Here is a 72,089-nt window from a genome sequence, read left to right as displayed (position 1 = left end):
CTGCAAATTGTTACGGTACTGCAAGTTGGCCAGCTGTGCAATCGGCATAGCCGTCATACGATTATTATCGAGTCGCAACACCTTCAGCGACACTAGCGGCGCGAATGTGGTATTCGAGATGTGGGTCAAGAGATTGTTGTGCAGGTACAATTCGCGCAATAGTGACAACTGACGGAATTCGTGTCCCTCTAGCGTTTGCAATTTGTTATTCTCCAAATGCAGTATGCGCACCATATTCAACTCGTCGAAACTGCCATTCTGCACGGACATTACATTCGAGGCGTTCAGGTAGAGCGCACGTAAATTACGTTTGCCCGCAAACACCTGAGCATCCAGCACTGGCAAGTTATTGCCGTCCAAGTAGAGATCGGTGACGTCGGTTGGTATGCGTGCGGGTAGATTAATGCGATTCTGTTTCCCACAGTCGACAATGTTTGTCGACCAGGTAGCGTCATGGAAACAGGTACAATTGTCTGGGCAAACCATTTCGCAGTCGCATTGTTCGAAGTCACAGCAGTGGCACGTCGCCGGACAGTGGGAGTCGTATTTGCAGACAAAGTCGCTGCTGCTCAGCGCCGTCAGTTGACGTATGGGCGCATTCCGACTGTGCGGCATTAGGCATTCAATGTTGCCGAGATCGACAATGCGTGGATGCTGGCGGGTGGTAAGATTGTTAATGCGTTGTAGCCATTCCATTGAGCAGTCGCACTCGAACGGATTACCGCCCAAATAAAACTCTGGCACTGGCTTATCGGTGGCGACCGGTGCGACGCGTAACGAATTCAAAGTGATCTTCGACAGCACGTTGGCATATAGATCCACGCGCGCTAAGCGTGTTTTATCGACGAAAGTATTAGCTTGTATCTGATTGATGATGTTGTTGTTGATGAAGAGCAGTTCTATGGAATTCGGCACGGACATAGCGCCGATTTCGGTGATGCGATTATGACTGGCATCTAGCGTGGTCACGCGTATCTCTTCCTGTAGTTTATAGTAGTTGCCGAGCGCCTCAATGTAGTTGCCATGTATGTCCAGCCATTTGAGATTCGATGGTATGAAGGCGTAATCGAACCAAACCAGATGATTTTCGGAGAGATTCAGCCACAGAAGAGTAGCGAGTGTTGCGAAAATGCCATTGATGTCCGTAAGAAAGTTCTTATCCAGACGTATGGCCTCGATTTCAGAGTTCTTGGCGAAGGAGCCGCGTTCGATGGATTGTATGCGATTCTTAGCCAGATTGAGCACAGTCAAGCGTGGCAGATCGGTGAACATGCCAACAGTGATGTTGCCAATACGATTGTCAATTAGACGCAGACCAGTCAATTGGCTCAGATTCTTGAATGTGCCATTCTTGAAATCGGAAATCTGATTCTCACCTAAATCGAGTGTCTTTAACATGGTCAAGTCTTGCACGGCCTCGGGTACATCAGCGAGCTGATTGGAGCTGAGATCGAGTTCCTTCAGGTCAGAGCAGTTGCGGAACGCTTGTGTCTCGACAATGCTGATCAGATTATTGTTGAGCGTTAGTTTATTCAGCACAAACAAGCCGTTGAAGATCTTATTATCCAGCGTGTGTAAGCGATTCTCGGAGAGTTTTAATGTATGCAAGTTGTACAATGGCAAGAAAGCGCCGTCTTCAATGTGGCCAATTGAATTGTTGCGCATGTCCAGTATTTGCAAGAAATACAGCTCTTTGAAGGTCTTAGCGCCTACGCGTGTCAGCGCATTATTGGATAAATTCAGCACAATTAAGCGTATGAGTCCAGCGAATGTGTTGTTATCAATGTGATGGCTCGTCAGCTGATTAGCGCTCAGGTCCAGCACCAGCAGTTGCTCCAAACGATGCAGCAAGCCTTTGGGCAAATCATACAACTCATTGCCCTGCAAATGTATCTCACGCAACTCCTTGTTGCCTGCAAAGGCATCGGCGGGCAAAGTCTCCAAATGGTTGTACGACAAATTTAGTATGCGCAGTGAGCTTAAACCCGCCAACGCATTTGATGCAAACGTGCTGATGTTGTTGTGCTGCAAATTCAATTGCTGCAGCCGGCGTAAACGGGAGGCGCCCCACACATCGGGCAGTGCGCGCAGCTCATTGTGCGACACATCCAAAACTTGCAACTCGGCGCCACCACTGGCGCCATTTAGCGTGCACATCTTCTCCGAAAAGCCTAAATTCTCAGCGGAGCGTATACGATTCACCGTCAGATTCAACACTTGTAAATTTTGCATAGTACACCACACGCCCTCAGGCAGTTGACGTATATTATTGTCACTCAAATTCAACTCGTTCAATTCGCGCAGACCCGCAAACGAGCTCGCCAATATTTCTAGTGACTTGCCCGGTCCCCAGACAGAGTTATGTGTCTGCACCGACAGCCGCTTCAGCGACATCAGACCGTCAAATGTGTTGGCGGCGATGCGTTGCATTTTGCACGCATCCACTTGTAGCTCGGACAGCTTTTGCAGGCGGGCAAAGGCGCCGGCAGGCAGTTCGCTGGCGTGCAACAAATCGGCGGAGCACTGTATCTCCAAGCGATTGGCCGTTTCGGCGACTTGCAGATCGAGCGGCACCAGCGGTTCGATGGCGCGCAAATTGCACTTGATATCGAGCGTTGTGCGCACAAACTCCCACGAGCATTGCTGTGCGTGTGTATAGCTGCCGGTCAGGCTGCTGATAAGAATGATGAGCAGGTAGGGTAGGTGGCGGCTGATTGCGCCGACCAACGTTGTTGTGCTGGCAGTATGCATTGTGGTTTTGTGTGTGTTTTGTGTTTTTGAATCACTTATTTTAGTTGAGGACTTGGCAGTCACTCGCACACTTTGCAATTTATAATGTTACTTTTGCTTTCTAATTGGTTTTATTTTTGTTGGGTGTTTTATTTGAAAAATTTCTCTGCATATACACTCAACAAATTCGTTTGCAAGCACTTCTTAACTGCACATGGCATAGTTGCAACATGGCGCATAGAGCTTTTTCAGCGCATATTATCTTTGGAGAAACATATTCTTCGTTAAAGTCACAGTACTTTTTGATTTTAGTTAATTTTTTTTCAGTGTAATCGCTAAGTCAAACGCGCAAACCGTAATCCTTGGTGGCAAATGCGAGCGGAGCGATTTCGTACACACTTGCAGTAACTGTTGTGGCACTTTTGTAATTACTTTGGCAGTAATTTGTATTTGCAACACTTCTATATTTTGTTAACGCGTGTTCACCTTTTTTCAAATTCAATTTTTATTTTTTCCAATTCGTTAATTTATTTTCTTGCCTTTTGAAACAACTTTCTTACTTCACTTCAGCTATTTCAACTTCAACGAAGTTCTCTCGTTTGCGTTTGGAATTTTCGAAACTTTGATTTTTATTTAACAGCAGCGCGCAATAATCCAAAAAAGCAGGCGAAATACTCTGCTTCTTCTTTTTCTTCAAGTCCAAACACTTAACCGAAATAAAAACGTTTCGTGTTCGTGCGTACGTCTGAGCTAGTTTGCTGCGCGACGTGCGAGGAATGGAATTCAGTAACAACTTTTACTTAAAAACAAGAAACTTTCACGGAAGCGCTGCTATTTCAGAAAGCCATGTTTACCGCTTAACGTTTCAAAGAGAACTGATTACAAATTTTGCTCGTTGCGAGTCCGTTGGCTCGCTGTGAATTCCACTAGCCAGCACTGCTGCTGACGCCACGCTACTTCTTTGCTTGCTGCTTGCTACTCTACACAACACACGGACAACATAGCACTCCTGCGCTCCATTTGTATTTGTTTGTGTATGTGTGTGTGTGTGTGCTTCAATGTTGGTTGGATGGCCGACGACGACGTCGACTACGAACAAACAGGCAGGCAAGCAAGCCAACGCACACACGAACTAGCACGAATGCCACACTAATAGCAATAGTGTTGTGCTCTGTGGGGAGAACAAAACCAAACACTCCAATAAGGCAACAGAAACAACAACATGCAAGGCAAAGCATTCGCAGAGCAGAGCGCAAATCTGAGTGTGAGTAGTTGTGTTGAGTTTGGGGAGCATAGGTAGACAGTACGTAGTATGAGTGGTGAGTGCATTAAGCTAACAACAACAAAATATTATATCTGATATTTATAAACAACAACAAATACATGTAGGTCTGTATGTAAGTGGTGCTGCTAATACTCTGAGCTGTTTGCGCTGTTTAGTAAGCAAGCTGCGCTGACGCGCTGCGAAGTGCATAAAAATATACAAACAGATGCATATACACAGTTATGTTGGGCAGTGAGAGAGCGCTGAGTGCCGACTGCAGTATGCAAAGTCTTACCATGTATATATGTATGTACATATGTATGTATGTATGTAGATGTGTTAATGTTTAGTTGAGGACATACATATGAAGTAATGAACGTTGTGTGTTTGTTTTTGTTGCAATTGTTAATGATGTTGTTGTACATGTATTCTTAACTACTGCAACAGGTTTAAGGCTATGCAAGTTAATTTCATGTAAGGGAAATGACTGCAGACTGATAGGCCAGATATTGCATACATAAGTACATGCATTAACATGTTTTAACAAGCATTTGCATGCATATCATACAAAAATAAAACAAGAAAAAAAAATATATTAATAGCAAAAACAACTCTTGCAGGGCAAACAGTTAAACAAGTCATTGTCTACAGCAGAAATGTTCAGCAGAACAACAACAACACATACTCCTTACCAACAACCATTCCAACCCTGCACTGCACACTAACACTACGCTGCCAACGTCGACTGCGCTGCATCGTCAGCCACTCTCAGCTGCATTTGCTCTTTTATAAACAACTAACAACAACAAATCCATGGAAATGCAACAGGAATTGCATGCATGTAAACAAATAAGAACGTGCGCTCACACGCACACACCCACACGACGTCTAATGTATGCATGCGCACCAATACAACCAAGCGCATATACGGATACGCATGTACATATACGCCAGCGACACACACATACACCAACACCAGCGCACAAAGTAGGGGAAATGCAGTTGATTGCATGTGAGCGCTGCTCAAATCATGCATGTTTGTTTGCATGTTTGTACATGTGTTCGTCGGCATGTTCATGCTACAGCTGCGCCACTCGCATGCTTGTAGCCATAAAAATTCATATCACATTCCATACGTTTGTCAACAGCATAACATACTCGCTTAGCCGCTGGCTCTCACAAGCGCGCGCTCTCTCTGCTGTCGTTTCGCAGCAAAACCGGCCGGCTATGTTGTCACTGACACATGCACATACTCACATTAGACTGCAGCGCAGACATACGCGTACTTGGCGGCTGGTTTACCAATTGTCATTGCATTCTTTCGAAAAATTGTGTTTCTGCGGCGATAAACATTTTACGAGTTGGCGAGCAAGTGCAAGTGGCAGGACTAAGTTGATTTTTATGTATTCCACAAATTTAAAATAAAAATATATTAATTTAAAACAAGAAAATTGTGTTTTTATTGAATATTAAGACAAAATGCAATGAAAAAAATGTAGAAAATAAAAAAATAGCAAAAATAAAAATTAAAAATTTGAAATGCGAGTAAGACGATCGCGAAAATATCTCGTGAAACAAAAAAGTTTTCCACACAAGAACTTGGTTTTGTTATTTTAGTTTGTATGACAGCTATATGCTATAGTAGTTCGATATCGGAGGCTCCGACAAATGAGCAGCTTCTTGGAGAGTAAAGGACGTGTATCAAATTTTAGAGAGATATCTCAAAAACTAAGGAACTAGTTCTCGTATATCTCAATAAACTCGGGTCGCTGCGTTGATCATTCTACAATATATGTACATATATTTTCATATAGTAGTGTAAAAAAATCAGAACTGAAGAAATAATTTTTTTGTTAAGCTAAAATAATAAATTTGAGTCTAAAAAACTGTTTTGAAGGAAGCTTGGAAATTAATCGTGTTCCTATCGACTCATACTTTGGGTTAACGTAGATTTTTATATTACGAATATTGACCAATGCAAACTCTTCTATTTCTTTGTTGTTCAGTGCATCAAATAACCGCTTGTGAGAGAAAAAATGTAAAAATTAATAAAAAAAGAATGTAATTATAAAGTTTCTTTCTTACGATAAAAGGTTATCATTTATTTGTTATTAAATGCGCGTGACTTGCATGGAAATCATTTTCCATATGCATGTACATACTTATGTACATATGTACATATGTATGTATATATCTGCCGATGAAATTATGTATTTTTGTTTATACGGATTTATTGCATGAAGTCTGCAACGTCGCCTGCCTGTAAAATATTTTATTCCCCTTAAAATGCGTAATGTGCGTACAGGTAACAACAACAAGAAAATTATGAGCACTTTTGCAGCTGAAATGCAAACTTGTAGCTTTAATAAACTATTAAGAAAATACTTATGCCTGTAAGCGCCAAAGCACTAACTATTTTTATTGGGCTAGTGACAAATGTTGAGTCAGTAAACTTAAATGGAAATTAATAAATATTTAGAATACACGATGACGAATTTTATTTAAGTTGCTTGGCATTAAAGTTTAAGCTCTAAAGTAGCTTGCACAAAATTATAAACGAAAGCTATAGAAATTGAGACTAATTGCGAAAATTTCAGCATCAAAAAGGCGATGAGAAATTACGTTAGAATTTCAAGAGCAGATAATGGTAGTTTGGAAATATTTTTGGTGAAAATAATTATGTTGGACTAATTATTTTGACATTTCGAATAAATATTATACCATGAATGATTTAGTATAAGTATAAGAAATCATAATACTATACTTTTAGAGCTTTACGTCTGTTATTTTTCCTCTATGAGTCTGCCTATAACTCTGCTCCGTAGAGCAAGACGTTCAGTGGAAGCTTCCGTGACTCCTGTGTAGTTCTTCAGCTGTTCGCTATGAGGCTGCTAAGCTGGAGAGTCATTTTAGACGCCTTTTCCCCAGCGGGTTGGTCTGATCATTGGATCGAAGTGGAGGTCTTACTCTTCTTCCCCTGCGGGTACCTGCGTCGAATACTTGTAGTCCTTAATGCGTTTGCAGAGTCTCTCATCCGATGCTGTTTTCTCTTTTCATTGAGAACTTTTATTACATGACGGCTTCAAACCCAGCGCACAATCCTGGGGAGGTACGTTTCGCCTTCTCACTTTAGCTCGCCTTCAAACCGCTTTCAGACCGAAAGTCGTGAACTGCTTGAGCCATATGTACGTAAAATAATCGTTTCTGGCCACACCCAAGGGAATGGCAAGCAGAGAACTTTCCACCCTCCTACACATGGCCCCATCCTTCATTTGTCATCACTGTACCTTTAAAATTGTAAGAATATTATTAAGAGAGCCTCACTCAATTTAAAATAAAATGTTAGAGCACCTTTTTTTAAACACTAACAGTAAACGCATGTCAGTCCTTGAACTCAATTACAGTTTGTTAAATAATTACTTAAGCTTCATATTGCATTAAAATGCTCTTAACTTTTCATTTTCATTACTACAACATACTAAGTGCCTAGCTCACCACTACTCACCACTTACTTTCTTAATTTTAATAATTCTTTATAATTCATAATTTAATAATGAAACTTGGTGGGCTAAACGACTGCAGCTGCAATTAAACGGTCACCAGCATCGCATAACGGAGTGAAGGCGCAACAGCCAACAGCAATAAAAGGGCGCACCAAGCCAGAAGCAGGCATGCTACCACCCTACTCTCAGTACGTAAAGTGCAATGCGCCGTTTACTGCTATTTTCACTCGCAATGCAGCGCCATTGTGACAACAATTGTTGCATCAGCAGGCATACGAGTAATAGAAAGCACCAACAACAACAATTGCAATAGCAGCAGGGAATGATATCCAGCAGTCCACCATAATTGAGCCACAACAATAACACCAAATGCAATAATAACAAATAACTGCAAGAATAAGAGCAAAATGCTGCTCGAATAAAAGTTGGCAACTACTCAGCTCAGCGGCAGCGCAGCGCAGTCGACGACAACAGCTGAGCAGCGGCCGAGGAGGCACACATTTTGTTAAAGGCAACAGGCGATTTCCGCACTCCTTTCCGCTGTGATTTCCTGCGACTCCAACGAAGTTTTTTGTTGTCGAAGGCACTCGCGTCTGTTCGTTTAAATATAACTTATGTAGTCATGCTGTTACAGCAACAGTTGCAAAGTCAACGGAAGTTGAGAGTCATGTGAGCATTTCAAATGTTCCGCTGTTGTTGCACACACACACAAAATGGCTATGTTAGTCGCATACATAACAGCACCGTGCTCATGTGAGCTTAAACAGCATGTGAGAGCTTAACGGCGAATGCGAAAACACATGCTCGCCGAATGAGTGCTGGAGCGCACGGCACAGTAGCAGCAGCAGCAACACGTGTGCTTGCCGTCGCAGCGCCAATGTGGGAGTAAATGGCGTGTTGTGCGATTGCCAAGCACGAAGTGGCTTTGTTTTTGTGGCGCTGCCATGTTGTGGGCATAATGGCGAAGTGGGTTAGTTCATATGTTGTTTATACATTTGAAATGGTCGGCTGTTGTGGGTATTAAGCTCGCTCTTTTGTACTGTTGCTGTTATTTGTGACTGTTAGTCTTTGTATAATGTGTTACTGTTATAGTTGCTGCCACTGTTAAATTTCTAATTGCTCGTCGAGAAAATGTGTTGTTAATATTTCTTATTGTAATTTTGGCAGACAAATTTATTTTATTATTATTTTTGTGTAAACTTTAACTGTTCTGTTAAGTTATGATACTGTTATTTTGGCACTGTAATTGATAAGAATTTATTTTAACAGCTATAATTACTTGTAAGTGGCTTTGGAGAACCCCCATGTAATATTAAGAAGTGAGTTGGAAGTTTTATGAAATAACAGTGGAAAAACGGTGCTCTAAACTCTATAAACCCTATACACAAGAATATAATAATAATAATAATATAACTTTTTGAGCTATAATAACAAATAATAGACAATTATAGAAATCCAATGTCTGTCTTATCGTCTCTTTAAATCAAGCTTTATTCCAAGAAATTTCTAAAGTTCTATTGCGAAAATGGATAATTATCCAGGCTTTGGTTCGTCTGAAATACAATTGAGTTACGCCGAACTGAGGACTTGCAAATAAAAGTTTCCAACACTGAAGATCAAATTTGAATCGGTCTGGATTCGACACAATTTTTTTCCGAATGTGCATGATTGTGACTGACTTTTTGGCCAAATATGAAAGGAGAGTTAACGCTTGTTACTTACATTTGGTTTCTTGTTACTTTTGCCTGCTTTCGGAACTGAAAAATCCACTTCAGGGTACGTGCCATGAGTTCATTGAGCCTCTACATGAAAATCGCCTGACAAAATTTTTCTGCCAAACATACATTAATTGAGATCAAACTTTGCATGAATATAAAAATGGTTGTACCAATCTAGGTTTTCTATCGTTTCGGTTTGCGTGCGCATTTTATATGGACTAGTCCGGGTCAATTTTGATCATGAGTGCGTATTTCAGTTTAGGTTCTAAAATTGGATGAGAACTGTAACAAAGGAAAAAGGTATAATTCAAAGGAAAATTAATTCGCAAATAGAAAAAAGAGCCGTACTGACTTCTACACAGCGGAAAACCTGACCGGATATCAATCAGAAAATCTCATTATCGCTCGACCTCGGCGACTATTCATATGATATTAGTAAATTAATTAAAAAGCAATCACCAGAATAAAGCATAAAAAAACAATCACCCATCAGAATAAATCATAAAACAAATATTTTCTTAAGTTAATTAAGTGCCTTGAAGAATGAAAAAGTGTCCTTCAGAAGCTTTTAAAGCCATACAATGGCCTTGCTCTATTTCAAACATAGCTCTCCCTCAAAAATACTATAACAATTTGTTCTACTTTAATTTTTAAAAGAGCGCACTTAAATATGCCAAGAAAACTTTTGCAGACGCAGTACAAATACAGCAACAAAATCAAATATTTTCATTGCAATTTCAATTAGTACTAAGTAACAGCAATCAGAGAAGGAAGTATTAAAAACTAGGAACACACAAAGAGTAAAGTTAATGAGCAGCAGCAACACTTTCTCCATCAGAGCAACCAAGAAATGAACAACAGACTGAAGGAACTCTTCACGGAAGTGCTGCGCGGTGTTGTGGCCCTGAGTTGGTGGAATTTGCAGGAAGTGTGGTGGTATATGTTGGCATGCATAAAATATAATAAAGTGTAGAAAATCATGTGATATTTATAGTAAGTATGGGTAAAATAATAAAACAGCAACAAAAATGGGAAAAAGACGCACGTAAGTAGTTTGCGAATAACGGAATCTCTCTTCGGAAAGTTTGGCAAACATTATGAGGAGCAGAACCATGAGAATATTGAAAAAGCAACAAGTTAGATAACCGCATACGCAAAAATTACAGTAATAACTAAAATACAAACACATGCACACACATACAACAATAACATAAGTTAGATAAAATAGCAATAAGAACTATATACAGAGAGGCTTTATAGAAATGAGTGATACTAATTGTCAGCTACTGTAAATTGAGCGACGAACTTGCTGAAAACCGTTATAGCAACAACAAAAGCAACTATCCCTTGATAAAAAATCACTACTCCAGTTTGCTGCGCCGGAACTTTCGCACTCCTTGATAAAATTCGCTGTTTTCAAAACAAAAACAACAAAAACAACAACAACAACAATAGCAAACAACAAGAACAATACCTTACAACAAACACTTTCACTTAAATGCGCTTAATTTGCTGTTAAAGAAACAATAAACTTTCTTGCAACAAAAAAGGCATACAACAGGCAACAATATACATGCAACAGCTGCTTGCCACACTTCAAGTAACGGTAAAAGAGCATAATAATGCCGTTGAATGAAAAGTTAAGCACGTGCAATGTGAAAAAAACGTCTGCGACAACGGCGAAATTGGCAATAACAACAGGTGAAGCCGGTACTTACAACTACAGCTTGCAGCATTAATTTGTCGGGCATGATGGTTGCACTAAAAATTAGTAAGTAACTGCGTACACCACTTCAACTGCTTGAGATGAGTAGAAAGTAAGTCAGTAATTTCAGTAAAAAAACACAACCGCACTTGCAACATCGAAGGCAATGTGTGCAACTGGAACAATATGAGCGAGTGTTGTTGGGTTTAAGTTCATAAGTGGTAACTAAATTTATTTGGAAACTAGTTTACGGTCACAGCAGCTTAAGACTGATGATTGATTGAGTAAAAAGGGATGAGGGGTGATTCAAATTCTTACCTTGATTAAGATCTTTACAGTAATTTCTTCGAAAACCGTGTCAATAACATTTGATCGATATTTGGCTGATTCCCAAAACCTCCGAAGACCTTCGATAAAAACGGATCTGCCTCTCATCCCAGATTTTCAAGAAGACATACTAATTTCTACTTTATTATCAAGGCCGTGTAAAATATTAGCCAACTCAATTATCCAGCTATCGCTCTGCGATTGTTGTCCTATTGTTCATATATATTCTAAATTTTCTTCTTCTTCTATATGCGTACACATATGGTTTATTTACACAAATATTAAAACTTAATTGAGTTCCATCCTCCGAGATCAACTGACAGCTTTTCCGGGAAGTTAATTAATTTTATTTCCTTGCAACAAACAACAAAGCTCAAACAATCTCAAATCTTCGAAATGACGCACATGTTCGTGCAATTATGTTAATTTTCATATTTCCACGTGCGCATTCTTAGCAATTAATTAATTCGTTTGCAAATATTTAAGTAATTTAATACTTGTCTATCAATTTTCCAGCAAAATCTCCAAGGATAAAGAACTTAAACGCCAAAGTAAAATGTATCACAAACTAATCAACCTCAATACGTTGAAACAATGCTGAGGCGCATGCTAGTGAGATTATGTATGTGGATGTGTATGTGGCAATTTGTCTAAGGAGAGCGCTCATAGAAAGCATATCCTGCTCGTGGCATCGTTCGAATTTAATTTATGCTTGGCAGAAGATAATAGACAAGTGTCTTTCTAAGAAGATATGAAAGTGCATTTGTATGCATGTGTGTGTGTCATAGTATGCATTTGGTCTACAGATGATGCATCAGTGGCAGCTTTGTTTTAAACAAAGCTGAAGCTTATATGCACAATTATGATATATAGTATATATGTATGTAGAAGATAATACGAATATGTGTGCAGTATGAAGTTTGTGATGAAATATCTTAAAGATATATTTATATCAGTTTTAATCACATAGATATATGCTTTCTACATGTTGCTGTTGCTTTCGAAATTGTTGGTATTGTTGCTAAGTGCCCGATTTATTGCTGTATTGAATATATCTTAACTGAATTCAAGAGTAATGTTTATATCCATGGAATTCTTGGAGAAGTTGACTAGTTTTTGGTGCATAAAAGTTTATGGTGTGGGGGTAACGGTGATTCAAGTAGAGGTACTCTTTTCAATAACTTTTTTGGACAGATCGCGTGTCAGCGTTGCATTATATTCGACCGAATAGACCACGTCCAGCACGCAGCTAGGGCCCAGAGTGAACACGACGACCATGGCGAGTCGACTCTGTGCCGTTCGCAGCAACTCGGACTGACGTATGGAGCGACTTGACGCATTTTACGTCGGGATCTTAAATTGAAAGCGTACAAAATATAGCTTATGCAACAACTGAAGCCGCTCGAACTTACCAAGCAACATCGCTTCGCTCTATGGGCTCTTGAAAAGTTCCAAGAAGATCCGACGTTTTCAAGTCGAATTTTGTTCAGCGATTGATGCTCCCATTTCTGGCTCAGTGTGTGTGTAAACAAGCAAAATTACCACAGAGTCGATATCAAAGAACAATTTTAAGGAAAAGGAATAAGTAGTAGTAAATATTTTGATGAATCTAAGCAGGTAATTCGAGTCCATGATAAAAAAAAACGTTCGAAGTACTAACTGATATAACTACTGAGCTTGGCCGACGGTGCGTGGAGCTCTTGACACCTATGTAGGTTATATTGAGAAGAAATCATGTCTATGAAATCAGTTGGCCGGTGGAAGCTTTAAAGCTGAACCATACGTATCTCTTTGCCTTATATGTCTCAGAGAGATTGAAATGTACTAAATAACGGCATTATGAGGCATTCGATAACGAGACATATAGGTTAGGCTAGGTTCGAGGGCTAATTTTCACCTCGACTTCCTCCAAACAGTTTCTACAGTTGACATTCGGTAAGGTTTCAACCTCAGAGGGTGGATGCAGATATGACAATAGCCGTTAAGAACCTCCACAACTTGGGCGAGACTAATATCATTGAGGGCACATTGGAGGGCACATTGGACCTCTTGCGATCGACTTTGGGCCAAAAGGAGATTATTACGCAATAACTGATGAAGGCCCAGTGCTTATCAAGTTTCCACGAAGCTCAGCTATCCAGTAGTAGAACGTACGAAAAGCGCGTAACACCGACTTGTTCCCATTTAACTGATAGCGGTCTTGGGGTGCCTTTTCTTGCCAGCTGGTCAGCTTTAAATTACCTGCGAAACACATATTTTACTCTTAAACATAATATAAGATACTACAAGAGATTTTAACGGAGATCGGAGCTTTTGGTTAGCTGCTAGGTGCTTCTGCATTCACAAAGTTCTGATAACTCTTAAAAAACTTGGAATGACTTCAAAAGGGACGACTTTTGACGAGGCTCCATTAAAGTCAGAAAGAATTTTTTTATAAATTTTTTATAGTTTCTTCGAACCCATCCAATTAAAGCTCAAACTTTGGTTACTTCACCCTACAAGTTCTTAAACACACTCGAAAATCGACAAGCTAAGAGCGCTATTTAGTAATGGCAGTCAGAAATGGGCCTATTTGCATCCATACCCTGGCAACAACGAAAGGGTTGCACATAAATGTCGCCTTGCAATATAATTTTGCTGCTACGACAGCTGCTCGTGCTGCTTCTTCTTTCTATTAAACGCCCACTTTGCTTCCTTTTTCGATATTTGCTGCCACTAGCGGTGCGCTAAGTGCGTGTGTTGCATGGTAAGTGCATGAACATTTGAGTGGCGGCCGTGTGACTGAACCCGCATGCAACACAAACGCAATAAGTACATTGAAAAGAATAATGTTACGTGTATATGAATGAAGATGTGTGAAATAAAATTTATAAAAAACTCAGAAAACTTTAGAAAAATATGCAAAAGCCAAGCAAAAAAAAAATGCAATGCCCATAAAACGCTTTGTCGCCTCACTTACTTGCCACAAGCTCTTAGGTACTTCAGTGGCCAATATGCGAGGAACCCCTGCCCTCAGGCTGCACCTCACACACACACACATACACTCGGTGTGTCGGCAAGTTAGCTCAGCTGCTCTCAGGCGCATTCATGGCTATTGATTGTAGGGCAGTGCAATTGGCAAGTGTGGCATATAGTGCATGGAGCATGCAAATTTCTGCTGCAACTAAACAGCAATTGCTGGCTGGCTCGCACACTGCGACATAATATGCACGCACACAGTCAAGTGTTTTGTAGTGCTTGCATTTATGCTTTTGTTATTATTATTACTATTGCTTTAGCTATTGTTGATGTTGCTGTTGTTGTTATTGTTTTATCGCAAATGCAGCCTTTGGGTTCTTAGCTATTTACTTACTCGGTACTTATTGTTTTTCTGCATTGTTGTCGAGCTTTGTCGTCGTGTGCGTTTGTTGTTGCTGTTGCTGCTATTGACTGTTGTTGCTATTGTAGTTGTTGCTGTTGCATCGTTGGCATTGTCAAGTGGCATATTTTGCATTTACAATAAACTCGAGCGTATTGGTGGTGCTTGTGTTGTTGTTGTTGTAGCTGTTGTTGAACGATTTATTGCCACTTCCACGTAGCAGTGCATGTGTGTGTGTGTGTGCGTTGCATATAACACAATATGCCAATCGCAGTGTGCTGGCATGCCGGCAAGTGTGTGTGTTTAGTTGCTGTGCGGCACACGCATTACTCTCATAAGCAGCTACTGTTTGACACTTGCAACAAAGCGAAAATTGCCATCGTTTGCAATGTACAAGCAAGGCTATCGATGACAGATACCGTAAAATTGTCGACACAAATATTTTTTAGCGGAGAGTGTGGAATTCTTAGAGGAATTTCTCTAGCAGCGCATGTTTTTGCTCTCCCTTATGTCTCCATAGTCTTCATATAAATTCAAGGTGGCAAGTTTAAGACAAGATTTTAATAAAGTTTAGATTTTTGAATTGCTTATGAGCTTTGCGACAAATATTTAGGTGATCTCTATATTACTTCCAAAAAAATGTTTTCTTGTGAGCATGTGTTATTGCTAACCCATGCCTACCTAGTCTTCTTGGTAATCTTCAACCACTTCTTTCACTGTCTGCCTAGAGTCCTCTTGTAACATTAATAACATCTACTTAACTTCCATCCTCTTTTTCGTCTCTCTTACAAGAAAGAAATTCTGAAGTTTTCGCTTAAATAAATTCTCGTCTCGAAAGAACTCACGACTGAAGCCTTCTCCACAGATGATAGCGTTCCAAATTATGTTGGTTTATTCCAACACGAGAGATTCTTCTATTACTTTACTTTCCCCTTTACTTTTGCACCACTTTCAATATTCTCATCATATCCTCATCTTATATAACTTTTTTAATAAACCGTCTGAGAATTACAATTTGATTGAATGAAAACATGTGTTTAAAACTCAAGTATGTATAAGTTATAAAAATAAGCACCCTCGATACTTTGAGATCGCTAAGTCATATCATTTGGCTTCGGAGCTTTCATATGAGCTTTTAGTAGGCAATGAAATTAATGAAGAAATGTGTTTAAAAGTCAAGTATGCCGGATAAGGTATAAAAATATCCACTCTCGATATTTTGAGATCGCTTAGCCATATCACACGGCTTAGGAGCTTTCATATGAGCTTTTAGAACATAATGAAATCAATGGAAAATATGGTATAAAAATAACCACTTTCAATACTTTTAGGTCACTAAATCTTATCATATGGCTTAGTAGCTTTCATATGAGCTTTTAGAAGGCAATGAAATGAATGAAAAAATGTGTTTAAAAGTCAAGTATGCCGGATAATGTATAAAAACAACCACTCTCGTCACTTTGAGATCGCTAAGTCATATCATGTGGCTTCGGAGCTTTTATATGAGCTTTTAGAAGTGTTAACGATAAGTGCCTTCGCAGAAATTACTCAATTCAAATATCAATTGTAATCAATGACTTTTTCGCACAAAGTTTTACAATTCCAACTCTTTCTCAGCGTTGCAGCTTTGTGGTTTTTTGGTTGCATAAATTTTCAAAAGAGCGGTTAGTCGATTTTTTGCATATACATGCTTCTAACCAAAACCGCGTAGCTTTCTAGCTTAGTTTCCCATTGTGGATATGTATTTTTGCGCACACACCAACAAACAGACACATATTTGCGGCGACTAAGGCCGGCCACATAAGCTATATATCCATGTGGCAGCTGTGTGCGCATGGCTCTTTGCATACAACATGTCTGCTGCATAACTATGTCAAGCATATGCAATCAAATTAAACTCAACAAAATGCACTCAACTGTGTGGCAAGCGCCAACCGTCGCTAGTCGAACTTGCCACAAATAAGCAAAATCACATATGCGCCACACATACACACTCACATAAGCATGTTCAAATGGTTTTTAGTGAAATTATTGTTTTACTTGCGTGTTGTTGTTGTGCTGTTTGTTGGGCATACAAGCACATTTTTTATTTCATTCAACAAGCAACGCGCTTAGTTAATACAGCTGACCGCTTTGTGCGCCTTGCAAAGCATGGACCGGCGCGCCACAAGCGCCACTGTAGTCTGCAGCAGCGATGGCAACGCGCATCAATTCCATGCAACAGCAGCAAAAAAAGCAGCACAACAATTGCCCACAATCCGCCGCGTTGCAGCAACACACCACGCCGCTTTGCATTTATATGCGCGTCCGATTTTTTATGAGCCCACTTTGGCCACATTTTTTATTGGTTGCTGCATAAAAAATAAACTCCTGTTGCAAGCAACCGACAAAAATTGCATTCAAATGTGGCACATAAAGCGACCAAGCGGCCAACCGGCCACATTTGGTTGCAGTTGTGCGACTAGTGGATGCTGCTTTGGTTGTCGCCGCTGTTGTTGTTGTTGTTGCCACTGTAAGCGCTTAATTGAATTAGAAAATGGCAATGGGTCAAGCGCACATGTTGCTGCCGCTGCCACAGCCACAGTTGCCGCGGTTGTTGCTGTTTGCGTCGTCGGCTGTCCTTGCCGCTTGCTGACGGTCTGTCTGCCTTGGCGCTTGCTGCAGCCACTACTCGCCATTCCAATTGCTTTTGACTTTGTCTCTAATAATCTCAGCCTTTAAAAGCATTTAACGATCGCCGCCACTGCGCTGCACGCTCTTTTCCACATTTTTCATAAATCGCGCTTTCGAGGACGAAATTTTCATAGGATTTTGGCTACAGCGCCAAAGCTGTCGCTCGCAATTGGATTACTTTTGTAAAGCCACGTAAAATAGGCATATATATGTACACATTTTAATGTGCGAATGTATATGCAACATTACTGTGGCATGCAACTTTCGTACCACTGACACGTTTGCATAATTTTTCGAAGATTATTGAGGTCCACATGGAGGTATGTGTGGGTACATATGTTCGTCTGTGCTTAAATATATTAACTCTAGTGCTTCTGATTATAATAGATTCTCTGTAGACATCTTTGAGCTTTTTTTAGTTCCAAATTTAGGTCCATATTTGGAATGTCTTCTTGGCTTCAAAATTAAAATACAGTCGCTGCAATATTGCTTTGGAAATTTGAATTTTAAACTCCAAGCGCTATGTATGTGGGTATAAATTTGTGCTTTAATTATAATGTATTTGCTGATAGTTGCCCATAGATCTGGCAACACAATATAAATTTTAAATATCATAGGAGTAATTGTCTTATGGGCCGTAAGAATCATGCAGTTGTATAATATAGTTCCGATGTTTGCTTTAAGGCTCAGGGAAGCTGGGTATATGAAGGTTTCCGAAAATATACAAACCGAAATTCTCATCTCCTTCAATTATATTCTTGATAGCTTCGATCACTGCGGCTTTTTCTCTAGCTACATGTATTATAGAGATATGTGGATGGTTAGAAGTCGTTGAAGCAGAGGCGCAGTGAGCTTTGTTTTGGATGGGTCGAAGCTGGGAGGGAAGGTTGGAGGGGTTTTCTGTGAAGAGCTCTGTATGAATCTTAGCTTTAGGCTACCAGATAGTTGTAGTAGTTATTATTCAGACAGAAGTGGATGCTATTAAGGAGGCGATAGTCGTACTGCTACGAAGCTCAGCCTCTTTCAGAGAGGTGCGCATTCATTCCGACAGTAGAGCGACGAAACTAAGGCTCAAATCGCTAACTGTGGCCTCAAAGCTAGTCAGGGAAAGTCTAACTTTAATTGAAATAATTTCAAGCTACTTCATCATTAGACTCGTTTGGGTATCTGAACATAACGTATTCGCTTTTTTGCCCTAGAGTAGAACGTGGAAGATGATCTGGATTACTTGTTTTCAGCAAAGTTCCTCTTACCGCAAAATTATGGGTTCTTACTGGATATTGTTTAATAGGTATTTATGCGGTAAGGTTAACAATCCTGATGCAAGTCGACAAAGTTGTATCAAGGAGAGTGAGGTGTAACCATTCAGGCACATTCTTTGTCCTTGTCTAACATTCTCACGACTGATAATGAAAAAACTCGGCAGTTTTTCTTTTCAGAAGTCATTCCAAAATTTAAATTAGCCGCCTTAACAAATTTGTGTTAGGCTCAAAGAATTTAGTCGATTTGGATCTAATATACATATAGGTGTTTCAGGTAACTCAACGAACTGGCGTTCTATGCTGTAATGATCGAACTCTTTCCTCGGGTTTTCAGGTAACTCAACGAACTGGCGTTCTAGGCTGTAAAGATTGAACTCTTTCCTCGGGTAAAAAACAGACTTATTTCAACAATTTTTTTTTCATAAAAAAAAATTAAATATTTTATTACAATTTTTTTTTCAAACATACACTATTAACAAAGAAATTCAGAAATTAAAAAAAAAGAACAATATTTTAAACTCGGCCATTGCAACGCCAGTTCCAGTAACCCTTCGGAAAACAGATGCGCCCACGTTGGCAGCATAACTCCTTAAAGAATCATCTAAAATGAAAAAGTACGTGCTTTAGTTAAAACCTTAACTTTGAACTTGAACCAAGAAAAAAACAGAAAATCGGATTTTTGGCAGACATTTTCACAAAAAAACGAAAATTTCAGTAAAAATTTCGTAATTTTTTTTTTTTTCAAATAGTTGTAATCGAAAAAATAGTTGTTTCTCGAAGACTTCAAAAAAACAGTGCGGGAATAAGCGTTTAAAGAAAGCGCACTTAGTCTAGCTAGCCTTGAGAATTTAATAAGACAATAAAAAAAATCGATTTTTTTAAACCCGTAAACCCATGACCATTTTTTGCTTAGATCCCATTTATTCCAGGTAATCTTGGCAAGAGTATCGTATCTACCACTTTTCCGAATGAGGAGATTTTACAGAAAGTTGTTGTAAACCAAAAGATCACTACAATCAACGTTGAAGAAACGAATTCACTGAAAAACTGAAAGCTGAAAGAATAAAGAAACTGAGATCTCTGACCTGTTAGAGAATATACATATGTACTATATATGGTATATTGACCATAAGGCAAGAAATACATATGCATAGAATCAGCTCTTGGTTATTTTAGGACTTTCATCGCAAATTTGTGCATTTTTTTCATAACCTCAACACTTTTTAATAGATTTAAGCATAAATAATAGACTTTAGCAAATTTGAATACTTTTACAATTAGAAAACCGTTGCAGAGTCACCTAAAAACGCCTCTACATATTAGAAGTAATAATTTTAAACAATTTCTAAAATAACTGCCAGTCATTACGAAATTGCTTTGTTGTTATTTTTAACATGAAATAGCACAAATACAATTTCTTGCTCACCAAGCCAAAGTAAGCGAAAAAGAATTACGGACAAGTATGCTTCTTAATAACCATTTTGATAAATTTGCTCATCAGTATAAGACCCTGAATTATCAATAACCGCCAATCGGGTATGTTTAGTGTTGTTTTTTTTTCCAGACTTGGCTTGAGTGGAGCGCTACAAAAGAGTGTCTGCCAAAATGGGCCCAACACATACAGCCGAGTCATGTACATAAATTGCTCTATAATTTTATTTTTACAGCTACCAAAGAGGCGGCTGCAAATCTTCAATTTTTTCTGCAATAGGCATATGCGTGTGTGTTTGTGTGGTGTATATGAGTAACCGCTTATGAGCGCTTCAGTAGAAATTTGGCTGATAAATGGCAAGCGTATTTTACTGGCTGCCAAATTACGCGGCGATTAGAGACGCTTACCGGCGAAATTTCTGCTGAAGTGTGAGTGGATATACATGCATATTTGTGTGTGTATATATGGTGGCAGCAAGTGTTTGAGTGCTAGGCTTTTTTCGAAAATAAACACTACAATTTTAACTACTTACTGCTGAATAAATAAGGCATAAATAATACCTAGAATAAATAAATAAATAGTTGAAAGGCTAACAACTAATTGCAAGCCATCTTCAATGGCAGCAAAACAATGGCGGACAGCTTTAAAAACAAAATTGTCGAGATAATGAAGATATATCTATTTGACGGTGGCTGCTGCTGCTTGCAATGGCTACGCCAAGTTGCGCTTGTCTCAACCAAAAAATATATGTAGTTATAAGTATGCACACCGTCGATCGGCAGCAATATTTAATCCCTTGGAAAAATAAAAATCAACTCTGACTGACGTTAATTGTCAGAAATCTCTTACGTTTTACTTGTTTTGCCGAGCATTTAAGGTTTGCTGTTATTTTTGCGTCGAGGCAAAGAAAACACAAACTCTTCAAACCGTATTTAGCGACATGAGTAGCGAAGGCTGCCGATGACACGGCGACAATGTGACAAATCCAAGCATATAGCTAGATATACATATGTACATATGTAGGTAAGTATGGGAGAAGGTTGCTGATTTTCAAGCGAAAAATAATAAAAATAAATTACTATCAATATTTTGTAAACCTTTACCTCGGAATAATAGCACATCCTGAAAAAATATTGAGTTAGAAAAAAGTGAAAAAGAAGCAGAGAAGAAGATTTTCGCATTTCAAGTGACCGATCAAGTACAGCGGCATCCCACAGCGTTCACTGCTTGATCGACAGCGAGGATCAGAGGGTATCTTGAAATGCATTAGCAGTGAAGAGACTCCTTATCAGCACTGCAGTTATCATGTAGTTCTACGAAGTATGATCATTAAGCGTATACCTTGAACTCAACTAGACATGGGTTATCAGTTTTAATACGCTTGCAGCTCACATAATACTGCAAACTTGATTGAAATACAAGTAAGAGGGAGTCAAAGTCAATCCTATGCAAATATAACAGAGATCATTGATGAATCGAAAAATCTAAATTTGAGAGAGAAAACTGCTTTATAGATCAGCTAACTTATTGTAAGTTCAGCAAAAACTGATTTTCGTCTAAGAAGTGTTCCTGAATGCAACACCTGTCAAGAAATGCTGTACTATGCATATATTAGGGTTATATGGCTTATCAAAGATTGCATGTGGTCTGCTATACGTAGTCCTTTGTAAAGCCATAAAAAAAGGGAACTGTGGTGTTCAAACTTATAAATTAGCAAAACGCTTAGAGGCCAACACAAATTTGCATAGGCGTTAGTTCGTTGGGATGTCTTAAGGTTTGCGCTCCACACTGTTTAAATCTTGACCTTCCAAACGAGGGACAGTCAAAAAGGAAGTGTTTTGTTGTTTTCACCTCATCTTCTTCCATATAGCTTCTGCAGATGGCGTTTGGTAGGATTCCCAGCCTTACTATGTGGACGTCTATGCAATGGCCCGTTAAAAGCCTCAAAACTACAGAGAGGCTAGCCTTACTGAGGACAAAGAGATCAGGGCAAAGATATTATATGTACCGATGATGGGCCAAGATTTCGCAAAGACAAGCTATCCATCTAGGCTGCCTTTCCTTGCTAGCTCATCAGATTTGGAATATTTCGCTATTCCGCTATGGCCTGACACCCTTACCAGCCTTATCACAATAACACTAGCGAGGTTAGGTTCAAGGCTAGTATCACCGCTCTGCTATCTGAGTAAATGGTCACTTCTCTGAAGAAGGCTACACTTCGCAGTAGATCTTGGCTTAGAAGACACAGCAAAAGTCAGGAGGTGTGCAGTTGGAGTTGATAGCGGGCTGCTGACAGTAAACTGCTCCACCAATCTTCCCCCAAGCCTTGACCCATCCGTAAAGAAGCTCATTGTCCCTCTCCTCCGGCGACTTTTTTCCTCCCACAACTTCCTCATGGAGTGTGAGCAGAGAAGGAGTCACCATAGTTCGGTTTGACGACTCCATGATCCAAATGATCCCGTATGAAATCAAAATGTGTAAGGATATCCTAGTGTCCAGATACGTGTTTCTTAAGAACCTAGATTCTCTCTTTCTCTGATGCACTATGGGTGTCCGAGCGAACTTTCTTCAAATACACATCCAGAATTTTTGAACATTTGGCATCCGAAAGTCATTTGTTTAGGCTCTGGATGACTTTAATGGCTTTGTACTTGAAAATTTTTATAATTTAAGCTATCATAAATGGCAATTATTTATTTTAACTTTGTGAAAACCAAAATACCTATAAAAAGGAGAAAGGTTTCAGAGTTCAAGGTTGCTTTGAAAATTTAGCCAGATTTTCGATACATTTCGTCAGTATATCAAAGCTACTTGATCTTTGACGAATCTTTCAAGATAATGTCGACTTTTTGCGTCTAAATTTAACTTCGGAGTTGACTTAAATATCAGAAATCGCATTCCCAACCATGACCATGCAAATATTTATTCTTTAGCGATCGCTGCGATCAGTCTGTAAAGATAGCAACAAGTTAATTTTCATACAGATTATGGAATTTCAAAAATCATATATTTGCTAAGAAGACCCACAGCTAATCTAGATTCCACTAGCAAACTTAAATAATTATCGCCGACCGCATATTTTTGAACCTGTGATAATCTTGAATTTTCAACCTTCTAAGAAACTGTCCGATCATAGCCTGCACTTCTAACTTGTCATAGTTTGTTTTGCGACGCTGATCCAAGATAATAACTGTATTCCGCTAATACCAAGCTGGATACTCACGTGCATTAGCAAAAATTATTAATTATAGCCTGTGAGAATAACAAACTTAAAATTTCTTCTCTCATTTTTCAGAGCGCTACCGCAACGCACCGCACCGCTGTAAAAACATCACTCAGCATAAAATTTGTTTATCTTCCTGCGAAAGAAGGCTGCTGCGAATGAAATCCTGTCTACGAAATCCCAAGTCAAAACAAGTGCTATGGAACACGAAGCAGCGCAAGCAAAACAAAGTGATCGCCGAATTTTCTGGCAGAAAGCAAGTATTTCGTGGATTTTCCAAATGTTTTCCAAGTGCATGTGGCTGCTCTTTTGCTCGTGTAGAGTGAAAGAGTAGCGGTTCGAAGCATTACTGAAAATGTTATTTTTATAAACATTTAATAGCGTCGCTAATCCTCGTCTTAGGCCCACAAGCAACTGCAGTAAACCCACAATTGTTGTGAGTCCACAGATTTACTCTGCGGCACATTGTTCCTTGTGCTGTCATTGTGTGCCTGTCTACTTGCCTCTCGCTTTGCTTTTGTTTTGCTACCTTTTAAAACGACCTAATCTGCTTGTGTATGAGTGTCGATATGTATACTCCTTCGCTTCGTCTGTCTGTCTGTCCGCCGGTCTGATTGTGTGTTATGACAAGATCATGAGCTCCGACAGCATTTAAGCAGCTATTAGACTTCGTAAAATGTAGCAGGTAGATCGTGGTTTGCTGAGCGCGCACAAACTCGCTCACTCTGCCAGCTCACGCTCTTCTCTCTGTGTTGCGCTCGCGCTCAATTTTGAGGGGAAGTGTCACGCACACAACAGAAAAGCACTAACACATGCGCACCTTCCATTCACGCACACATAGAAAATTGTTGCTCGCTGGCTTTACCTTCACATCGTGCTCGCTCGCTTCCACCGCTTGTTGGCTGCATGTTCTCAACGCATTCAACATGGCGCATGCTCGCGCACGCACACTCTCACAGACAGCAGAGCGAGTGTAGCGCTGTTGGTGATCGAAGCGCGCTCACTAACCGCACTGGCGCTCTCCCTAAATTAGTGATCTCCATTAAAGTATTTCACACGTTGACAGGCCCGACAATTTTCGCAGCGCTGCCGCGGCTATTTGCCTCTCCATATACTGCAGCCGCCGGATTGTGTATCTGGCAGCGTGAAGTTATCTTGTTCTTGTTATTTGTTGCAGTTAAACTGCATTTTTGTCATTTCGTGGGCAAAAAGAGAAATATGCCTTGCTTGGCTATTTGTAGTTGCTGCTGGTAGGCACAGAATGGGCGACTATAGATGGCGCTGGTAGGCCTGTTTTTGGTTATAGCGGTAGTTTTGAGTTTGCGTTGGACATTTTAGGTAATAATATTTAATTTTTTATAAATATTTTATATTTTATTATTTATATTTTATATTATTTATTGTTTATGGCAGAGAAAAAGGTATAAAATATATGATATTTCAGCGAAGTTGTCTGCAAAGAGCCGTTGGTAGGGCTTTTCCGTGCTACTACAAATGTTGAACGTTGGAAAAAATTCTACTGAGAAACCAATAGTATAAGCTAATAGTACCCTATTCTAAAAATTCTACTTAGAAACCAATCGTAACAGTACTTTCTGTACTAAATCGTCCATCAAAAACTTCATGAAAGCACATTAAATGCAAATAAAAAATCGAAAACCAAGTTTCCGACAAGTCTCTCCCAATTTGTTTTTAAAAGGCTCATAACTTTCCGCAGCACTCAGCTCAAGTTCAATAGTTGTCTATCTAACCGACGAAAAAATTAATTTCTCAACCTTTTTTAGACTTTCATACTTTTTTCCACACACTCACCACGTAAAATTGGGGAGACAAATTTCGCAAAACCGTTCAGGTGTAGAAATTGGATCGAAAAAGCGGAATTACCGGAAAAAATGTTATGCTAAATTATCGAAGGTGTAAAAAAATGAAATCAACGTAACGAAAAACCGCAAGCGTAGATAATGATAAATCGTTGAGGCGTAAAAAAATCAAAGAGCTTTGACGTGGAAAAACAGCAGACACCAAATTGCAAAGACCACAACTAAAAAGGTGTAGCCAAAGCAGGTGAGAAAAAATAGCAGATAAATGCAAAAGCGAAAAAAAACTTGTAACCACATTACACGAAGCAACAACAAGAGCGCCGCTGCTAATTCCACACATTAACCACCAGCGGTGCAACACTTTCCTCATTTAACTTCATTTTTGCTTAATTTAACACAAAAATGCAATTGCAGCAGACACATTACTATAATACACACACACACAGATGCATACATGCGCACAAGACCGCTTACGACCGCTTAGTCTTGCGGTAAAACAAGTTAAGCAGCGGCAGGCAAGGCAACAACACGGCTGTGCAACCTGAAACTGTCGATCGACGTCGGCGATCGCTGCAAGTTGATTGCCTCCTCGCTGCGACACGATCACATTTCACATGAAAGCAAAATAAACGTCATTTTACGATATTGTCTTAATCAATGAAACCAAGTTAACAACAACAACAACAACGAAAAGCCAGTGGCGAGGAAGTGCAAAAAATAAAAGTAGTCAGCAGAAAAAGAGGTAAAAATGTTTTCGATTACAAGCCAGAAATTCACACCACACAACAGCGCAGTGGCGACGATAAAAGCAAGCTCAAGCTGGGCTTAAGCAGGCGGAAGGCGAGCGCGGCAGCTATTTAGCTTAAACCGCAGACAATAAAATGAGCAAAAACAAACTCGCAAGTACCGGGAAATAAAAGTAAATGGGAAGGTGTAGAAACTCAATCGATTTGCGAGCTTTGGGGGTTTGGAGACAATTGGCGCTTGGTTTTAGAAAGCGCCTGAAATGTAACAGCTAAGTAAGTGGCTAGCTGTTAACTAAGTTGCTTAGTTGATAGGTTAGTAAGAATGGCTGCATGAAATCACCAAGCTGCTGCTAGTTAGCTAGATGGCAACTGTTGGGCGTTTTAAAAATGAGTTCAACGACACGACGCGGGCGCCAAGTAAACAAAGTAGAAATAAAAGCATTAAGTAAGGTCTAAGCTCGGGCGGACAGTAGCCTTTGCAAAGGAAATATATATGTGCAGGGTATACTTGTTTCATTATCGGTTAGCCAGAAACCAACACGGGTTCTTGAATATTTGCCTTGAGCTCATTTATAATCCGATAATTATTGGCAGTTACCTTCTACTTCCTCTTCTTGTTTATTGGCAGCAACATCGCCCTTTTTCCTTTCCTTTTCGGCGTTTGTAGCCAATTGAAGATTCCAAGTGTAGCACGGTCTTTCTCCACCTTGTCTTTCCAACGGAGTAGGTTCCCCCCGACGGGAACTGAATCGGGCCGCTGTCTCTTAATTCGCTGAACTACGACAATGTCGTCGTACATCTCTAACAGCTCACTGTGCCATCGACTGCGGTATTCGCCGTTGCCAATGCGCAATGGACCATAAATCTTCCGCATAACCTTTCTCTCGAAAACTCGTAACGCCGACTCATCAGATGTTGTCAAAGTCCTTGCCTCTGCACCATATAGGGTTTGGTCTTTGTCATGCGAGAAAGGACTTTACTTATATTTTTTCTACACAGTCTTAAATAGCACCTATTGGCAAGATTTATTCTGTGTTGGATATTAATGCTGGTTTCAAGATCACCTTACTTTTCAAATGTGATCGCAGAAAGAAGTCAAAGTTTCTGAAATCTCGAGATTTCTAAAGAAATACCAAATTGGTTTGATTAACGCAGACTATTAACTTTTTTTTGTAGAATATCGTCCGTGTTGAAATAATAAAATATTCTTTCTATTGGTGAGGACTGTTATGGGTCTTTTTCAGACATTTAAGATGAGCTCGGTTTCTTATCAAGGACTCTAAAAAGGTTTGCTTCAATATCATTAACAATATTTATATAAAAACTGTTTAGACAGGTATTTGAAGTTATGATCCTCTATGATTTATAATTATGATTTTCGAGGTTATGACATTGTTACATGAAAATGTTTGGTAGATTAGTTGAAAAAGGAAGCGCATGAGCATCGGACCGCAGGCGGTAACAATTAGGCCATCATTAGGCCCATAATGCTCCCGGGTGGTAACCAATTTGAACATTAACCAGCAACTCAGTGGATTCGCTAAAAACCCTGATTCTTTTCCACCCCAGCTGCCGAATGTCTATTAAGTTGACGTATTGAGAACCATGAAATGTGTTTCTTCTCATCCGGTTTAAGACCCGACATTCATATATATAATGTTCCGGCATCTCATCATCTGCCCGGCATACTCTGCATTTCACCGAATGTGCTTTTCTCATTTTATGAAGGTAGAATCTTAAGGGTAAATGCCCTGTGATGACCCCTACAATGTTATTAGGCCCCCTTTTGCTTGCAGTAGTATCAACACTGTCCCAATTTATCTTTCTGGTGTTGTTTATGTTCCAAGACGTGAGATGTTCATCTATAGTCGATTGCCACAAGCAACCTTTGAAGGAGGTGAATGGTCTGGCGACACTTTTCCATTAAGCTGCTCCCGAGCGGTCAGCTCTTCTGCCTTCATATCCTTCTATGCCTATATGACCGGCTAACAAGATGATTAACAGAGATATCTACTAAAAGTCTAGTTATTGCCTTATTGCATAACCTAAGCAACGGTACTTAGTATGGGCGCTACGGATAGTGTTAATTTCCGCTTGGCTATCCACTGGAATGTTTATTAACATGCTGGTAAGAGCAGAAGCCCATTTAACACCTTCTGTTATGCCCAGAATTCCGGACTGAAAGACTGATTTGAAATTATTTAGTTTAAAGCTGCTTTCTTTGTATGGATTATGGATTGGAGAAAAATAATACTCCTATTCCTATTTCAATCCCAGTAAATTAATGGAGATATGTAGTGAATATGTAGATTTTGACGTTGGAACTGTCGGTGACATAACAATTGATCAAAGCTTATCTGAAAACAGTTGAGAATCGCATTGACTAAGTTGTCGCACTCGTATGTTCTGCCTTAGAGCTACTCCCTTAAGCTTCAGACCAACCGTTCTCTGATAGCAGCAGTAATCGACATTCTTTTAAGAATTATTCTAAATATGCAACTCTACTGCTCTGCGACTTCCAAGCTGTGATTGTGTGCGTTTTCCACCTAAAACTTCTGAGTCATATTAATTTTTGTTTCCTGCACGCCATGCTTAATGCCGCTAAGTTCCTACATTTATTTGCACAAAATTATCATTTAACGACAAACAGTTCATAACATTTATGCGCCTACAACGCTTGTAAACATTTTTGCTAAAGCTACAAAATCGCATTGCAGCCACGCTAAATTCCCAGGCTCTTCGCGCGCAGTTACTTAAAAGAGACATCAGCAAGTTAATTCATTTAACGGCCGCGCAGCAGCAACTTTGTCAACATGCACGCGGTGGGCAGTGCCAATTAACAAATTAGTTTATTGCAATGGCAATAATGCTGGCTGTGAGGGTAGCGTAAACGGAACCGAGCTTCAGTTTAGTGTCGCTGCGGGTACAAAATCAATGGAAGTTGCGCTGTGGCGTATACCTACTTTTAAAAGGTAAGGGCTTTAAGCGCGCTTAATAACAATTACAACAACAATGAGGTGTTTTAACAACAGCAATAATGTATTTTAATAACAACAACAATAATGTGTTTTAACAACAACAAATTGTGTTTAAACAACAACAACAACAAATTGTGTTTAAACAACAAAAACAATGCGCTTTAACAACAAAAACAGTAATGTGCTTTAACAACAACAACAATGTGTTTTAACAACAAAAACAGTAATGTGCTTTAACAACAACAACAATGAGTTTTAACAACAACAACAACAACGTGTTTTAACAACAACAACAAAAAGTGTTTTAACAACAAAAACAGTAATGTGTTTTAACAACAACAAATTGCAGCGTATTCCTTTTCGCTTGCTTGCCGCCCGCCATACTGCCGTTCAACGACCGCGCTTTCGCAAGCCTTCGCCGCTTTGCTGCCGCGCGTTTTTACAACTTAATTAGCGTCAGCACGTTTTTCGGCCAATATTTTGTTTCACTTCGCTGATGCGCCTTATTTTGTGCGCGGATTGTCAGTTTTCGATACGCTGCTTTCCGTCATTATTAGCTGTGCGCCGTTTCGTATGCATAACTCCTTTTGTTCTGCGCTCGCTTTTTCGCCCGTGTGTGTGTGGCGTGTATGTGTGGCCCGTCATAAATTGCAATTAATTTCGCTGACGCTGGCACTTTTTGTAGGTGTTTCATTTAACATTTTCAGCGCTGAATAATTTTAAGCGCAATTTCTTGTTTTTATTTTTTGCTTGCCACAAATGTCTTTGCATGCGTAATGCGCTGAAAAAACTCTGCTGGCCATCAGTTGGTCAGCCCGAGTCAGCCAGCTGTCCAAGTTTGTTGTTTTACACAAGTCTTTTGTTTACATTTTTATTGTTTCCTTGAAATTGACTGTGTGCTTTTGCGCCGGCCAACTAATTTTTTGTGATTTTTTTCGTTCAACTCGTTTTGTAGTTGTTATCATTGTTCACTTTTTGCCATATATTTTATTTGGCCTGAGTTTATGCGTCTGTTTCGCTTCGCTTGCGAAGTGTTTACTTGCACCTTTTCACACTTTTGATTTCGTTTGCTTGATTTCTGGCCGCGCGTTCACTTGTTGCCTTCGCTGAATTTCAAATTTCGTATTCCAACGCTGATAAATGTTTATTTCGTCGTCTTGCTATTAATGGCTTTGCCAAAAATTGTTTAACATAGCGTTTCATTAATGCTGTTTATCTGCATTTGAGATCTACATTAAATATTTGTCTGTGAATAGTTAAACTGCTTTGTCATGACAATGAATTTACGCTGTGCCTTTTTTGTTAAATCCACAAGAAACAATAAATATTATTACACTTTTCTGTATTGTAAACAAAATTAATTGCTGCTAGTTATAAAGCCAATCTTTTATAACTGTTTCGTGCTTAGCATCTATTTTTTATAAGAAAAGCTTTATTTAGTTTACAGGTTGGTCCGTATACCCGTTAGTTTGTAGGAACGCAAAGGTCAGCAGTTAATTGTTGCAGGAAATTAGTTTCACGCACAAATCAATGCGTAAACGAAAAACAGCCGACAACATAAATACTTACAACAAGGTCGTTTGTTATTGTTGCGTACACTTTTTTGTTGCAACATCTTTGGTAATTTAAATAATTTCTGAAGTTAACATAAATAAAAAATACTTTGAACAATTTCAGTGCTCTGTAACGCAGCATGCATGCCGCTCACAGCATGTTACCGTACGAATTCCTAGCGCGATTTGGAGACGATATTAGTCGGCTTCACACGTTCAATAAGCCTACTTTTATTGTTAGGTTAGTATGTTAAGATCGGGTTTATTAACGATTTAGCCACAGAAGTGCTTAAGACGATGTGAAATTTTCGCTTAACACATTTCTTAGGTTAAGTGCGGGTAGGCGAATAGGCTGATTTTCGTGGGAACACGCATCATCCCACTTGCACTGCCAGATGCGCTTTTTTATTGTGATGTGCAAAACTCGTAGGTACGGATCGAAAAGACCGTCGTTCATCTACAAAGCGCCTGGAGCTAGCCACAAATTTATTAATCTGCCTAATATCTACTCCAGCCATTTCACCGGGTTCCTAAAACGTATCGCAACCAAGCTGCTTCAAGCTTAGTCGAGCGTAAGCTGTACAGTGAAGTAGAAAGTGTATAAATGTTTCCATTTCATATCCCTTCTATCAACTTTGCCAAGTAGCCTCCCCCAAAGTCTTTAGCCTCACCACGAGAGTGCCAATGGAACAGTGTACAGTTAGAACAACTATCATTATGGATATGTGAACTTTGCTAAGAGCTTCCAGTCTGGGCTAGAAGTATTTTGCAACACCCCAAATGTCGCTTGTTGAGCAGCGCTTACTGAGTGTCCAAGTACACCACTCGTTCCCATACTAATGGGATTTGAGTAAAGGTGCGCTTTTTAGCGAACTCATCGGCCTTACAGTTTACGGCGATTCCGATATGGCCAGGTATCCAGACTCGTTTAATATTGAAGTAGCTTGGTTGCATAGTTAATAAGGTCGTCCACCCCAGACTAACTTTGAGGTCAAGGCCTATATATATTTGCTATCAAAGTGGATTAACAACTTTCTAAAAGTAGTCGCACTTCTTTGAAGTACATCTGATGCAACCTTATTAGTTGTCACTTCTTTTTGAAAGTCACTTCAGTGGCCTGGTAGCCTGAAACAAGAGCTGATTGAGAGCTCTTGACAGAAAACTCCCCTCCAACCTTTACCTTGAACTTCGATCCATACGTGAAAAAGCTCATTGCGTCTCTTCCTCAGCGATTCCTCGGAGGTATAGGTGACAAGGTTATGTGAGACAAATATACTTTTCTTAAATATTATGAATAGCGCTGGATACTAAATCTAAATCTTCGGTTTCCTAGAAGGAATAAAATAAGCTAACAGACGGCTTAGGACATAGGATAATCATTGAGTGCGATGGACAAAGTTTATTATCTCAAACAGACACAGCTCGAAAGCTCTGCTGGTTTGTAGAAGGAAGTAGTTTTGAAAAGAAAATTTCTATGGTTTTGTCCAATATAATAATGTTCAGAGATAAGACAATATATAAGGTCAAAAAATTTGGCCAAGATATATAGCCTTCAACTAGGCAAGGTCTGAAACTTTTAGAGGGAGATTTTATGATTTTCAATAGTTCAGACCTTTAGGCGGCTGTAATCGTAGTTACTCATAAAAAGTTGGAAGGTTCTGTTTCATTAATTTCAGAAATGTAGTTTTCTATCGAAGTCTGGTTTGAAAGACTGAAAAAAAAGCTCAGCTCAAATTGGTTTAGAAGTATGTAGGGAATTTAATAAGAGGTTTTCAGAATAAATATGTTAAAACCAAAAGGGATGAGCTTAGACCAACTAATATTTATTATTTAATATGCATAGAAATTAGAAGCTTGATAGACGTCAAGAGGCGATATGTTACACTTAAGGGGTTTAAACTTGGTTTTCTTTAATTTTCTCTTGGAACCTTAAAAAATATTAGCTTAGCTAACAAATATTTTGGTGATATTGAAAATTTGTGTACATTTTTTTAAGCTAATTGCACAGTTAAACCATGAACCAACAGGTCAAAATATTTAATACAACTTCCAATACTCCGCTGGCGCTCAGGCGTTTAGTTGCAGGTGTCAAACCGTAATAGCCTCAAAAGAAAAGCAGTCGCCGGGCTCTCACGCTACAAACTGCAACCGAAAACTCAATGAAATAAACTGAATGGGATGCTGAAATCAAATCCTTTGAAGCGGCGCCGACTTCAATGAAGGGTGCTAATAGTCAACATTAAAATACCACCAAAGCCCATTAAATTTGATTAAAAATGCGGACACCAAAGGGAAATAAAAAACTAAAAAATAAAAGCAACGCCAAGCGACAGCGTAATTAAATTAAAATGATAGGATAGAAGCAGTGTACGTATGTATTTGAAAAGCAAATACTTGTAGTTACATTACAAAAGCAGACCACAAAAGGAATACAATATCAAATAAGTATAGAAAAAAGAAATATTTGAGATAATACAGCATAAAAGTCAAAGATTCGACTCGGTAATCTCGAAGGCATCGTAGCTCAGAGCAAACACGCAGCAAAAAAATTTCAAACAACCAAAGTGAAGAAGCCAAATGAAGAGCAGTGCCAGCGTTGTAAATACATACAGACGAAGAAGCTTGCACTACAAACAATTTGACAAGCAACAGTAGTACAAAGCAGGTTGTTTGAGCGATAACAAGAGATGTTTTCTGAATCAAACAGCAAGTAAAATAGAATCAAAGCGAAGACAAAAATAGGAATAACTGATAAGCGAAGCATAAAACTACAAGACAGTTTTGCCCAAAAGAAAAACAAACGACGATTCGCGCAAGCTTAAGGAATTAAAGCATTAAAAAGCGGTAAATCAAATTGCTAAGCGGCGCGCAAAAGGTGTAAGGTGGCACTTGCACCGTACTTAGGACGCATATAATGTTATTAGAATGACATAAAAGAGTTAATTTTTAAATAAAAGTACTAAAATCAAAGCAGCTATAAAAATTTCGAAACCCTTTCGATCGATTAAAAATGCGTTTCTTTTCGAAAAGTTGTCAATTAAATGTTTTATGGTCAACCAAAATGTCACTTGGCTTGGCGACTACAAAGGCGATTGAAGAGCTTCCGGTGGGCACACTATTGTGTGAGTTTTTCATTATGTTTATGGGTATTTAAGTGGAGTAATTTGTTAATGGCTGGAACATTTCGATTTTTCAATGAATGACGATTGACTATTTTTCAAAAGTTGCCGAAGAGTTCGGTCAAATATTTTTTTTTATTCGGAAAGTTTTTTAGGATCCCATAATATTATTATGGCTTTATCAATCAAAAAATAATTTTGGGTTTGTTTCGTTAGAAGTTAGCTAGTAAGTCTGGGTTCACAATAATTATGTTCGCTAATTCGAAAATTCCCATTCGAAATACCAGGTGCACCCATATCCTTCGCCACTTGATATCTCCAAAAGAGTGCAGGTCTTCCTCTTCCTCTGCTTCCACCAGCGGGTACTGAATCCAAAACGTTCAAAGCTGAAGTGTTCTCTTCCATCCGGACAACATGACCCAGATAGCGCAGCGGTTGTTTCTTGAATCACCGAACTATGCTAATGTCGTCGTATATTTCGTACAGCTCGTTATTCCATCGACTGCGGTATTCGCCGATGCCAAAGCGCAATGGACCAAAAATCTTCTGCAAAACCTCTCTCTCATATATTACTAAGATCGACTCATCATCGTCCATGTTTCCGCAACATGTAGCAGGGCGGGAATAATGAGAGAGAGTTTGGTCTTTGTTCGTCAAGACAGGATTTCTTAATTACCTACTCCGTCCAAAGTAGCACCTGTTGGATAGAGTTATTCTGCGTTGGATTTCGAGGATGACATTGTTGTTGTTAATACTAGTTCCAAGAGAGACTATATTATCTATGACTTCGCAGTTATGACTGTCAACTGTAACGTGGAAGCCAAGTCGCGAACGCGATGATAGTTTTTTTGATAACGAGGAGATGATGAGAAGACATTTTGTCGTGTCTTCGTTCACTACCACACCCATTTTCTTTGCTTGTTTGTTAAACCTGGGGAAAGCAGTACCAAAGCCGCTTTTATTTTGCCCAATGATATCGATGTCTTCGGCGTACGCCAGTAGTTATACCCTCTTATAGAAAACAGTGCCTTCTCTATTTAGCTCTGTAGACGTATTATTTTCTTCAGCAATAGATTGATTAAAAGTCACACAATAAGGAGTCTCTTTGTCTGCAACATCGCTTGGTAGCGAATGGCTCTGGAGGTCTTTCTAGATCCTGATGAAGTTTTTTGTGTTGTTTAACGCCAGCCGTATTAGCTTTGCGAACATACCAAATTCAGACATAGCGTCTTAGAGGCAGTTCTTTATCATGCTGTCGAAGGCGGCTTTAGAATCGATGAAGAAGTGGTGTGCGTCGATCTTCCTTTCACGGGTCTTTTCCAAGATTGTGCGCATGATGAAAATCTGGTCGATAGTAAATTTTTCTAGTCAAAAGTCACACTGCAAAGGTTCAATCAGTGTTTTGCCGCTGGTATCTATAAACAAAGAAATCATAATTGTTAGAACAACTGACAACTAATGTACATTATACTTTGTTGTACAATTTCAGAAAATCATTATATTTTTAAGACTTTAGAATGTTGTTCTAAAGATATTTCTGCTTAACAAAGTTCTTATTTGAACCGGTTGAGAATCGCTACATATGAATTATACCAAACGAACGAAAGAAAACTTCTGACATAACATTAACAGTAGATCTTCGAACTGTAATTCGAAATGTTACAATAATATTTTCTCTCTTACCATAGTAGAACTAACATTAATATATTTATAATTTCAAGTTGTAGCATAAACTGTTTGAATAAGGAAAATTTAAAGCAATATTTTTAACTTTCCTCTAATGGGTATATGCCTTCAAAATTTCAGCTGCTTTATGCCACCGCCAACAAAGTTATCTGGCAACATACATTTACAGCCATTCAGTAGCTAATGGGTAGCAAAGTAGATCAACATTAAAGGACACAAATCTAAAGGGTGCTACAAGGCGTAGGAAAACAGCGGCCAGACGCGGCGCTTTCATGCACCGTCAAGCGGAAAGCGGTTAACCAAAACGGAGGTAAGCAAGATAAAAAGGACATTTTCGTGCGCACAAAAAGGTGGCTAGAACACGCGGAAAATGCAGGTTGCAAGCAGTTTTCGTCGTCAGCGCACAAAAACCATGAATGAAGCAGCGATAGACGAAAACCTTGATTAGCAAGCAATAAAAAGTATAGTAAAATTTTATATATTTCGGCCAGAATGCATTAGGTGACACTAAAAATGGTAATATAGGTGAGCGTACGCTCTGCATTTGTGGCAAGACAGTATTTTATCGCCTGTCTGCTGGGGAATAAAGCAAGCGTTGTGTGGCTGCCGCGCTGTTTATGGCATTGGTCGCGATTAGATTAGTTGGCAGTGTGCGTGTGGCTACCCGCTGCGTGTTGCAACTACTTGTAACCTTTATTGCAAGCGTTTGTTATATATGGTAGGGTTTGCAGGGCACTACTTGAAATGCAGGACATAAACTAGCGCAGTTTTCAAAAGGGTGCCAGTGATATCTTAATTGTATATGACTGCTTCGAATTTCGACAGCATCCAAGCACTTTAAACACAACATGGGTCAGTGCAAACTGTAGATAACTATTTTATGATTTCCCTTTTTTAAGGCTTTTCTCGAGCGCTTATTTGGTTTTTTTTTTCTTTTTTTCAATGTACACTTCATGCCGCTGCTTGCGCGCCTGAGTGGCGGGCAGCTGCACTTGTTTGACCGTTTTGCCGCTGTTCCGACTCACGTCTCTACTCGATTTGGTGGCATATCCGCTGAATCGAAATAGCTGTATCGACATATATACTTACATAGTTTATACTGCCAGCCTGCTACAGCAAACATTTACTTAATAGCTACGCCTAGTTTGCAGTAAATATGCCATATTAAGCAAATATCCTGTGAAAATTTAGTTATCCTGCCGCCAGCCAGTCACCCAGACCGCCTGAGCGCTGGCCGAACATCGCGCATTTTCAAAGAAGAGGCGCACCAGCCGCTGCACTTGAGATTTTCCGGCACGCTCAGGTTGCAGGTCCTTTGTGTACACACAGGCAACTGTGCGTGGCTTTGTTTGTGTGCCTCGTTCGACAGCCCTAAATAGTGGCGGACTGCTTTTTAATGATGCAGAAAATCGCTATATTTGCTTTGTCTGCCGACAGCGTCTACTAAGCGAGTTCGTAGTTATTTGAATATCCATGCGACACACACACACACACATGCAATTATTTGTGAGTTTAAATGCATATGTCAATTGCTCTAAATAAAGCAATTCAAGCTGTCATACATCTATATTCTCATAATTGTTGTTTGTGTGCTTGTGCAGCGAAGCGGTACAGCTGTTTGTTGTCGTTGCACTGTGCTGCATATTTGTTTGTTGTTCTCGTTTTTTTGGCCCTTCTGTTAGCTTAGCCAACTGCGCGTGTAATGTGTGTTGATGTGTATGTGTGTTTGTGCGTTCGCGTCTTCGCTGCTTTCTTCTTATGCATTTTACGTTTCTCTCCATTGTCTTCTCCGTAATTTGATATGCATTTTCCTTTTTTCGCCACATTGACTTTTTCTGCAAGATGAATTCCGATTAATTGATGCAGGCAATTGAGCAGATGCAATAAAGAACACATACCTGGAATACATACGTGCATAAGTCGTATGTTTTACAAGACTTGTCTTCGAAAATAAGCTGTATCCCCAATTGGCAATTTAAATGTTATCCTCAAGTCCTTCACATGTAACTCTATACAGGCCACTTTAGATTCTCCGCTGATAAGCATCCATGTTGCGCTACCGGTAAGCAATAAGACTACTTCCTTCCTTTTATGTCAACCGTATGACTCTTGCGCTAAAACAGACATTTCTCAAGCTGACAGATAATGCATTCAAAGAACATAGTAAAATAGTTGACAGGAAACAAAATGCGACAAACGAAGCAGCCAGATTAATTTCATGACAATCGATCATTGTCACACAACACATGAAGGATTTGGAGGAATACTGCAAGCCTGCGAAGTCTGAAAGCAGAATTGTATTTTATGCCCTGCGAAATGAGAGCTTGGAGGATCGCTATTAAGATCTATGAAGCGTGACTGAGAAGAACATTAAAATGCTGAAACCCAGTACTACAGATAACCATATTTCGGGACCCAACGAAGTGTCGATCTGCCTCAAACTACTTGAGGATGTTTCATTGTGTAGGCTGAATTTACCGATCGTTTTGTCAAAGATATCTTCATTGCCCACCCTGGCCATAAAGTCGCCAAGCAGGATTTTGACAGCGAGACGGAGGCAGCTCTCATAGGTGCGTTCAAAGCGCTCATGGAATTCATTTTTGGTCACATCGTCCTTCTCTTTGGTCAGGGCGGAAAAACTTCGCTTTGATGCAGATTGTGGCTACACGTTCATCCAAAGGGTTGACTGCCAGGACTTGGCGATGGAGTCTCTGTCACACCACGAGTCCCACACCCAATTTGCGCTCCTTTATATGGCCACTATAGTAAATGCCCTTCCTCGTACTTGGACGGCGGTGACGTCAGCTTTTATTTTTACGAGGACATCAACCTACTGGGCAGCGGCACCTTCTCAATTAAGGAACTAGATGTTTTTTGGCTAACCAGAGGATACTTGGTCTAAGATCGGAAGTCGTGAGCTGCTTGAGCCCTATGTAAAATAATCGTTCTGTCCACTCCCAAGTGAATGACGCTCGGAAAACATTCCTCAATTTCGTTAACTTTTATACATGGCTCCATCCTCCAAATACGACAATACTTTCGAATACTCCACAGTTGATTTAAGTTTGGTTCCTAATAATGTCTTCCCTTCCAGAAAAAAGTGAGAAAGGGATGAAATAGACAAGAAGAAATAAGAATCTATACGGAAGGTTCCAAACTAGACAATTGAGTGGTGTCTTCTCTGCGAAACCAGATGCCTTTCAAGCGGCGATGAGATCACTAAAGTCTTTTAGGATTTCTTCTAAGTTAATGTAAGAGTGCCTTGATCTCTTAGTGCATCTAACATCCTACTTCACAATAAACCTTCAAGAGGTTCCAGGACATAGTAATATCCTAGGGAAGTGTGAAGCTGATGAACTAGTCAGAATAGGCCTCTAGCTACTTGTAGATATCTAATCGACAAATATGTTAAAATCATATAATAGTAGAGTGTGGGTGAAATCAATGACTGACTTAATCAATAATCACACAAACTTTACATGAACGAAATATGGACCGCACATGCCGACTATTAAAATTTAAAAGGAATGATGGAAGAGCTCTAATATGAATGCTTACAGGTCTTTGTTTAATAGGTAGACATACTAGTAAACTTGAAACACCATATAACAACTATTGTAGAAGCTGTCATAAGTTAGAAGAGGGGAACGTTATAAAACTCTTCTTTGCGAATGTAAGCCTCTGTACAGGAAAATAATTACAACCAACGGTCGAAGGTTTTCTCATGAAATCTCAGAGGATTCACAGACAAAATATTTCGTACTGATGAATTTCATCAGAAGCACGAGGTTGTTCGGAGAAGAGACAATAAAGTGAGGGAACTTAAGTCCCCGTTGTATCCCATTGGACCTCCTGAAGGCTTAGGTGCGTCAGTAGACAGCCACTCCACCTACCTTTCACAGAGTTTACTATTTTTAGCCTACTATATAGTCACAGCATTATTTATAAATTTAAGAAAAGAAGAAGTTCCAACATATTAGAAAACTTTTGAAGCTGTGGAGCAAGCTTTCTGGAGTGGTTGAGTGGACCAACGTTATTTTAAATTGAAACTTTAAGAGTTTTTTTTATAGATAAACTTTAACTAAGACCCCTCGACGAAATCCGCTTAAAACTCTTCAAAACTAATAACTATCATAAAATCAGCAGCTAGGTCATTCTTCGCCTAAATGTAACCAGCCATTAATGCGTGTGTTTAGTAATTCATAAGCCTTAAGAGCTGCAGTCAAATGCGCGAAAGTGCGAAGCAATTTCCAGCACTCAACGGCAAACGCTATGTTTCAATTTTATGAATATTACTCAAAATGAGCTTCTAATGCTTCCCGTGCCTTTATGCCTTTATGCCCGGCTTTTAACTGCACTCGCGATTCACGGCAAAGAAGTAGCAAATGCAAATGTGCGCACTGTGCTTGCAGCCGATTCATGCAACATTTAGCAAATTGCTGCGCCGCCGATCTGCTGCACTGGCGCATACCTAATTGCAGCAACAAAGTCAGCAAATTATGAGCGACTTTTAAAAGCTTCAGCAGCGAGTGAAAGTCGAGTAAGTAATAAGGAAATGGCGAGCAGTAAAATCACGAGAGTAACGGCCAAGGAAGGAAGTAAGGCAGACCTGAAGACATGCTACGTGAAAACGACAGCGCAGCGGCTGTGACGGGGCAGGTTATGTGGCGGTAGGCAAACTTAGACGCGTGCTAGCAAATAATGGCAAAAAACTAATTGGGTTAACTTGCTAAGTTGGCGCGCTTATCGGCAAGGAGAATTGCTTAAAAGCGCGCTACTTTGAGGTTAAATTATTTTCAATTTTTATTTTTCGAAAAGTCTCCGTCCACTCAAATGCACTTGCAATCTTATTATGCGCACACATGCAACCATTTGTTGTTGCGCGCACCACAGCAGTTGTACGCTTAAAGTCAGCTTCGTGTTGCCTAAGTAGGCGCAAATCGAAAAATTCCGCTTGTTTTGCATATTTCAACATTTCACCCACTCTACGGGCGTGCCGGGTGCCTGGTTGCCACTATCGTCCTGCCGCCGTCAATTATTGTGATTTTCTTTGCCATTAGCCTTTCGCAACACTCAGGTGCATATGTTGCCTGTGGCACGTGGCATGTGATGAAAAGTCACTTGCGTGTCAACGTCACGGCTCGCCGTTATCGGCTTTGAGTTAGTTGTCGCCGCTGTCGCTGCTGGCGTTGGCCATTGAAATTAGCATTTCAGTTAGTGAGCTGCTAAAAGGCGTCCATTACTTGTGCCACTTTTCAACGGCCGCATAAACAAATAATATGCAGGCTACTTACGGTTATATGTATGTATACAGGTCCGCGCAAATGCCGTGCATGCCTCTCAGCTTTTAGCTTTCGAATGCCGCATGTGCGTATGTACATAGCAGAATTTAGATAGTATATACTTATATATAGGGCTTTTTGCGCAATTTCACACACCCATCAACACATATCCTTCATAATTTATGACCCATTTGTGTCGTCATATTTCATAAATTAACCAAATGACCAAATTACTGCATGCAATTAAAAAGAAAGCACGCGGAAAATTACTTTGGTTGAGGACCCTGATGAGTATGTGGTGTTAGAGTTGCCTGCACTCAAGTGGTTCAGAAAACTTTAGACTTTCCCAGTCGTAGGAGAAGTTTATAGTTTATTTTTCATCGAGAGCGTTTAATTTTCTGCATGTCCTAGAGTTTTCTGTATGTCCTAGAGTTTTATAACAAACTGAGCTTATGGAACACTAACTAAAGGGTTTTTCAACAAGTGCGCCACAAAAAGGTTTGTGAATTGTCAATGAAATCCTTTATTCCCGTGAAAGTAAATTCGATCATTATGTATGGAACTCGATTTCTCTTCCATGGTCAAAACGTTCGACACCCTTGCCGAAGTCCAGACGACAAATCCAATTTTCGACGATTTTCAAACATAAATCGGCCGACACTTCTGCAATTTCATGTACGAACTTCATCAATCGTCGCTGGCTTGTTGGCATAGACCATAGACTTGACAACCCCACGAAAAATACTCTAATAGCGTCAATTCGCACGACCGACGCTTCCAATTGACTAGGCCATTTCGTAAAATAATACGTTCACCAAACTTGATTCTCAGTAAATCGATTGCGACATTTGCTGTGTGGCTTGTGGCACCGTCCATTTTTAACCACATATTGTTCAAGTCCATATCATCAAAGTCGAGCCAATTCGGATTGCTGTCTGACCAATAATGTATAGTTTGCTTATTGACGAAGCCATTCACCCAGAAATGAGCCTCATCGCTGAAGATGATATTTCGATGATAATCCGGATAATTTTCAAGTTGCTGCTCAGCCCAATTCACGAACATACGACGATTCTGGTGGTCCAAGCGACTTCAGTTCTTGCGACAATTTGATCTTGTAAGGATGTGGGCCAAGATCTTTTTGCAAAATTCGACACAATGACGTAACAGAGATGCCCAACGCTTGAGAACGACGCGTGTGAGACTGATTTGGGTCTTCCTCAATTAATGTACCATAAACTGGATCTTCTTAGAGTTGGCCTCAACCGACTCCGAATTTCGGCAGTAAATTTTAATAATTTCTACATGTTGTTGGATGGTATATCTTTCCATAATGAAATGGCAAACCTTACTGAAGAGAAATGTCTAAAATATTGCGTCGTTTGCTGTCCCTATAGGTCTTTTGTAGCTTCGTTTTTAAAAACCCCTTTACTGCATAAGTTGCGACTAGAAATCATCTCCCAAAAGGAAGCACAAAATACAATACTTCAAGCTGTCTCCGAACTGATTTCGTTAAATTTCAGGAATGCCTCGGCTCTTTGTGAAGCTCTTCTCACAACGGCTGTATTCAGTTTCATCAATGGATTTTTCTACTGAAATCTTTACTTACTCAAAAGCTCAAAACATTCATTATATAATCTAAATCTAGCACGCTCTGCTTTAGTAGTTTCTAATTAGTCAAAATTGTGTAGTCATAAGCTAATCTCTTCATTCGGCTACTTTCATTTATTTAAACTCTACCGGTTTAAAATTTTTTCGGTCACAGTTGTCTAGGCATAAAAATTTTACAATATTAATCATTTTCATGTAAAAGAAAATACAAAATTTTCTAATATAAATCGTAAAAGTATAAAAAAAAGAAATCTATTTACATCAAATAGAAAATAAATAAAAAATTCCAGTGGTCCAACAAAATTAACTGTGTTTATTAGCTTGTAATTGTCAAAACAACAATAAAAACATATCTACAGAATGTCTGTGCTGCAATTCTTGAAACGTTCCGTAAATCTCAGTCAGCCTACAATGAAGCTGCTGGGTGCGCGTCACAAAGTTTATTACAGGACAAACAAAGAGGACAAGAAGAGTATTCGCGACTACGATGACGGCTACTACTACCGCAATGGGGAAGAGCAATATGCACAAACGCTACGCAATCGGCAGGCCGAGGTCTTGCGCTTCGATGATATTTACTACAAACTGAGCCGCAACAGACGCAAGTTCAATCAAACCCATATCGACTTTCCGAACTGCACCTGTGCTGAGGACTTGAAGGAGTATGAAAAAGCGAAAGGAAAACAGCCGCTACCAGAAACCGCTAGCCCTGTCAAGGACCCCTATCGGCTCTACAGTATGTGAAAATAGAAGGCGAATGACTGTCGCGTTGAATTAGAGAGTTTAATATGGCAGTAGAATGCGATCTCTCTACCACAAAAGCTTAATTAGGCCTAAGTGTCTATTAAACAATAAAGTTAGATTTGATTAAAGAAAAAATTGAAAAGGTTTATATGCAAATTTACTATTAATTTTCATATCATAAGTACTTTTAATAAAACTTACTTATAATAATAATAAAAATCATTATAAAAATCCTGAATAAATGTAATAAATGAAAATGGTTTTTCATTTTCTACTTTCTGGTCCTGGAATTCGTAAAGGATTTGTATATACGAATAAGTCTGACATGAAAAGCGGCCGCAAAGTAAAGCTCCGTTGATCTTAGGGCTACGGTATAGTTTGAGCTCTTCCCACTCGAGATGTTTAGGCAAGTTTCCATTCCGATTCTAATACGGAGAGGGATAATCGAGCAAATAGCTTCACCAGTCTTTTGACGTTTCTTTTTCTAGATAATCTGCTGATACTTATAATGATATTGCAAAATTTTTGCCTCAAATATGAAGACTTGCTTTACTGCCGCAATGATTGAGACTCGAACATCCCTGGAATTTGACATTATGCCACCAGTGGAGTAATATACAAGCCACAAGCTGCTCATAGGTCCACGTTAGCGGTCGACGACTCTCGGCAAGAAATAGTCGACCGGCTAGTATTCGAAATTGAAAACCTATTTGACATTTTTTTAGACAAGTACTGTTTAAGTTTAAATGAGTAACTCATAACTAATCATTAGGGAAGCTTCCTCAAGTTCTAATACCACTAAATTAAAATTTTAGTCTTATGATTGCAGCCCCTTAAGTAATTAACCTTTCCAAGCTGCACCGTCAGAAAACAAATTTTTGAAAATATTACATCTTTCAGCAACCTTTGAAAAAATGGCTTTCTTCAACTCATTTGTAAAAATCTCAAAAAGAAAATATCAAAAAAAATCTGTACTTTAAAGCTTAATTTCACTTTATCCTAAATTTAAGGCAAAAAAAAAATTAAAACTTTATACGAACTACTAAATTCTAAATTCTCTAATTAATTTGACATATACGTAAGGCCTTTCCATTTCGTGCAACAAGTATACGCTATGCTAAGTTTAAAATCGCTCGCTTTGGCGCTGACGTCACCGAAAATGTCACTCGTCTGCGCGCAACGCCTCACTTCCACCGATGCACCTGAGTTAGTACTGGGCTGCCGTCCACCGCCTCCTAAGAAATCAGATAAACATCCAGCGCGCGAACATTGCAAATTCATTGAGCCGCGCTGCGCTGAAGAGAAAATGCAGCATGTCACATGTAAAAAGCGGGAGTTCCCACCACACTTCAACTTCGATGAATGCTGTCCGCCCTGCAGGGATGTTTTACCGCGTTTCGACGATCTCTACTATCAGCCGTCGGACAAGGAAAAACGTAAATACCAGCAAACCTGGTCCGAGTGCCCGCGCCTGTTTATTGTACCACGGAAAATCTGCTGCTACGAACATTTCGATGTGCCGAAAATGGAGAAACGAGAGTTCAAACGCGATGAAGATCAGTTCAATAATTACCACGTCAAAACGTGTAGGAATAATTCACAATCACGTTGCGCCAAAATTATATGGCCCGGTTGCCGCATGGGCAGATGGCCTCCCAAATGTTTTGTCATTAAACACAGCAGCGGCTGCTTGAAGATATGCACACCCTACCCGAGCTATTCGGAGTGCAAACGTCCGAAACCGAAGTCCTTGCCACCGGTCGAATGCGCTTGCCTAAAGGCTGGACCGTGCATCCACAATTGATTGTCTCAAAGGTGGACGCACTGTCCTTTATTGATTTGTATAGTGGACAGTAATTGATATTGAAGCTTCTTTGTGAGGGAAGCGTCACTAAGCAATGGACTTGAACATTCAAGCAACTAAGTGCAATCAGTCTTGTATCTTCTTCAATGGAAAGAAATCAGCATTGAAGCTGTGCGGGACTGAAAGCCTTGTTTTGCTTTCGAATGTGGTTCAAAAGTGGGTCTCTTTTCAGTGATTTCGGCTACTAAAAGCTGTGATATTGTAAAAATTGGACTTGATGATTAAATAAATTTCTCGTAATTGGTAACTCCGATTTTTTTATTTACATTCGTTATGTGCGCTATTTGTTGATGAAATTCCCCTCCCGTCATCGTTAGGTTGCTTTGGTAGGTACAGATTGAGACGATTCCCTATTTGCGGTGGTCGGCTCTGAGCGTACTGCCTCATAAGGGTGTCAACCCTCGCCTTGGCCTCGTTACTGAGACAAAATTGGAATCATGAAAGGAGACTACCTTTCGGAGAAGTGGATAACGGTTCTAAGTGGGGACCCTTTAAGCGTGGAAAATAAAGCAGAACAAAACTAAAAAGGATGTGAGTGGAAGTAGGTCGGATTCAATCTCGAAAATTAGTAACTCGGGCGGGCGGTCCTTGCTAAGGAAGAGTGAATAGTATGAAGAGGAACCTCTGCTAAGATCATAGGGAGTTCCGATACGCCGGATAGTGCCAAAGGTAGCTCGAACAACGACAGTGACTCGTTCGGGCGGTCCATGCTTAGAAAAACCGCCTTTTAGTGAAAGTAATGTAAGCAGACGTGTTTTCCCTGAAAGAGGTGGTATGGTATTCGGAGTTGGCCGAAACCTCCCGACAGATAGTGAAAGTAAGGCAGTAGAGGAACCTTTGCTAAGCTCGTGGGGCAGGTGCCAAGAGTAGTCGGATCGTCGCTGAACAGCTAAACTGAAGAATGGTGGACCCATACTCTCAAGAAGTACCAGTATACGAGCCAGTTCAGCTCAACTGCAAACACATACTTGCTCCACGGCTAGAATGTATAAATGTTATCTCAGTAGCAAAATTTTTAAACTCTTTTCAATAATATTTCAAAAACAAAAATTTTAATTCAATTCGAAAATCTAAAGTTTATTACAGTTTCCCCCTCAAAATACACAGAAAAACAAATAAAAAAGCTCAAAATTATATTTTTGAAACCACGAAATTCCAAATTCCAACGCTACTCTAGTTTTCGACAAGAATCTCTTACAAAAACAACGGCTATATAAAATTTGCACAAGTTTTGGAAACGTAGAAAAATGACGCTATTTCGTGCATTTGGCAATCAGCTCTTGCAAGGCCTGAAAACGCCAGCCTTCAGCGGGTGTCTGCCACGTACAATGGCCAGTCAAAAAAAGCACCCAGGCTATCGTGCACAGTGTGCTTCTGACGATCCAAAGTGTAGCGAGAAGAAGCTCAAGGAAAAGAAAGACAGCGACGAATGCGATAAAAAGAAGGAGCGGAAGCGTACTTCCATGTGGTTAAACCCAGAGTGTTGTCTGGACGTATGCCCAGATGTCTTGCCGCGTTTCGACGATCTCTACTATAAGGCCTCCGACAAAGCCAAACGCAAGTACACGCGCACATGGAACGAATGTCCAGATCTGAAAATAGCACCGCGAAAGATTTGCTGTTTTGATAACATATCATTGCCACCATTAGAAAAACGCAAAAGACGTCGTGGTGATCGAGAAAGCGCATGTCCCGTTCCGACGGCTGAGCAAAAAGCCAGCTGCTCGATAAAACAGAACAAGCGCTGTATTAAAATTCGTCTACCCGGCTGCGGCGCTGTACGTGAACCACCGAAATGTTTCGTCATCAAACAATCAGTGAAATGCCGTAAGATTTGCACACCATATCCGGCATATTCGGAATGCTCACGACCTAAACCGAAGCCACGTCCGCCAATCGAATGTAATTGCCTGGTCGTGGGTCCACTCTGCAGCCTACATTAGTCGCAATTATGAGCAAAACAGTCGCGTTGTTGCCGAGGTGTAGGGCCGTGTTTAGTGAAAATGAGTAGATATGGAAATCATTCAACTGGTACATAGCATAATATCATTCAAAGTTTCAGCTTTCAGTTTCGTGCTTGAAGCTGGTCATGATATTGAAAGCTGAAATTTTTGAGAAAACTTATTTAGCTGGAAACAAGCGAAAGCTCGTATAAAAAATATTGTTGAAAATAAGACTAGCCACTCCTAGCAATTCTTAGAACATAGCCAATTCAACTTATTTCGAAAATCAAATTTTATGTTGAAATTAAAAACTCCAAAATTGAAACAAAAAAATTCTAAATTTAATAAAAGCTGAAAGTAACACAAAACAATAATCTAAAAGCTTGTTTTTCTAAAAGAATGTTCTATACAGATTTCGAAAACATTATTACCTTTTAAGAGATTTTTTCTCTCATCGTTTTCTGTATCAATTTTAAGAGCAAGACAGAGTGCTTGGTGATCCACAGCTCTCTTCTGATAGAATTTACGGAAAACCGACATAAATGCTACAGGGAAAGTAATAGGACTGATTTTCTTTCGCCGCGACTGTACTTCGGGGCGTGGGAGCACCGAGTGGATTCGGTGGAGGGCGTTACTAGCTAACGAACGAGTGGCTCTTCAGTTGTCACCTGGAGAGTCAGGACAAACATTTTCGCTCGACGTGTTTCTGTGAGTGGTGCAAGCCGAAAATGCAGCATCCGTCAGAGCAGAGGTACGCGATTAAATTCTGTGTGAAACTCGGTAAATATGGCTTACCCAGATGTTGCTTTAGCAAGAAATGGTGTGTTTCAGTGGCACCAGGCCTTTTTGGAGGGTCGGGAAGAGGTCGCTGATAAAGACCGGAAGAATGAGCAAATCCAAAGGAAAAACGTCCACCATAAATTTGTTCCTCCTGGACAAACCGTCAATGCTAAGTTTTACGTGGAAGTCCTCAAGAGACTCAAACGAAGGGTTATTCAGGTCCGACAAGACATCACATCCGATTGGAAGTTGCACCACGACAACGCCCGGCTCACACCGCCTTTTTAGTGAACAGCTACCCAACCAAGACCGGCATCCCAACGCTTCCGCAGCCGCCCTACAGCTCAGATGTGGCCTCGCGGGATTTTTTTGTTTCCTTGCCTGGAAAGGCCGATGAGAGACAAGCATTTTGAGGCGACAGAGCGGAACCAAGCAACATGCACCTCGTCTCTCAAGGTTATTCCGGAGAATGCCTTCCGTGACGCCTTTAACGCTTAGAAATCGTGCTGGCAGCGCTGCATCGACACAGAAGGAATCTATTTTGAAAGCTTTTAAAGATATGAAACGATTGGTTCAATACATTTTTTTAAATCGACCCAGCCCTATTCTTTCCGGACAAATCCTGTAAGGATTCGAAAAAAAGTTACTCGTGTTCAGATTTCGAGGAATTGTACCTGCATTTATTCTCCCAGAATACAGCTACTGTAATTACCATAAGATCACTACCAGAATTGATAAAATATGGTATATTTTCGGGTAGGAAAAGGCTGATTTCAGCTCAAGCTGAGTAGGCGCTGATTTCGCCTTTCTGACACCACTTAAGCACAACTTATGTTGATACTCCTGTAGCTGGCTGACATATTCAGTCGAAAACTACAAAGAGAGCGGCAATTTAGACGCTCGAAATAGAAGTCTTCCATATATTTGAAGAAAAAAAGCTCGACATATTTGGAACACGAAATGAATTTTGACAGCTCGGCCTTCAAAGGCGGTGCAGATCACTATAAACGTACAGTAAATAGATAATTTCACTTAAAATTTGTACGAAAACAATGAGCCATACATACATACTTACGGTTTTCGGAAACAACAAATTCTGAAGAAAAGCGAAAGATACTTGCAACACAGCAGACGTGAAGTAAAGAGTTCTTGCTAATGCCGAGCGTGTAAGTAAGCTTCTATGTACCTACATATGTAAGCAGCAGCGTAAGCACACACGTCTGCGCCTTAAAAGTACCTAAGTACACACGCACATCTTGCCACGCATCTGTCTGCACCTAGTGCAACTGACAGCCAGCCTGTCTGCTGCTGAAGTGTCTGCCACACAAAGTGTTGAAATGCAAGCAGGCACAAGAGCAACAACAAACGGCCAGAGGAGTCGGTGTGCAGCGTGGGGGAATTGCTGCTGTCGAGTGATGCGTTTGGAGGCATATATGTATACGTATATATGAGTATGTATGTGTGTGTGTACTTGAAAGTTTTGCTGCATGCGTGTGCAAGCAAAGTCTTGCATGTTGCCTTCAACAGCGGCGGCTGGCAATTTTTGTATAATTTCGGCAACAACCAAAAACAACAACTACAACAGCACGCATTGCTTTGCAGCAGGAAAACAACAAAAAAGTGACAAAAATTGTATTTCGACGCATTTGGCATTTCATTTGAAATACAACATACAACAACAACTCAAGTGCTTTGTCAGCAACATTTCAAACAAAGCGACGACACATCACAGCACACAGCAAGGCGGCCGAAAACTAGTGAAAAGTGTCCAAATAACTGAAAAAAGTAAATAAGCGAAGTCCGAAAACCAACTTGAAGTTCCCCTTTTCGCGCCGCTTTTCTGTGAATATTTAAAATGCGCCGTTGTTTGGGGTCGAAAAGACAAAGCGAGTGGAAAATAGGCCGCTCACACCGAGTAACAAATAACCAACAAATTCAGAAAAATTACAAAAGCTACAAAAAAGACAGCCGAAAAGCCCTGCTGCATACGTCACACCATGCCACCCTGTCTCCGCTGCATAACAAGTACAACCACACACACACATATACATATTATTCATAGCAAGCAAATGTGCTACGCAGTCAAATGCTTCACAGCCGCTAACTGCATGACAGTTGTTGTTGTTGTCGCGCCATTGTTGTTGTCAACGCGGCCAACACAATTTTTCACCTTGGCCTTTGTTTTTTCACTTGAAATTGTAGATACTTTTCGTTAACTCATTACTAGACACACACTTAATCATAAAGCTGCAAGAAAACGCGTCTTATTGTTATTATTGTTGCTTTTTATGTCGGTTTTTTTGCTGTTGCCGCTGTTGTTGTAGTTGGTAATGCCAGTTAAACTGACAACAATTTCGTTTTGTAATGAATTGCGTTGGCCGCACTCAACACTACACACTCACAAACAAACAAACACACACACCTAAACCCCTTAAACCCCTTCTTCAACCATGTAGCCACGCTGGTCACTCAAGTATGTTGTTAAAGTAATTTGTTGCTGCCACCAACAGCACCAAGTTGCTATTAATATGTGCCCGTTGTTGTTGTTACTATTATTATAACAAACGTTTCTGTTGCAAAGATGTCTTCAAAATTTGACTCCATAAAGATACTATGTGTTTCCGAAAAACGCTGTTTTATAAGCAATCCAACAACGCATAGGCAAGTCTGTGTGCATGTGTGTGTTTGTCATCTTGAAAACTGTTGAATTTCTCACTTCTCATTTCGGTGGAGAGCTACGGCATATACATATGTACTTGTGCCTACATAGCATCTACCTCTTCTTTTTGTCGGCCCCAATTCATTCAACGTGTGGCATCAAGTGTTTCCAAGTGCTGAAGTGGTGCGCCGCCAGCTTGTTTGTAGTTATACGCAGTGTCAATTTGTATATATCATGAATTTATGTGCTTTTGCCCACATAGATGTATTGCCTCAAAAAATATTAGAGAATTTTGAAAATACTTGCTTTTACTAACTTGCCATCGATTGGAGGCTCTACTTGGACCAGTTAATTGTTAGAGAAAAGCAGTAGCTTAGGCGGCGAAAGAAAGTAGCTCGAAGAAATCTAGACCTCTCATAGAACGATCGAGAGGTTACCCGAAGACCGTGGAGAGTCGATTTGGCGCCGTTCGTAGCAACATGGACTGACGTATGGAAGGACTTAGCGTATATTGAAAGCGTACAAAATGCAGCTTGTGCAAAAACTGAAGCCGCTCGACCTTCCCAAGCGATATCGCTTGGAGTTCTATTGGCTTTTCAAAAGTTCCAAAGACCTTTTTCTGACTTATGTATGTAAAGAAGAAAAATCGTTACATTTAAGACGAAGGGCTACCTGGAAAGATTCAAGAGCTGTCATTTCCTAAAGAAAAAACATTGGTCTGTTATGGTTTGTGGTTTGATGGAATCATCTGCTCATATTTTTTTCAAAAATGATGCCGTTGAGAACGTCACCGTCAATGGCGATCATTAACGCACCATAATAACCGACTTTCTGATGCCTGAAATAGATGCTCGTGTTCTCGGCGACATTTGATTTCAACAAGATGGCCTCATTTCCCATACAACGCATCAATCAATGGATTTATTGAGAGAACACTTCGGTGTGCAGATAATTTCATGTTTTGGGCCGGTCGATTGGCTACCAAGATAGTATGATATCACACTCTTAGACTCTTTTCTGTGGGGATATGTAAGGTCTAAATTGTATGCTGACCATCTCGCTTCAATTTAAGACTTGGACCAAACCATCAGGCGTAACATTCGCCAGTTAACAGTCGGTAAATGATCGAACGAGTCTTCGAAAATTGAAATTGAAAGACGTAGCCGCGTCCAACATTTGAAAGAAATAATTTTCAGAAAATAAATGCCAAAGAATGTTCTTTCGAGTAATAATAAAGTTTTCCACATAAAATCGAAGTATCTGCGCTTTTCCTTTAAAAAAGTAGGGAATCTCGAAACGGATCCCTCTTTATATCAGCTATTTGGAAGCTAAATATTTTGTAGTAATTCAAAAGATAAACCGTAATTAAAGAAAGCTTGAACGGCGTAGGTTTTCCAAGCTGAGTAGTATATGCTCTTTGCTTGAAAAAGCCAGACTTTCAATGAATAAAATATGCGAGAATATGCATGTTGCATATTCATATTAAAAACCGATTGTCAATGCAAATATTCTAGCGAATGTGCAATGTTACGAGACTTTGGAATTTTTACAAGCGAGGACGTGAGGCCACAACCGCCACCACCAACGAAAGCTACATAGCGAGCGAAGGCAATGAGACACTTGACGCATTTTAAAAAGTGCCAATGACGCACGCATGACAACAGAATCTGGGCACTGCAGCCAGTATACATATATGAATGTTTCTACGAACGTAAGTGTGAATGGGTTTCAGAAATGCTCGGCTGAATAATTTTGCATACCGAAATGTGCAGTTTTCATTTTCGATTCGATGTACATATATGAGAATTGTTATTGTCTTTATCGCTGGCGAGGAGTAAATGCAAGCACTTGCTTTTCTCAAGTAACGGCTATGGCCACTGAGAAGCCTGCGAGAGCTAGAGCAGGTCCTTATCGCACTGAAAATGACAGTAGTGAAAGACGAGGGGAATGCGCAGTGCAGCCATCAAATTTTATGTTATTCTTGCAATTAAAATTAATGATTTTATTAACCCTATGCAACACTGCTGTTGCTAAGCGCAGAGTATTGTTTCACTGTTTATATAAAGACTTTACAGTTTAGTTAGATTGTGTGTGAAGAATATGCAAAGAATGTGGAAAAATACTGAATGTTTAATATTTTGGTTGAAAAGACACTTAAAAACACTTTATTTCAGACTTAAAAGTAATTTCTTAAGCTCTGACTTTCTACTGCTGAATGCACCTTAAGCATTGTGTAGTCTATGATATATACATAGAACAAAGGCTCAGCAGAAAGTGAACCGGGTCTAAATAATCGGAATAGTTTCGAACTTTTATCCGGGCAAGGACTGTCAACTCAGCACCATTCCATGAAATTGCTTTAGAAATGTTTTCTGCCGCTACATTAACAAAAAACAAGAGAAGAACTGTTGCTTCAAATCACAAGTAGAGATCCAGTCTATTTGGGATCAGACTCGACCAAAAAAAAAAAATATTTAAATCTCTTGAGTAATTTTAGTCTGACTTCAGCCAATGTTAGCGTAAAAGAATTATCGCCTTGGAACCAAGTCGGTATAGCATTAAAGTACATCCAGCTGACAAAATCTAAAATCTTTACACAAAAACGCTTATGCTATACCTCGATCAACTAGATATTCCATGGAAGACCCCAACAACGAAAAGTACCATCCAAAATACACGTGTACTTCGTAGAAAGCCAAGTCCATTTCAACCATTGACACTTTTGACACTATACAAATGTCAGTCACATTGTTGTTGTGTAGTAATAAGTGCTGTCGCCCGATTGCGCAATAACACATGCAAGCCGAAAGGTAAACGAACAAAAAAATGCCAGAAAATTTTAATAGAAGCGGAAAGGTTTACAAAAAGGCCGCCAAACGACGTGAGGATGATCTACAATGGAAATCTTGTACTTCTACGCACATGGCAGATAGTGAGTTAACGAAAAAAAACGACACCAACGAGGCGAACGTTGTGAACGTGGTGCAGCATAGTGCTGGCAACGAACGGCAGCGCTGAGATTTTTGAATTTTCTCATTTAATTTTCTACACTTTTTCACTCAAGTGCTTTTTGCCGGAAAAAAACGACACGCATCTGCACGCACTCAATCATCGGTGTGTTGCACAAGGCCTGACACTTTTGATAGCATCTCTCTGCACGCATTTGTTGGAGTGCCGCGGTGAAATGAGCGTGCAGCCGGTCCTTAAGTTGTTGGCTTCACCTTCGGCTGGTCAGATGGTCAGCAGGCGGCGAAATTGAAAAAAGCTGTTATTTTTTCCGGCAGTAATGAAAAATAGAAGTGTGTGGAATGGAAAAATCACGTTAACTTTGTGCCGAAAGCGGTTGCACGCAAGGCAGCGCCAAGACCAGTTTGCATAGCCCAGTACCCCACTAGAGACATGTGAGTACCTACTTGTTTGTATGTAAGTAAGTCAGTCATTGCGGTTTCAGCGTAAGCGACGGTTAGCTGCTGCATTCTAAGTATCTAAGCTTTTGCTGCTCCCGTTGATGTCAAGGCAGCTGTTTTCTCTGCTCTGCCTTTTGGTTTTCGCTTTGTTACCATATTATAAATGATCCACGTTAGATTACAAGTGGGATACACATATCATGTTGGTTTATTCGACGTTCTGAAGTAGTGCTAACGGTTGATTTAACTAACATGGTTGATTCGTGAACTCGTGGAACAGATTTTCATACCGGATGAGCTTCTCTTGGCTCAATGTTTATGTTCTCACAATATGAAAAAAACAGTTTCCCGATTCATTTTATTTAAAAGGGCCTTATGTCAAATCTATTGATGAGTCAATTAGGATCCAGTTATTGTTGGGTCTCATCTCAGGGCTTACAAAACAGTCCCGCGTTGAACAGGAACACCAAGTCTACTTCTGCGACAGCCGTATAATATGTCAAGCAAGCTTTGATCACGGCCGTGCTTTGATTGCGTTCGTTAGTTCGGTTAAAATCTCTGAAGAGAATTACCTGTAACTAAAAATATCGGTCCTTTAATGTCAACAGACCTTTTGTTCTCAATGTCAGATCTTTGACAGTTCTTTTTGGCCGTAAAATGGTTTAAAACGCCAAGTTATACCAAATCTTCATCCTAGACCGCTATCTAATCTATCCAACAGACGATGACCACGGCTGTGATTTCACGGCGTTCGACCAAGGACCTCGTTTAAAATCTCTGAAGGGGAAATACCTATTACTAAAGAAACCGCATTTTTTATAACAATAGCCATTTGACCGTCAGTTTTAAAGTATGGGGATTAGCTGGACTGATGGACGTTAAGTTGTTAACGGTGTGATCTCCACTAGTCGGAATGCCGAATAGTTAGGGTCGTTTGCACGTGAGTTGTTTAAGCGGCGAAGGCGTTTAACTCGGAATCAGGGTTAGTTTTTTGTATGAGTGGAATGTGTACGAGATGTGGGTATGTGGTCCAACCTCTGGGCACCAGTCCAGAGCTGTACCGAGGTCTGACCGGAGACTTAATTCTGGTACCAAGGAGAGCAGGAGTCCTTGGAGTTCGCTCCGGCTCATGTGGTTAAAACCCAAATGCGGAAAGAACTGACACTTTGTAAGTTGAATTTGGAGTTCTATTGCAACCGGGTGCCGGAAGTAAAGTACGAAGAGGTTTTAGATGAATCTTTAACCTTACCAAAGTGGTAAGTGTGTCCATTCCGCACTGCCAGTTGGTACTGAGAATGCCTGTCATCAGCAGGTACCCACTACCACTCATACTAAACTCATTACCCGAACTCAAATGGTTGAAAACTTGCTGGTAGGAATTTTTTTAATGCACAATGAAGATAAGCATTAACTAAAGGGACAAAATAGTCAATAGTACAGCTCTTTAAGGATTACGGAATACGGTTTAAGTGAGCTCTTTCTAGTTTGAGAAACTCAACAATAAGAGCTTGTTGAGCTCGCATACCCTTTTAATTTAACTACCGAGTGTTCTACCTGGAATTGCAATGCATTATTTAGGCCCCTAAGCTTAAGAGTTGGGCCAGTGCTTCAGTTCGAAGCTATTCTGCACTTTACTCGGAAATATTTTCCAATTCCATTTTTTGTTTGCTTCGATTTCAATTTTCCTCAGCTTTTGTTAAAGATTTTACAACCTTTTTTAGTGTTTTTTTTTCTAGTTTTAGCAATTAATTCTTGAAAACTATGAAAGCACGTTCACACATATTTCTTTGTATGATCTCCATTTGACCTCTTTTTCCTGTGCGGCAATTGTTTTTGTCCACAACAACGACATACTCGCTTTTGACGGACATTTCGGTATGCTTTTTCTTCCAACTTCTAGTTTTTATTGCTTCGCGCTTGACCAGCGCTCGGCCTGCCTATGCGCTTACATGCAATCGTGAATATATGTGTGCATGTATGTGTATATATTCGGCTGTATGTGTATGCTGCAAGTCACTGTGTACATTTTAAAGACTGAAACTTCATTGTTTGCGGTGAATCGAACAAGTCAGCGAGTGAGTACATATTTCCTAAACTTGCCAAAAACAAAAAGCAAAAAAAAAAGTTGTTGTCGGTTATTGTCTATGACCGCCTGACAGAACTTGTTACAACACAAGACATAAACGGTAGAGCCGGTGAATGGCTAAGCGCGCAGAAGAAGTGCCTAGAGCAGAGGAAAACAACAAACTAACGAGTAACTATGTTTGTTGAAAGGCGAAACAAGTTCTCAAAGTGTGAGTGAGTGAGTGTCGTATCGAGCGCACAAAAGCGGCATATAACCCCAAAAAAAAAAGACCAAGCGACATTGACGAAGTGGCATTTCAAATGAAATTGTCATAATTTCGGCAAAGCAAACACAAAGCGCGCCGCTCATATGTACTATACATATGTGTTGCAAGCACCGCCCCAACTCCCCTTTGCTGCAACTGTGCAACATTTTTCATTGCAACAGCTTCAACCATTACATGACAATAATTTTAAATGCATATGCAACACATACCGCTAAGTATGGGTTAATGAGCGCTTGTTGCACGCCTTTGCCGGCCATGCAACAGCAGCATGCCGCAAACATGTGTCATGCTCGTGTATGTAGATCTTTTTAGTGCTTAACTGACAACGCTGATTACTCAGTGTCATGCACTTTGTCAAAGGTGAACGCTGCGCTTGTTGTTGTCGCCTGTAGCTGGCTCACCCGCCGCCTGCCGCTTGCAACTTAGCGCCCAACCCAACAAGCAACACACATACATAAGCAGCTCATTTTCTCCCAAATGATCTATTACCCCAGTGATCGTTGTCATTGATCTTAGCATCTAAGAACCTTAGCATGTTGACAACAACAACAAAAAGTGCAAGAAATAAACAAATATGCTTTGGCCGTGTAGACCGCGTGCGTTTGGCATATCAATTTCACTGCTTTCATGCCACACTCATTCATCACAGTGCATTGTAATGCATCGGTAATCTATGCTTTAGTTTAAAAATAACGGTTCAAAGTGCGCATAATAATAGCGTGACAAATTTTTGTCTCCGCGTTGAATGATCGCCTGCATGCCCTCGTACATCCACATACGCGTGTGTGTGTGTGTGTTGTGATTGAATGATCGCAAGTGATCCGCTGATAGCACCAAATTACGGTACATTTTTCTGATATTCCACGCATGAGTCTTTCCCAAGTCAGTCAGTTCGTCTAGCTGTCAGTGCATTGCTTTTGATTGATGGGAAGCATTTCATCGGCCGTTTTTCTTTGTACAAGTAATTTATGCAAGATCGTTTACCGATCGCTAAGCGATAAAGGGTTATTTTGTTGCACGTTAATTGTTCTAAATATATGCATAATCTTGTCAGGGTTCTTAATTAATGAGCGCGCATTAATATCATTTGTTATTGTTGTAAGTAGAGCGATAAGGAAACGTTCTAATGTTGGCACTTGAATTCGTTTGAAATAGAAATTAATTGAAATTTTCGATGTTAAAAATTTCGAATATTTGGAAGTGTTGAAGTACTTTAGCAGAGTTCAAAGAATTAGAAAAAACATTTTTTTTTTGAGAATTTGTTATTTTCTTTAATACTGAACTCTTCTATGTACATACATATGTATATGCCACAACCTTAAATAATTTTGTCTCAGTGTTTTACTTATACTAGATGGCCGAACCCCAAGAAGGCGAGCTGCCCACATTCAGATTGCTATATAAAGTGTCTGCCAACAGGAAAGGCCGAAATACTTCTCTGCTATTTGAAAAATCAAAATATCGGCCAAATTGCCACCATGGCTCCGGTTTGCATATCTCCACCAGTTTACGTCAATTTCCGATAACCCGGCGCAGAATTCGGCGACGCACCGTCTTGCTGGAAGTAGAGATCGTCACAAAAGCCGATCAACAAACAAAGACGTCACGAGCTGTCCAAACGTGAGCTCTATTGGTCGGTGCTGTATACTTCTCTATGAAGGCAGATTGAAACTCTTATAGTAGGAGATTAAGTCTCTACAAAGCGCCTTGAACTTATCGCAAATCTCCTTAGATGTTTTATTTCCAATTTCGACGTTTCATCTCGGAATTTAAAAGTATGAGATCCGAGGAATTTCAGCTTTGATCCGGCAAAGGCGGTATATGCACGATGAAAATCTTGAGATGTACTTAGCAGGTTATTCAGTGACACACTAATTATCGGTGAATGCGCTATCGTCAGGCCTCAATAATCTTGCTATCTCTTTTCATCTTTGCGCTCAAACCATTTGGTACACTCAATGAAACTACCTAAGTCCGCTATGCTTCACTTCAAAGGTTTGGTGCCCGATATATTCCAAACATACTGTGTCTGATTTGTGTTAGAGCTGGGCATTCGCAGAGAAAGTGGAAGTGTGTCTATTTAAGCTGCGGCAAATAATCTTATATGCGCATGTTCTCTAAAAGGCCAGTGCCCGGGTTTGGTAACTGTACATAAGTCTGAAAATACTATTCCTGAACCTTTGTAATTAGTCCTTGTTTATAGTCTTATCATACATTTTGGAAATATACATGCATATATATGTATTATTATCTTTCAGTTGCTTATTGATTTCTATCTGCATTGAGCTATTTGTTTAATGTGAGCATAGAGAGTTTGATCGTACCCAAGTGACATGATATCAACTCAGCATCCGTTTCATCTAAAGAGGCTTCTTGTTTCGCCAACTCGCTTGATTTTTCGTTATCAAAAATGTTCCTGTGCCCGGAAATTCAAATAAAGGTCAAGAGGAGTTGACCTGTCAGTGAGCTTAAGGCTTTTATGCAAGTGTTAACTACGCTGGAACTTATAAGTGGCGTCGACAAAGCCAGCAGTACTATTTGTCTTTCGGTATATGTGTTTACTTTATGTATCCTGCTGTAGTTACCTAATAGAGCACCAAATACCTTCTCTGGACCTAATATTTCCGCTTAGAAGATGGTGTCTAATAGCTATTTAACTAAAGATAGAGAGGGACGGATACTTCGAGATCAAAGGAGTATACATCCCATCCACACTCTGCAGCTACTCTAAACCTCTCTCCTACTAAACCTCTTCACCATTCAAGTTTAGAGGGTATTCTCATCTAAAAGTGGCTATTGAAAGCTAATTTTTGGAGAATATAGTTTGATTTATTTATGTCTAGCTGTTTCATAATGGCGCTATGTCCGTTATCCCTCCAATTCTAACTTCCTAATTCCTGTAATCTTAGGACAGAACTTCCTGCTACCTTCCGAGTAAGTCTGTGAGGACACAATATACCTCAGGGCGCGGTGTATTCCTCGCTCATCAATCAATCAAATCTGTGTACTAGTATATTGAGTGCATCAATCGGCTTTGACTCAATAACTCCGGCTGCTTTCGGATGTATGAATGGATTTTTCTGGACAAAATGTATTTCCTTATTCATCAATTATATTCATGGCCACGATTAATTAATTACAAAAGTAATTACAGCCTTGCTAATAAACACAATTTTTCTGGCAAGACAAACCGTTACACATTACACAAGCCACTTTATCGAAAGAACAAAAACAACAATAAGTGCAAGCAGACTTTTGCAAAAGTCAACACCGGCAGACAAAAAGTAACGGTATGAGGCAACCAGGTAGCAAAAGTGAAGCGAAATATACTAATAGACACACACACACATACAAACTGGTAGAAGTAATAAAAAAATCACAGTAATTATTTTTTAATGTAACAAAATAATATCAGACCAAAACGATCAAGTCACGCAAAGCCACAAAAGACATAAAGGCAGGCGAAAAGCAACAACAAAAACAACTGCAATAATAATAACAGCAGCAACAAGAATTTGTAGTGGCAATAGTGAGTGGCGAAGGTAGAACCGTGGCGGTGGACGCTGCAAGAATCGCTGTAAATATGTTTGTATGTAGAAATTTGTATATGTATCCTATATGCCATACATATGTATGTTTGTAGTGCGCGAATATGTAATAATAAACACACGCAGCGTGAGGAAAAGTATGAGAAATTTAATAAGAAAATTCAATCAGCGCACGAAAGTGCTCCAGTATCGCTAGTAAGCAAACACACACACACCTAAAAGTGTGCATACATTCATAGAAATGTATAATGTATGTGACACAAATGTGTAGTGTATATGTGCATACTCATAAAATATTATACTTGTATGTGTACATGTGTCCAGTGAGGGAGAGGTCAGTGCAGGAAATGAAAACTGACGATATTTTTTGCTTCTTAATTCCTGCTACTTTTCATGTTGTTGTTATTTGTATTTTATTTTATTTTATTTTTTTAATTTCTGTGACGTGTTGTTAATTTCAACCCCATTTGCGTCGGCTCCGCGCAACTGTTAACTTGCCAACACATATGCAAAGCACTTTAACCGTGGTCAAGAAATCACGCACGTCATACGGCTAACGGTGCTTAGTCAAGCGAACCCGGTGGAGCAAGAGACATATTTTTGGTATAATACAGTTTTAGAATATTAAAGTCTTAAATATTCGGTAGTCGAAAAAGTTTTTTCGTATTTCTAATCAAAGTTCGACTTATTTTTGTTATATTTATAATGAACATTAATGAACCAAATATGTACCGTTTTGGTCGACCACTTTTTGCTATTTTTCCGCTAGAGACATTATTCCATCAGTGTAAAACTTTTCTGGTTTCACGGCGAAAAACTGCGACAGATAATTTTCACAGGCTTCTCTTGAAGTTAACTTAACTCCATTAAGAGAGTTCTGAATTGACCGCAAAAAATTAAAGTCCGATGGTGCAGAGTCAGCGCCATATGGTGGACGCATCAAAACTTCACAGCTAAGCTCTCCCAGTTTTTGTCGAGTCATCAAAGATGAGTGTGGTCTAGCGTTGTCCTAATGAAAAACGAAACCCTTTGTATTGATCAGTTCTGGCCGTTTTTTTCGATTGCTTGCTTCATTCTCATCAGTTGTTGACAGTAAAATATAGAATCAATCGTTCGACCAGGCTGTAGCGGCTCATAGTGGATTATTCCTTTCCAATCCCACCAAATCAATCTTGGCTTTGCGGCCATTCGCTCATTGTTGTCGTATTAAATCCACTTTCCGTCTCTCTTAGCGAATCCAGTAATTCTCGTGAAGTGTTTGTATTATAAATTAAATATTCGCAAATAAATAATAATTTTATTTTATAAACTGATTTTTCCCCACCCTATAGAAGTCTCTCTACTATCATCAGTTCTATGATTGTCTTTAGCACCAATTTTAACAGCAAATTAAAAAATCTTCCAAAACCTTCTCTTTTCCATGCAAAATCCTCCAGTTAGTATAATTCATCAAAACATTGGCTAATACTCTTTGAGAGCGTGTCCTGTTACTAAATGAGTTCGAGTCAGGCCAAAAGGGCAACCGTGCAGTCACTTAGTTAGTCGTCCAAGCAGGCAGCTAGCACACATTTAGCAACTAAATAGCCAAACAAAAAACACGAACTTTGCGTTTTGAATTACAATTTTATATGCATTTTTAATTTTTCCTGTTTGCATACTTTTTGCGATTTAATTTTATATTTTCTTCCTTCAGCTTGTTTTCAGAGGTGTTCATCGATTTATAAAACGAACTTCCGTTGTTATAAAAAACGAACGAAAAAGTGCCAACAAAAGAAAGCACATGAGTGTAAGGATGAAATGAACTTTTTCCTCTAACACACTGACACACACGAAGGTTTTACTTGCTTACATTTGCAGAAATATTCCTTTGCGCTTCGTGTGCAGTTCGTGTGTGTGCTGACGTTTAGCTGACTCATATTTGGACTCGTTTGCGTTTGGTTTGTTCGTAAATGACTTGCGCACGATTCGCAAATTATTTCGTTAATTTAGCAAAGTGTAAATGAATGGCGTTTGCGCGTCAAAAGTAATAGCCAAACAGCCTCTGAGAGTATTTAGGTTGCTAAGTAGGTTTATATTTGACTACTGTTAGTTAGATAATTGTGTTTTAGGAGCTTAACTGACTGCTGATGACGGTCCATAGTGGTATGTTGCTTTCCAAACATTTTAAGTGACTATTTTCTAATTTGAGACTTAGCAGATTCTTATGGTCAAAGCAAAGTTTTCGGTTAATGGTGAATGCAAAGTATAGTGGAGTGGTGGTAGGAGCGTTTATATATCACTTCAGAGGAAAACACGTGGGTAAAAATGGAAAAAAGAGCTGAGATTACCACTCTGAAGATATTATTAAACTTTTGAGGTTAGATTGAGGTAGTGTATCAGAGGTATTCCACTTGGAGTTAACCCAAAAAGAGAGGGAATGAGATTTTACTTGATCACATTTACAAATAATTGAGAATAGAAGAGACTCACAATCAAGTATTTCGACTTTAGTTCGGAGTTTGGAGAGTTAGTATTGTCCTTGAAGGGAATGCAAAAGGTGGTAAAGTTAAGTTAAGTGAGGTTACGGGTTAATTTTTATATACCTAAGCTATAGACGGATTTCGTAAAATAGGAATACATTAGAACTAGGCCAGAGAGAATTTTGACGTTGATAGATAGCTCTCCGTTTCTCATGCTTTCGACGATCCATACTTCGCACGCCATGCCGACGAAGTTTTTGATTAGTAGAAATTATTCAAAGACGGTCAAGAACGCGATGACGATGAATCACGTCCAGGACGACTATCAATATGAACTGATGATCAACGCGTAAATAAAATAAAGAAATTGGTGCTTCAGAATCGTCGATGAACAATCACAGATCTTACTGGCATCGTTGAAATATCGGGCGGATCAGTGAAACCATTTTGAAACGATTATTTGGTCTAAGAAAAGTTCCAAAATGACTAAACTTTTCGAAAAGCATCTTCACGTTAACGTCTGTGAAACAATACATTCCGACTACCGGGATATCATGAAATGTATTATTACCGGCGATGAGTCTTGGATCTATGCGTAGGAGCCAGAGACAGACGTTCAATCGGCCGAATATCGTGATAAAAGTGAGCTGATGCCTAAAAACCACGTAAAGCAGGTCAAAAATCAATCAGTTTTCTTCGATTATCGAGGTGTGGTGCACTCCGAATTTCTTTCGACCGGTCAAACTGTAAACAACGGTAGTATTTGAGTGTTATGCGTCGTTTGTCTGAAGCTATTCGCAGAATGACGTCGGAATTAAGGACCGAAAAGTCCTGATTTTTGCTCCACGATTTTTGCAGCGTCACAAACTTCATTGATTCTTCGAGGGTTTTTCGCCAAATCTTCAACCATTAGCGTTCCGCAACCACCGTATTAACCAGATTTAGCTCCGTGTGATTGCTGGGTCTTCAGAAAACTCAAATGATGGCTCCGGGGAATTAAATTTGGGTCAATTGAAGGCATTAAGCGTGAATCGCTACGGCATTAAAGGCTATTCCGGAATTTGGCTTTAATAATTGTTTTGAGGATTGGAAAAAAACATTGGCAAAAGTCTTTTGGGGTCAAGGGGGATTACTTTGAGAGGAACGCCATAGATTTTGAAGAATAAATTAAAAATTTTAAAATTATAAACAAAGCCTTACTATTTTTTGCTTATAGTAGTATAAACATGGCATTACCAGTCAGTTTCAAATAAGCTATGAGCGACAAGCTTTCAAAGACCACCCATCGGCTGCGATAATTTGCCGAAACGAAGCGGAAATTTATTGCTCCTTAGGTTAAGTAGAGCAATTGCTTTCAGAAATACTTGGCAATTTTATGCATTTCAAGCATGTATCTTTTGTTTTTTCCTTATCCATATACATACATGCATACAAGCCGATTTACTGTAGTCTATGAGATACGCAGACAAATATGCCGAATTTTTTTATTGCCATTGTGTTTTTGATTATAAATATTAGCAATCAATCAACAATTTCGGCAGGCTTGTTAGCACCGTGCGCATACACACATATATACCTATTTACACAGCGAGTCTACTCTACAGTGTCGGCTTAGCGCGTTGTCTTCAACTTAGCATTTACGCCTTGTCATTAAAATTCAATTAAATGGCAAAATGTTTTGACGCCAAACTTTGGAATTCACGGCATTTTACGCGCCATTATTATTTTATTTTCAATATTTTTTCAAATTATTTAAGCCCTTCTTATTCCGTTTCGCTATTTCGCTGACTTTACTCATTTGCCTTTCATTTTTATGCCACGCTTTTTATTAATAGCAGCTTTTGACACTTCCAATTGCTTCTGGCGCACAATTTTGAATACCGTTTAGAAGTAAATCGCGAAAATAAATTGAAAAAATTGATTTTGTTGAACAATGGGTGCAAAAGCCTTAGAAAAATCTTAGGTTTTCTTTAAAAAATATACACTTTTTTCAGTTTTGAAATTCTAATCAAAAGAGTAGAACTTTTTGGGTTATTTATTCTAGCAGTTTACAAAATCCACTAAGTTGATGGCTGAGGCTTAACTTGATTGCTACCTAGGAGTACAATGGGCTTAATGATGACCTAAGTGCCTCCACATGTGTTCCCTTTGCAACGAACCAACCAACCAAGCTCTAGTTAAGGATTTTCCTTAGCTGCCAAAAATGCTTCCAACCTTTCTCTCTGTTGCTTGCAAATATTTGTAATTCCATAGCTCTGACTAATGAACCAGCTTTCAACACGCGCACGCTAACACACCCACTTTTAACACACTTTAGACCACAAAGTTTATAAGCTTTCAGTTGGAGCCAAGCGCTCAAGTTGCGGATTATAAAGAACTTCAAAACAATTCGCGTTCGTAAAAGTGTAACGAAACGCAAATATATGTCAACATGACAGCTGACAGCTACAACAACAATATAAACAAATGAAAAGTGTGGACACATATGTACTTATAGGTACATATACATATATGGTTAGTTATGAGACAACGGCATTGCGAATAAGCGCGCAATTGCTAAATTACTTATAATGAACCACTCGACTTGAAGTCGAACGTAAAAATAATTTGATTGGTTTAATTGTTATTATAATGAGTGCTAGAGTAAAGCGTGAAAGGCATGTGGCACATTTATAATAAATATACGGACTTGAACGAGGGCAGTTTGATAAATCGGCGACAACCGCAGCTTACATCACTTTGTGCTTGCTTCGCAGCGGTTGAAAAAGCAAACTTTGCAGATTTCGCTAAGCTGGAAAACAGATAATTTTATGTACCCCTAATGTGGAAAACTCATATGGTTCCATTGGAGCTTAACGAGAATGTGTATCCTTGCATGATCAGGATTCCCGTAGCAGATCGTAATATCATAAATTATTATTACAATCCATTAGTACTATGAAATGATCGGTTATCGAAAATAAAATCAGTTTATTATATTAGACAATACTAGAACTTTTTTAAAGTAGAATTTCAGAGGACTATTTAGTGGTATGAGGAGGATGGAGCAATGTGTAGAAGTTCACGCAAGTGAGGAAAGTTGTATGAGCGCCATCCACTTGGGAGTGACCAGAAACGATCCTTTAGCATATGGATCAAGTAGCTCGCTATTTTCCGTCTTACACCAAGTACCCTCAGGGTAGACAAAAATCATAAGTTTGACGGCGAGCTAAAGCGCGAAAGCGAAACTTCTCTCCTCGGGGTTGTGAACTCGGTTTGGGATCCTCCACGTAAAAGCCCTACCAATGAAAAGAAGAAAACAGCCTCAGATGAGAGACCCCTTCTTTGATGGCGACCTCTTCATATGCCAGGCTTGACGATATCGAACCGATTCAATATATTTCTGATACTAAAAGTCTTACACTATAAATATTATTGACTTGCTTTTGTGGAGTGTCAGAACAAGTGTCTAAAGGACGCCTAATGTTCAAGGCATTATACCAGGAGACGATGAGGGTTAGTATACTTATTAGCTGAATATCCATTGATGTTCCTTAGCTGTGAGCATTGTCAGACTGCTATGGTTTCAAAAAGTATTATCTTCCACTATATGTATAAATGTACATATTCCATGACGTCATGGTTTGACTTTCTGTTTCTCCGGCCAACGCAGTCGGCAGCGCCGTTATCACGCACAAGTATACTTTTGCATGATTTTGAAAATGTTTATATTCATTGCCAGTGGGTTGATAGGTATTATTTTTATAACAATTTCAAAAGCTTGTTTGTTTCTAAACAGGCACGAGCGCTCGCGTATGCTAAGTTTTTTTGCGCTTATGGTTCTTTTTTTAATTTTCAATTTTCTTACACTTCGTTGCGGCTTTTGTTACAGCGAATTCATGCGTTTACGCCATTTACCCACTTTTAACCCTAAAAACGCCAACAACAACTACCATTAAGTATTTTTTACCGCGCTGCTTTTTCTGTTTTGAAACTTGACTTCATGCATTTCTTCCATCATTTGTGTGCCTTAGCTCAATTCTTTAGATATATGGAATTTCAAATATCACTCTCTTTGACAGTTGACAGTTCAACGGCGGCGGTTTTGTTGACTGTTGGCTTAGCGTTGGTTGCCAACGACTTGACAGATTTGTAAGCGCTTACCACACATTCGTAAAAATGCTTAACCCCTTAATATGTTTGTGTGTATGTATGTATATAACTGTTGTATTGTTTGTACTTACATGCATATACTTGACTTAAGTTGCTTTGCTGTCATAGCGTTTGTCTTAAAGTTGGTATTATTTTGTATAAATATTTCTGCGTTGTTGCTTTTTTCTTTCACCCTTTGCTTACAAATCCATGCAGCATATGTGTTGCGTATGTATGTAACGGTTCATAATCGCCAACAAAGGTGTCAGTTTTGACTGATTGAGTGACAAGTCTACCTGTTTTTATGCTGAGTACGTCAGGCACTTGAGGAAGGCAGTGTGTCGGTGTCGGTAAGCAAAGAGGTGAGAGCAGGCTTCACTTATAGTTGTGGCAAGTTTTCGAAATGCGAAAGTGTAGCCAAGTCATTTACAATAATTGATAAATGTTAAAAATAAACAATACAAAATTAATATTTTTTTATTTTATTTTATAAGCTTAAATTCAAGCTTCTTTAAACAGTAAATAAAGTTTATTTTTATTGCGTTTCGTAAATAATATTCCTTTCCAACACCATATGGTATGACACAATGTGTTTGGTAGCACTGGAAATATATGACTGCAACGTTACAAATTCCGAAAATATTATTCAGATCGGACCACTATAGCATATAACTGCCATACAAACTATCGCATCAAAATCAAGGCTATGATCTTTTTACACCATTTCTGTTAAAAAAAAACACCTGTGAAGGTAGTTATAGCTTCATTGCAGCCGAAGTTAATGCTTTTTCATGTTTTTCTATTTAACGCCGCTATTCCCCTATAACGGGTTTTTTTAATAGGAACGCTAAAAAGGTACAAAACGGTTCGGGATATCAATGAAGTCCTTTATTCCTGTGGAAGTATAGTATATTCGATGCCATTATGTATGGAACTCGATTTCTTTTGCATGGTCACCACGGACACGCTTGCAGAAGTCCAGAATCTGAACCCAATTTTCACCGGTTTCCAAGCATAAATCGGCCGATAGCGCAATTTCACCTTCGATATTTGTACGAAGTTCATCAATCGTGTTGGCACAGACCATAGACTTGACGTAGCCCACAGGAAGTAATCTAACGTCGTGAGATAACACATTCACCAAACTTGATTTTCAATAAAGCGACTATGACATTCGCTGTGTTGGTGGTGATACCGTCCTGTTGAAACCACATATGTATTGTCTAAGTCCATATCATTCAATTCGGGCCAAAAATATTCAGTTATCATTGAGCGGTAACGACGCCGCCGGCCCATAAACCGCACCAAACCGTAACTTTTTTCGGGATGCAATGGTGACTCATGGAGTACGTGTGGACTGCTGCCTGACCAACAACGCATATTTTGCAGTTCTTGCTTCAATTAGATCTTGTAAGGATGTAGGCCAAGATGTTTTCGCAAAATTCGCCCCAACGACGTCACAGAGATACCCAACGCTTGGGAACGACGTGTGAGAGACTGATTTGGGCCTCAATTGATGGGTATTTCTTTGTCTTAATGGCACGGGAACTTTTCGAACTACATATGCCTGTGGATTCAAAGTTTTTCATTAGACGCTCAATTGTTGTTCTGACAGGAAGATTATGGCGACCATAAATTGGACGTAGCGCTCTTAAAGGTAAGGCCACCGACTCCGAATTTTCGTAGTGTATTTTAATAATTTCGACTCGTTGTTGGATCGTACATCCTTTCACGATGAAATGGCAAACCTTACTGAAGAGAAATGTCAAAAGAACGGGGAGAAAATGGTGTCGTTTGCTGTCCTGGTCTACTTTTGTAGCGTTCCTATGAATAACCCCTCTACAAAACCCCTCTAAGTGAATACGTGCTCATAATCAAAGCGCCGTTATAAAATTGCAATATACCTTTCATATGCATAATATTGACCAATTTATGCAATTAATAAGTTATTAAGCTTTTGTTGAACTTTCGATTTCCAACCGCAAAACAAACGCTCCCAAAGGCAATGCACGCTTAATGGCATGCAATTTATTATGGCAATATGTGCTTAAGTTGGAATTTTCTTACAGCTTTGAATACATAATGTAACAATAAATTAAACACGTGTGTGTAAGAAAATGCAAGTAATCATTTGTGAGTGCGTGTGTGTGTGTGAGTGCAATGTTCAGAAAACCGGCAGTGCAATTGAAATGCAATGCCACAAACTAATCGAACACACTGTAGTTTAATTAAAAAATCGTGATCGGCTGCAAAGGTGCATATTTATATACACAAGTATAGACATATATAAAAATTATTGGTATTGGAAACTGATAGTTTGCTGGCCGGGCCGTCTAACTGATTGCCTCGTTGACTGCCACATGCTGCATACATATACAAATTTACTTACAGATACTATAAAGAGCGGTTATTTGCAGCAAATAACGGTTTATGCGCGTATATTTGATTCACCGTTAGCTGCATGTTTGCTGGCCATATTTTTATTGAATTTGCAAAACGCGGATTTTATGTGGAAAACGCGAATCCAATAGTGGGATTAGTGACTGAATAGCTTATATTTGAAAATTTTTGCAATCAAACTGCTTTTACGCGCGCAAATAATAATTATAAAAGTATATGATGGCGAGTAGAAATTGAAAGTCACTGATTGCGAGGGAAACAAATGGCATTAGAGGGATTAAAATATCAAAAAATTATAATCAAACGGGAAAAAATAAAAATAAAGCAAAAAAATCAAAAAAACAATTAAAAAAATTAAAAAAGAATTTTAAAATAAATTTAAAAAAAATTTAAAAAAATAAAAAAAAAAAAATAAAAAAATAAAAAAATTTACTAATCAAATTGTATTTACCAAAAAATTCCATAAATAAACCATGAAAATCAAACAACAACATACGAAGCTCGGTAGCATTGCAACAAAAGCTCATTTGACATGAGAAATCAAAAGCAAATACAACTCAAAAGCAACAATAAATATTGTATTTGACGGCCAACTGCTTTTCTCTATACGCGCTCCCACATTTCTTTGCTCGCCTACGTCTTTTATTTGCTCAAGCTCTATCCTATGCTAATTTCACTTTTTGCAGCTTACATGGTCACTCTGCGCAGCTGACGGCGTGGTCTGCGCGTTGGCATAAAACCAACAGCTATTCATCCAACCATTGAGGCAATGCAAGCAAGCACATTCACTTATTGAATTTTTGCTGCATTTGATTTGTCTGTGATTGCGCGCTTGGCTGCTGTAGTAGCAGCCGTGGTGGCTGCGCCTGTGGCGTTTTATGCGCATGCGCAAATCATTTCAAATGCTTACACGTTCCATCTCATACATTTACCTACGTATAAACATTTGCAGTAATAAATACCACTGCTGAGGCACATATAAGGTTGGGTACACAGTGGATTGGAAGTCGCTTAATTGTTGGAAAGAAAATAACTATTTTCACCGCATTAACGAGCTCCACAATGGAACCAAAAGAAATCCATATTTGTAACAAGACAAGAACTGTAAGAAATTGTTTACCTTATTCTTTAAGCGAAGAGTTTTAGATCGCCAAGATAACTCTTGATTAAGTTGCTATTAAAGATTCTCTAAACTTTATGCTAATATTGTTTTTGACGAAGGTCGAGACTGTGGTGAATATACAAAATAAGTCGTGATAAACAGAGCCTAAATACGATGACTGAAAGGTTGCTCTGTATTCCTTATAAACTCAGAGAAATCTCAAAATTTGTTCTGAGAGCTTTTTAAAATATAGACTGGACGCAGAGAGTGCCGTGAGTAATATGTAAATAAGTTCAAAGCAGAAAAAGTTTTTCATTAACACTTTATGTTATGCTTTTTATAACGGCAATGTCCCTGACAGCATGCACCGAAACTATGAAACCCTTTAAACATAAACTAAAACCAAAAAATTCCTATATAGTGCATTATAAGACCCTTAAAGATCGACAAAGCGTTTTGTGTCTGGCACAAATTTGTTGAATCGCTTGATACCAGTTTAGACTGTATATTCATAAGAGTTCCGTGATAGGTTAGGTTAGGTTAGGAGGTCGATCCTAAGAGGGAGCCCACTTGGACAGCTTACAGTCCCAGTCCGTGTTTGTATGTCACCCTCCTCCATCCAATATTTTAAGTCTTACAGCATGTATGTCTATGACAGTGTTCAATAAGAATTCCAAAAATGAAAAAGTTTTCAGTTCAGCTTTCGGGGCAGCTATGTATATGCTACATTGGACCGAAAATATTACTGAAGTAATTTCGAGGCATGGTACCGAGTTGACAGTCCTTGGTCGGATACAAATCCGGTTCCGTACCGTGACTTAGACCCGACTGTCGTGAGAACGGTATCTCTTTTGTAATATTGTGCTCTGACTTCCGCCTGTTTTCGCATCACTATATTGCTCAAAACCACACTCTGTGCTCAGCCTAATGTCTTATTGCGGGCAGACATATTTAATCAGTGATCTATCCGTCGCTTCACTTAAGTGATGCCGCGCTTGTTCGCAAACAGCTTGTTGCCTGTCTTTATGTCTATCTGTGTCTGTCCATCTATTTATTCATTCGCATTGGTCTGCCAATCTTGTGACTACCACAAATTAAGGTTAACCACGTTTTGCGTATCAAACAAATGAAAGTGCAATTAATTTTCCTATTTACCGTGCGACGGGCGTGTATGTGTGTGTATGTAAGCAAAATTTCGATTTTCAAATATATCTGCGTGTGTGTAAATACTGAATTTGCGATTTTTGGTTGATTTTTTTGTTTTGAGTAAAGGCCAATGAACGAATGTGGCCACATTTGTGCGCGACTTCGCTGAAATTTTACATTTTGGCAATTTTTGTGACTTTTCGCTTTTATGTTTTGTGTTTATTAATGTTTGCGAATTTTTTTTCACGCTGGTGTGTGTGATTTTTCGTTCATCTATATAAATCAGCGTTGGAGGTGCGGCGTGTTGTAGGCAATTTATTATTGTTATTTTTTTTAACTGACCGTTATAGTTAACTGCGGTGTATGTGATAGATATATATATATATATTTTTTTTTATAGAAAAAATTGGATTAAATAAATTGTTGGCCAATTTATGCTAGAAGGTATGTATATATTTATACATTTATGTATTCTTTTTTGGGAATTTGTATACATATGTGTGTAAAAATATATTCTGCTTTCTGCGGCCTGTTAATTTACCCGAAATATCTAGTAAAATCATATTGAAATATGAGTTTCGGCAACAAATATGCTTCTTTTTTTGCTGATTTTATTTTTTTAGTTGATTTTTGGTTATTTGGCGGTGTTTTTGCTATTTTATTAGTTTATGAAAATTGCGGGATTTCTGAGAATTATGTGTGCAAAATATGCGCAAATTTGCAAATATTTGTTTTTGTTTGGGTTTTGCTTTAATTGCTGCTGTAAATGGCTTTGCTGTAGGTCAAAAGGTTAAACGTTATCGGTTTACAAATAAATATACTGTTTTCAAAATTATTATGAATTAATTGTAAATGTTTGGCATTTTTCTATGAATAATTTAAAAATTAAAGTGCAAATAAAATAATTTTAAGGCTTGAACAAAATTTTAGCTTTGATTTGTGGAATAAATTAAATTAAATTTCGGGGTAGTAATGAAATTACTTTAGAATTACAACTTGTAGCTAATGTAAAGTATTATATCTAAGAAGAAATTTCGAGTATTGTGACGACAGTCTTCCTTTCCTAATCCAATGAGCGTGATTATGGGGTCTTAAGGTACAAAGTCGGAAAAGATAAACGTTGGTAACAAGATAAAGGTTACAATACTGTAGATAACTTACATGAAAAGCACTCAGCTCAACTCAACTGCTATTGGAAGCAAGGGTAATAACTCTCGTGTTATCAATTCCGTATCTTTTATACCTATATATCATGATTTCTACGACTGGAGTCGACCAGGTACTGCGAGTTCGGCACCATTCCTCAAATTACCTAATTAAGACTAGAGACCACTGACTCCTTAATAGTTGCCAGTTAACCGGATCAAACCCGCTATATTTTCCTTCAGAGATTAAAAATGAATATGCGATTATCTTGGCTTATCGTTTTATATAATGGTACCTAAAAGAAGCTGAACAGGTAAATTGAAGTCCCCGGCCTGACACATAGAAGCCGTTAATAGAATTAAATCAATATGATTTTTAGTTAGCCCTAACGTTTATGATCCTGTGTATAATTTTGACAG

General features: G+C 39.3%; 3 protein-coding genes across 3 annotated transcripts in view; 2 read left to right on the top strand and 1 right to left on the bottom strand.

The window, feature by feature from the left end:
• The window catches only part of LOC126755172 (toll-like receptor 7), a 7,086-nt gene extending 3,499 nt beyond the window's left edge, over positions 1-3,587 (bottom strand). Inside the window, exon 1 of the mRNA XM_050467553.1 lies at positions 1-3,587. This exon is cut by the window's left edge and continues 3,499 nt beyond it. Coding sequence (XP_050323510.1) covers positions 1-2,751 — 2,751 coding nt within the window. The 5' untranslated portion in view covers positions 2,752-3,587.
• Positions 3,588-43,805: 40,218 nt separating this feature from the next.
• LOC126755386 (uncharacterized) lies at positions 43,806-44,827 on the top strand. Its single transcript, XM_050467923.1, has one exon. It carries the CDS (start codon positions 43,849-43,851, stop codon positions 44,536-44,538), a length of 690 nt encoding a protein of 229 aa, XP_050323880.1. The 5' UTR covers positions 43,806-43,848; the 3' UTR covers positions 44,539-44,827.
• A 799-nt stretch (positions 44,828-45,626) lies between these two features.
• Positions 45,627-46,897, top strand: LOC126755355 (uncharacterized). The gene has a single exon (XM_050467866.1). It carries the CDS (start codon positions 45,846-45,848, stop codon positions 46,539-46,541), a length of 696 nt encoding a protein of 231 aa, XP_050323823.1. The 5' UTR covers positions 45,627-45,845; the 3' UTR covers positions 46,542-46,897.
• The last annotated feature ends 25,192 nt before the right edge of the window (positions 46,898-72,089 follow it).

This window comes from Bactrocera neohumeralis, chromosome 4, assembly GCF_024586455.1.
Source record: "Bactrocera neohumeralis isolate Rockhampton chromosome 4, APGP_CSIRO_Bneo_wtdbg2-racon-allhic-juicebox.fasta_v2, whole genome shotgun sequence".
In the NCBI taxonomy this organism is placed as follows: domain Eukaryota; kingdom Metazoa; phylum Arthropoda; class Insecta; order Diptera; family Tephritidae; genus Bactrocera; species Bactrocera neohumeralis.
This window is presented reverse-complemented; position numbering and strand designations above follow the sequence as displayed.

What these genes read in the sequence shown, in the direction of transcription:
- LOC126755355 (XM_050467866.1), top strand. Translation starts at nt 45,846, where the DNA reads ATGACGCTATTTCGTGCATTTGGCAATCAGCTCTTGCAAGGCCTGAAA.
- LOC126755386 (XM_050467923.1), top strand. Translation starts at nt 43,849, where the DNA reads ATGCTAAGTTTAAAATCGCTCGCTTTGGCGCTGACGTCACCGAAAATG.